Source organism: Bolinopsis microptera, chromosome 7, assembly GCF_026151205.1.
Source record: "Bolinopsis microptera isolate Bmic1 chromosome 7, MBARI_Bmic_1.0, whole genome shotgun sequence".
NCBI lineage: Eukaryota > Metazoa > Ctenophora > Tentaculata > Lobata > Bolinopsidae > Bolinopsis > Bolinopsis microptera.
The window spans coordinates 3,355,175-3,422,674 of NC_087078.1; the positions used below are offsets into that span (position 1 = coordinate 3,355,175).

General features: G+C 37.6%; 3 protein-coding genes and 2 long non-coding RNA genes across 6 annotated transcripts; 4 read left to right on the forward strand and 1 right to left on the reverse strand.

Annotated features, from left to right (window-relative positions):
* Positions 1-10,199: 10,199 nt before the first annotated feature.
* On the reverse strand, positions 10,200-18,479 carry LOC134818156 (low-density lipoprotein receptor-related protein 1-like). Its single transcript, XM_063827590.1, has 7 exons — positions 18,413-18,479; positions 16,479-16,714; positions 16,200-16,308; positions 13,803-13,973; positions 11,386-11,511; positions 10,892-10,971; positions 10,200-10,226 (listed from the first exon to the last, which is right to left on the reverse strand). Exons 1-7 carry the CDS (start codon positions 18,477-18,479, stop codon positions 10,200-10,202), a joined length of 816 nt encoding a protein of 271 aa, XP_063683660.1.
* A 1,888-nt stretch (positions 18,480-20,367) lies between these two features.
* LOC134818542 (uncharacterized) lies at positions 20,368-21,401 on the forward strand. The gene is made up of 3 exons (XR_010160670.1): positions 20,368-20,876; positions 21,041-21,204; positions 21,323-21,401. It is a non-coding gene; the product is annotated as an uncharacterized LOC134818542 (long non-coding RNA).
* A 10,457-nt stretch (positions 21,402-31,858) lies between these two features.
* Positions 31,859-32,438, forward strand: LOC134818587 (uncharacterized). Its single transcript, XR_010160676.1, has 3 exons — positions 31,859-31,937; positions 32,102-32,265; positions 32,384-32,438. It is a non-coding gene; the product is annotated as an uncharacterized LOC134818587 (long non-coding RNA).
* A 9,354-nt stretch (positions 32,439-41,792) lies between these two features.
* On the forward strand, positions 41,793-44,170 carry LOC134817941 (CCAAT/enhancer-binding protein-like). Its single transcript, XM_063827321.1, has 2 exons — positions 41,793-42,584; positions 42,777-44,170. Exons 1-2 carry the CDS (start codon positions 41,799-41,801, stop codon positions 42,960-42,962), a joined length of 972 nt encoding a protein of 323 aa, XP_063683391.1. The 5' UTR covers positions 41,793-41,798; the 3' UTR covers positions 42,963-44,170.
* Positions 44,171-45,599: 1,429 nt separating this feature from the next.
* Positions 45,600-48,415, forward strand: LOC134818013 (cyclin-dependent kinase 2 homolog). Of its 2 annotated transcripts, XM_063827421.1 has the most exons (4): positions 45,601-46,307; positions 46,647-46,806; positions 47,492-47,823; positions 48,160-48,414. In XM_063827421.1, the coding sequence occupies exons 1-3, from the start codon at positions 45,609-45,611 to the stop codon at positions 47,794-47,796; spliced, it is 1,164 nt and encodes a 387-aa protein (XP_063683491.1). In that variant the 5' UTR covers positions 45,601-45,608; the 3' UTR covers positions 47,797-47,823; positions 48,160-48,414. The 2 variants fall into 2 exon arrangements, with proteins under 2 accessions (XP_063683490.1, XP_063683491.1); XM_063827420.1 differs by having other exon boundaries at positions 45,600-46,307; positions 47,492-48,415.
* Positions 48,416-67,500: the final 19,085 nt, after the last annotated feature.

Consider the following 67,500-nt stretch of genomic DNA (forward strand, 5'->3'; position numbering starts at 1 on the left):
TGTTATTTTTTTTGGGTTTTTGAGTATACTAGTATAGATACACCCTGTAGGTACTAAGGGCTTTCCAGAGACTGATGAAAAGGGTGATGGCTTATATTAACAGTTATTTCGTTGTAGTTGGGCTAGGAGAGAAGTTGCACAGGTTTGGGAGTATTTGTTGTTAAGGATTCAGACAGCCTGACCAGGAAACAGTTACCTAGAGATTTTGACGCTGCCGTTGTGGATTTATTTTTTGCACTTCTCTCCAAGTGTGTATCGCGATTATTGCGTCCTCGGCGTTTTAAGGTATGGTCTTCCTAATAGACGTAGAGGTTGGTTTTTTTATAAACCAGGATCTGTAATGTGGGTCGTTTCCACACTTAATGCCCAGAGAAACCCAAAGCATAGAGGTCCACAAGAGGAAGTTATCCGTCTGCTGTTGGCACGGCATGGCATTGATATATTTCCTTGCTGTGGATGTTCTTCTTCTTGAAACAGACGAAAATCCGGTCACCATCCCTCAGGCGATTTAGTTGCTACAGAACTTGCAGGCGTTTATCATCTTTCGTTGCTCTATTTTTTTTTTTTCCTAAACTTAAAGAGTGGAGGAATGGTAAAACAGCTTCAGCCCTATTCACTCACTGAAGGTCGAGAGGCCGACTTCAGCCTCATTTACTAGGGGGCCGGGAGATCAGATCATGTCACTAATTAGTGAGTATAATTAGTAATGTGATCCATCGTAGAATTTAAACTAACTAGAAATGGTAGAGTTCCATTGTAAATCATAGCTGTGCATTTATGAAGTAAACCATGATCTTTAAGATTTGACGCTCGATTATATACATATGGGTACAGGAGCTCTGTGCTAAAGAGGGGTTCCTTGTATCTTGGATGTCGAGACGAACTAGCCAAAGGCATGCAACGGGAGTGAGCCGATCAAGTGTTCTTAGGTATATTTATATATGGAAGATGATAGACATAGTATCGATTCTATCAACATGCCTACCTTCTCCAAATTCATCTCTGTCGGAACAGGATTGCATACAGCTACTCGACTTGAGGATACATCTACTCCGGAAGAAGGACAAGTAAGATTCAGCCATCAAGCCTGCATGGCTTTCCACTGAGATTTAAATCCCGATGTGCATCGCCAAAGCCTCTGTTCAAAGGAGTATGGCGAGCTATCAAGATCAGCAAGTCATTACCGACTTTCCATCGACAGGTGAGTGAGTGTTGCAGACACCGCTAAGAGGCCGGAAGGAATTACATACCCAATTCACGATATACTGTTTCTTTTAGTATTGTGTGTGTACTTGTTATTTAATCAAAAAACTAAGGGGTTAAAACTGGGCTAGGATATAGGGTAGGTTCACTGTTCTGTAAAAATCGTAGCTGGTGGATCACACACTAATTATACGGCACATCACTAATATACGTATATAATGAATCTGACAAGCCGCACTTTTGGTTTTTTCACCCAAGAGCAAAGGATCTCCATCTCGGAGCGGAAGTAAGGTCAAGCAGAAATGCCCCATGTGATGGATTCAATTCTAGATCTGAGTATTCTCTTGCTAATAAGACTGCAAGAAAGGACGATGAGAACTGGGCTTTACGGGTTGCAGCCGATCTGGAAACAGCTTCTTCACAACGGTCAGCAGAGGGAAGGGTCTGGCAGATGATCAAGTCCTTGTCAGGCAAGAAGAGTCGGAAGTCATCTGCTGTCAGAGAATAAAAAACGAGAAGTTGATTTTGCCCCGCTGCTCAACGAAAAAACGATGGGGTGAGCACTTCGATGCAAACTTACTCTCAAACCGCAGATAGGAGACGTGGACCTTTCAGACCTAGGAACAGTCTAGAGCTGAGTCGCACCATGTTTTTCCGTATCTGAGTGATAGTGATTTACCCCTGCAGAACAGAGATCTGAGCTTTAAGAGTCTGAAGAATCACATGAGCTCTGGATGATGAAATTTCAACGAACAGCTGAAGTATGGGCTCCTGGTCTTTTAGCCAGGCTTGAGAAACTGTTTGCACGTGTTTGGAGACGGAGAATGTGCAGAGATTGGGTAATGGTATCATTGTTATTGTCCGAAAAAGGGTGATACATCATTTGCTCGACATCAGGGGCAATAACCTACGCTCCACGGATCAAAACTCTATCAGATAATAGATGTTGCGAGGATGAATGCGGGCTTGAAGAACTGCTCGAGAGAATCGTGCGGAGAGCAGGAAAAACGGTCTTGCATTTGATCAGATTTATTTCGCTCCGTTCTATTATTCACCAACAGCTTGAGTTTACCCCCCTGGTACTTAAATTTTGTTGACTTTAAAGCTGCATTCGATTCCTATAATCGGGAGTTTATCTGGAAATGCTTTCAGTCATTATGGCTTGCCTTGTAAAAACATTCGCATAATGCAAGCATTCTTTTGCGCACCGTCAGCTTGTCAGAATAAATGGTGAGCTCTCGATTGGTTTTGACGTTAAATCTGGTTTGGGGCCCCCAGGGGGGGGATATCAGGCGTCCTCCTATCTTTATTGTTTGCATCAAACCAAGCCTGCGCATCGGGAGAGAATAAACTAAGTGTTGTCACACGGGCAGTGCTTGCAGAGAGCTACCACCAGCTTTGGTCAGGATAAGTTGTCTTGGATTACTGACTATGCAGGTTGTTTGGGACATGGACAACACCAAGGACGGTTCTCAGGAGGACGACTGATCTTTTTATGAAGTATGGTCAGGCTGGCCTCAGAATCACTGGCGAAGAAAACTGAGGTTATGGCCATCGGCAGAAACATCACAGAGGCCGTTTTCTGAAGCATCAACGGTGGCATTACAGTGGGGGACCACGGCATCCGCAAGTCAGCAAACTTCACTTACCTTGGGTGTCGATTAATAAGTGATGGGGACCTATTGACCGGGCCTGTCTGCACGGATACAGAAAAGTCAGGAGCATTCAATCAGCTCGGTAATATTTGGAAGAATCGCAATATCAAAACTACACCAAAATACGGATATTTGTTGCAGCGGTTCTAACAATGTATTACTTTTATGGAGCGAAGTCTGGAACACTACTTCAAAGCAACTACATCGCTTCGAAGTTTTCCATCAAAAAAACTGTTTGTGGGGAATCTTCGATATTAAATGGTTCCACGGATGAGCAATGTTATAGGTGTGGAGCGGGCAAGAATAAACCCACGGTTATAACCTAATCAGTGCCAACCGTCTTAGTGGTTTGACATATTTCTAGAATGCGGACACCAGGTACCAAAGTATCTACTTGACGGACAACCTGCTCACGGCCGAAGATCACGTGGGCGGCCAAGAAGATTGGCGAAACTGTGTCCTGGAAGACGCCAGTGTAACATTTACAGGTGATCCAGATTGTATTGATAAGGTCCGAGAGTTGGCAGGGAAATAGCAAGGCATTGGAGAGAGGATGATACGACATATGCGGGCAATTCCTTGGTTGCAGGGCCACTCGATGATCGAGGAGGGAAGACCTTTTCATGTATCAAGGTAAGTAAGGTAAGTATGATCTGACCCCTAATAATAGGGGGGCCTGAATTTGTTTTTGCAGGCCGTTTCTCATAAGATGTATTGAATGTACCGTCAGCAGTAAGTTCATCCCGACATGTTATATAATGTATATCCTGTACCGATTATGCTCCTTGTGATTTTGCTCACAAAATTGATGTGTTTATACTATTCCGTAGCAGCAGTGCACAAATATTCAAGCGATGAAATATATCTTATGGATTTTTAAAATTCACCTCGAATGAATTCTGTCAAAATAAGATGTACTTATGGCTTATGGAGCGGCGCTCGAGCCTGCACTGTCTTTCCGCCGAATTCTCTATATTTGATTGGAACATCAAGGGGAATGAAATTAAATTATGGGATGCCAGGACTAGAAATAAATATACTGGAATACAGTGTTTTTCCATGGAGAGGTCTAATTCTAATTGGAACCATCAAGGGGAATGAAATTAAATTATTGGATGCCAGGAGCTAGAAATAAATATACTGGATAGTGTGCATTCCATGGAGAGGTTAATTTATTGGCAACGAGTGATTTAGCGCGACCGTTTGCTGGGATCAGATTAAGATAAACAAATTTTAGTAAAACAAATTTTATTTATACCCCACACCTATCAAGTCATATTAGTTCAAATATTTAAAGTCATAATCCATTTCTCATTAAGTGGTTTATATTATAATAAATTAATTTGTGATAAAAATTAATAAATTAATTTAACTCAAAATTGAACAAAATATACACAATTTTTACCTAGGAAAACTGGTTAGCGCGCGTGCTGATCGAAAAGTTTGATTTGTTTTTACTAACTCAGTGTCAGAGCACGCACATGAAAAAAAAATTACGTACTGATCTTTTAATATAGGACACATTTTAAATCAGATGGTTGTCCAGTAGTTAGCCCTCAAAAAAATGTTCAAATTATGTAGGAGGGTAAAGGGGACACATTGCTAGTAGTGCTCTTTGTGCCCGTCTGACTACAATGAACATTTTGCGAGTTTCTCAGAGGCTTTTATCGGAGTGCGTGTTATTTATTGGTTATGCACTAAGCCTGGCCACCATTTTGTTTTTGATGTCAGCGTGCTACAGGTTGCAGAGTATTATATACACATAAACAATTATACACTATACAAATTTGCTAATACAATAAATAATCAGGGAGAGTCGATCTAGTGCAAGTCAGTCACCTGTTCAGCGCCAAGTACGTTTATGTGAACACCGAACACGAGGTTTATAGTTGTATTTTGTAAATCCTTTATGGATGATAAATTCAGTAATTTTGAAGAAATTACTGTCATGCCACCTTATTGCGTTATGTCATGGTTGATTAACGGCCAAGAATAATCGTACGTGAGCCGCTTAAGAACCCGCGCAAATGTTTTGAGGTGGAAGTAGTGCGGCGCGCTTTTAACATTTTATTAGTATAGCGCCGTACGGAAACGGCAAAGATTGAGTTAAGTAAGTATTTGTTAATAAATTCCACGTTTTTTATCATATAATCTAGCATGGTCATAATCTGTAAAAAGTTGTCATGATGCCATTCATTATCGAACCTGCTTTGGGCATCTAGAAAAGAGATCGGTTTGCCTCTTGATTTGATTGAGTTACAGGATGTGTTCACAAAGTCTAGGTATTATTCTGTGGATTGGAAGTCCTTGAATTGATCCAAAGCCAAGAAGATTTTTAAATAAAGTTATACTTGGCTTTGGTGGTATTAGACGGTCATCCCTCAGGTCAGACTGTTAAGTAAAGGAAGTAGAGAGATATGGGTACCTATTATTTTCACTATTTTAAAGTTTCAGTTATACGTACGAAAGTTTGTAAAGATTATGAACAGTTCAGGAGTTTATGGACTGTTAAATAATGGTTTGGATGATTCCTTGGGAATAGAATTCAGCTCTTGTTTTTGACAACAAGGGTCTAAAGGTTATTATTGAACTACCGACAATTTAAGAGGGAACCACTTTGCAATGGTTTATCGTGGATTAACAGAGTTATTAACATTAGAATCATATTTACCAGTATTTTTCATTGAATAGGTCTAGAACGAGCTCATGTTTTGAAATTGGTTTGGTATGAGTTTCATCTCCAAAATATAAAAGGGTTTTGGGTTTCGAATAGAGAATTGTTTAAAAGTCATGGTGTCAGTTGAGTTGTAGAGTGATTAATCATCAATCTCAAACTAATAATCAAACTAATAAATCCCCCAATGTTTTAGCTCATTTTACAAAGTCATAAATATTAAAACAATTAAATTTTATAGTGCTCAATTTGTAAATGACCTGTTGATCTTTGCTTTGGGAAGTTGGTCATGGACTGGCAGCTTAGCGGGGGCAAGGGAATGCACGGGCTATAGGGCTTTTGTGCACACCAGATCACTAGCTCGGTAGATTTTGGAAAACTAGAAGGACTGAATACTAAATTGGTTTTTGATCGAGGAGGCTGAGGCATGTTTTTTGAGAGGGACAGTATAATAGCTTGTGGTTACAATGGCTTTACTTTAATAGGATGGCAAGTTTTAGTTTTAGGACAGGAAGAAGCAGTAAGAAGATTTGTCTTTGTTTACAAGGCAGAATATAAGGCAATGTTAGGTTATATTATATGTATCTATATCTAGATCTTCGTTTATCAATTTTCACTTTCATGGGTTTAATATTTTTAATAGGGAGGGAAATTTTTCATTTGTTTCGCAAAAAAACTTTATTAGTACCTATCAAAAATAAATCTTATATCAATGTAATAGATTAAAAAATATAATCCTAAGTCTAATATTAAATCTGGTATGTTTAAAAACCACTTCTCACTATCACTGCGCTCCCACCACACGTTAGTAAGACAAAGGTAAATGCAACACCCAGTAATTTTCAATTTCAAAGATATCTTTTTGGTGTGGGACCCTAGGGTAGAATTAATGTCAAAAATTTAGATTAGAGCATTCGAAAATCTTTGTTTGTCAATCAAGATCAGCATGGTTATGCTGGTTGCGGCAGTGATTGCTTAATCCTATACTTCAGGCAGGCCACTTAGACAGTAGTCACGTATACAAGCTTTGGCTCAATTACGTTCCAAATACGAGTCGTTTGCTGCTATTGAATAAGTTGTTCAGGGGGGTCTGCTTGCTTAGTATAAAGGGTGGGGTTGTTTCCTACTTGAGCAGTGTGAATTGATTTTCATGGAGGGGAAATCGGAGCACGAATTTCATGATTTTATTTGGTGCTCAAGGAACAATGGTAAGTGTACAAGGTTTGGACGGCAAGTTTCCGTGTTCCTTGAACAAAGGTTTCGTGTGCTATTTCAAGAAAATTTTTTTGTTCAGATTTTGGTTGCACACGGCTCGAGCACGAGCACAGGTCTTAAATTTATCTAGGTATGCCCCCGTCGCCAAACAGTACCCAGAGAACCATTTTTTTGTGCTTTGAATACAGAAACTTATTCGAGTTTTGGGCTGCCCACCCCAAACCGTGATTCCAATAGTGAGGTGTGATTTCAATAGAGTGTAATACAAACTTGGCGGTGTAAGAAATCGGGGAGGGTGGCGTGCAAGTAGAGGGCGGCAGAGAGTTGATGTTGCATGATGAAGAGAACGCCTAAGTGATTTTATATGTTCTTCCCAGGATTAAGCTTTTCATCGATGACGACTCCAGAAACTTAGCAGAGTGCAACTTGTTTTATTGGAAAGTATCAATGGTTTAGAGTATATTCCGAAATATTGTCAGTCTGGGCGGTACGATGCTGGTTTAAAGTGAATGAAAAACAGCTTTTTAGACAAGTGTGGACATGGAGTTTGTTTGTCGCATGTAGGGAATATGAATAGCTAAAAGAGAATTACCAAGCCAAATATGCCTCCTTTGTAGATTTCCAGTCACAATTATTTGGTGTCATCAGCGAAAAAGGGTTGGACAAATTGATCCCAAAAACTGAGCTGTTGGCGATCTCATTAATATTATAGGGAGAAATAAAGAGTCCAGAATCGACCCTGAGGGGACTTCCAAACAGTATTTTCAATGCAGTCAGATTTCTCCCAAAACAACTTCGTATATGTGAGCTTTTTGTTAAGTAACTTTTTATAAGATCATTTGCCACCCAGTATCCATAGCCTTGAATTTGACTCAAGTTACTGTACATGAACTATTGTATCAAAAGCTTGCTAAGGTCTATGAATATGCCTAAGACTTGGATGCTTAAGTTTTTAGAGATTTCTGTTATAGGTTTACTGAGTGATTAACTGCATGTGAAGTAGAGTGTGACTGCTGAAGCCAATTTGTGTTTTAGATATTATACCCTGTGAGTTAGCAAACGAAATATATTCTTGAGTAAATGATCTTTTCAAGATTTTACCAAATATAGAGAGAGTAAGAGATTGGGCGGTAGTTTTCTTTCTCTTCAGGGTTTCCCTTCTTAAAATACAGCGAGTTATTCTACCAGTCTTATTAAAAGTCGGGGAACGTGCCCAATTACGAAATTAGATGTTGATGTATCGATAAGGATCGGTGAATTACGTGAGATGGATTTTTGAGTACACTAACAGGAATATCACTTGCTTTTCCATTTTCACATCCTTTTATTATTGCCGTTATCTTATAAGGTGATACAGTCTTTCTAACATAATCGAATTTTCATTATGTCTTTCCAACGGAAATCATAGAATGTTTTTATAGGGAGAATTGGTGTAAACCAGTGGCCTCATGCTACTAAGTGTTTCAATTGAGCTTAGGGGCAAATAGAAACAAGTAAGAGTTGAATCCATAGGATATTGTCTCTACGATTCATGATTCCTTCGTTGTTTATGTTAATGGGAGGCTTGTTTGCTATCTTTTTTCTTGCCTGAGCTCCATTGATTATCTGCCACGTTTTTTTTTGTTTTGTTTTCTTATTTTTTTTGGATTTCATTGCGTAGTACTAATCGTTTGGGGCGACCTTGATAATAATTTAAGCATTATTCGGTAGTCATGAAGCTTTTTTGAGCATAGATACATTTACCCTCAGGTTTCTATTTGTTACAGTGCATGAACCAGTCTCTTCAGAGTTCATGTTTTTTCAATGAGACAATGATTCATCGGTATTCACGGGTTGAGTTTGGGAAGTCCTTTTGGTGGTAACTTTTGGTCCATCAAGTTACAGTGTTTACAAGTGTTTATTGAAGCAGTCCTAGAACTAATTGAAGTTTACGAGGGAGTTAAGTCATTCACATACTGAGTTCATTACAAATTCTAGTGAGTTTGGAACTTGAATAATCATAGTAGCGAACATGGTTTCAGTTTTTTCAGTACTGTTTTTCGGTAGGAATTGACGTGAAGGTGAATTAAGGCAATGGTCACCTATCTATCATTCAATACACGGAGAGAAGACATGAATCTATCTCTGCTGTGAGGAAATTGTCAATCATGGTTTTACAGTAGGACGGAAGTGGGTAGCAAGTGATATAGTAGGTTACAATATTGGTTCGAAGTAAGTGTCCTCAATATAACTGGCTGGTGGTTTGTACCTTGAGGAGGTTAGAGTTAAAATCGCCAAGAATATGGAACTTTTTACCAGCCATGCTTAGATTATCCTCAAGAGTTTGACAAAAGGTATCACTTACAGCATATTGGAGGACGATAAGGCAACCATTGTCAGTTATCACCCGGCTAAGAGTATGTCAACAATTATAGCACTCAATTATCTTTGTACAGTGTGATAGATTTTCGATTACTACTGCATTAAGGTCGATTCAGAGGAATATCAGGATACTACTGTTCTTTTTTTTATCGGGGAATGGTTACTTGACAAAATGTTGTATAGAGAGGGGATTGGTATAAGCCTTGTTGGCTTGGAATAGATTTCGGTTCTCAGCCTATCCAATGCATCAAAAAATTACACGGGAGGGTCTTAAGTTCTATTAAAAAGCTGTCAAAATTATAGCATAACCATCTAATTGCCAAAACAGAGGGGCAGATAAGCAGATTTGTTTTTTCTAAGGAAAAAGTTTGCTGATTGAGTTTGCTAGTTTTGTTTTTGTGTAAACGCTTACAGTCTTCAAGTATATACGAGAATTTAAGCTTCCATCTTGGTGACCTCTTCTGGTTGTTTGTATCATAGTATTTATCTGAATATCATATCTTGGCTGATTGGAAAAATGGGCAATACTATTTTCGTGTGTACTACAGCAATCACCAACATCCATAGACCGATTTTTGCTTGTAAATTTTTCGCGGGATCTGAAGCACTATTGTATGAACAAACTTTGCTGCAATTTTCACCATTCTAAGAGTGTGCTGGCCAATTATTAATGTATTTACTACAGGGGGTCGCAACACATCTTTATAAGTGTCATAATCATGATAAACTAAGCTGGGATAAACTCCACTGGGTCGGGGTGGCTTCCTTAGGTCTTACTCTCTCCTGTCTCTCCTCACATACACCCACTGTTTCAGACATCTCAAAATTTAGAATTCAAAGCTCTCCGAGATGGATTTCATTCATTTCTCGTCGAAGTTTCTAGCCGCAACCCTTTACCGTCTAATAATGTGGCCAACACAAGGTGCCATACATTTGGTAAAGCTAGGTAAAACATTTCATCAACCAGCTGTTGAATGCCATAATGTTTTTATTCATCTTTGGAGTCTAGGCACGGTAAAACTGCTGTGACCATACAACTTCGCCTTAGGGTACAGTTTTCTGGATCTGCTGGATTTTTAGGTGGAGATGTCTTACCAGCTGGGTATATCACCAGGTGCCTGCACATTTTCAACTGTTAGATCGTTGGTTTCACACAAACTAAGATGACGTTTGCATAACCATGCAGAGCTTGGGTCTATTGCACTTTTAGTAATAAGTATATAATTCTCTGCATTTTGGAAGGCTTCTTCAACCTTGAACCTTTGCACTGTTGGTTGTAAACTAGTACACTAGCGTACTGGTTTAAATCATAGGGGTTTCTATGGGGCTCTCTCTGGGTTGGAGACTGCTTATATGACTGCTTATAGGACAAATTTTAAAGTTCCTAGCTTAAAGCGTTTTCACTTTATGGTGACAAAAGCGAAAAAGAGAAAGTGGCGTGATACACCCACTGTAATTAATTAAATTTGACGAAACTTTCAGGAAATTTAAGTTTGACCCATATTTATAATCTCTAAAATTGCTATGCAATGCCAATTCTAAGAAGAATTACGTGAGTTATTAAAGGGTTGCGTGTGGGCAGTTACTTTTGGGCCACCCTGTATTATCCCGATAATTGCAATTTTTCTCGAAGGTACTGTCTACGACCCAAAATCTGACGAAAAGTTTAGTCCTTATCATTGGGTTAAATATGTTTCAAATCGGTAAATAAGTTTATAGATACTCAACCTGCGCAGTTTCTTTCGTCTGACCCATCATTACAATTTTCGTATGCATCACATACATCTCTAGCGCGGATACATTGCATCCTGTCCGCGCACTTCACCCTTCGATACATGGTTGTTCCTGCATCACACACTCTCTCTGAAGAGTGGTTGATTATTATTGATTATTGGATGCTATATCATAATTACAGAATAATATACTTTCGTGAATTATGAGGGCTTCTATTTTGGTCAGGAAGTCAACACCCCTATCAGTTGGTATAATGATGGGAATAATGAAAAGTTAAATGTAGCAAGGGAGATCAGTCAGCACTCTCACACCACATCTATGAAACGCATGTTGAATATTTTTATCACTATAAACTGGAAGACGTTCGATTTGGTGTAGTTAAGAAGACGTACTTACGTAAACTTAATGAAGTAGAATATTATCCAGATAATTGCAATTTTTTTCGAAGGTACTGTCTACATCCCAAAATTTGACGGAAATTTATTCCGCTATCATTCGGTTACATATATTTGAAATTGGTAAATAAGTTTATAGATACTCAACCTGCGCAGTTGCTTTCGTCTGATCCATCAGCACAATGAACGTCACCATCACATACCTTCCAAGCGTTGATACATTGCTGACCGTCCCAGCACAACGCATATCCTGTTGGACACACTTTCTCTGGCTCTGGAGAGTAGTTGATTATTATTGATTATTGGATGCTATATCACAATTACAGAATAATATACTTTCGTGAATTATGAGGGCTTCTATTTTGGTCAGGAAGTCAACACCCCTATCAGTTGGTATAATGATGGGAATAATGAAAAGTTAAATTTAGCAAGGGAGATCAGTCAGCACTCTCACACCACATCTATGAAACGCATGTTGAATGTTTTGATTACTATAAACTGGAAGACGTTCGATTTGGTGTAGCTAAGCACAATGTCCAGTAATGTTGCTATCTAGGGAATTTCTACAAGTTCAGCTACGAAGTTGGAACAGGCATAATTCGTATCATTGTCGACTTAGGAATGAAAGACTGAGTTTATGGCTCTGAAAGTTCCATAATCTGATTAAAGTTCAATGTGGAATCCAAGGAAGACCTTTTTTCTATATATTCTCATATTGTGTGTAAATTTTGTGTGGAGCATTATGATTCATTCATTTAACTGCCGATTTAGGGATGAAGTCAAGTGTGTTTGGGAGTCTGAAAGTGTCAAACTCGGTTTTTGCGCAGTGAATACCGCGCTTCAGCTCAACCCGCAAACTACATGCAGGAATTTTCCAACATCGTAGAGACTTAAAACTTTGACCAAAGTTAACCTTTACCTAATGCTTATATTGAAATAACATACATTTAGAACTCCTTCTATACTCCTTCGTGACTTAATTTTCGATGTAAAGAATTTTATCTGTTAAAAATTGGTGAAAAATATGGGCGTGGCTGGAGGACCACTAAAATGGTAGAGTTGGAACATATTATGTTTTAAATTGGTAAATAAGTTTATAGATACTCAACCTGGGCAGTTTCTTTCATCTGACCCATCTTTACAATTCGTCTGACCATTACATAAATAAACATTATCTAAACATAGCTGACCATCTGAGCAACCAAATTTTCCTTCTGGACATTTTCTACTCACAACTATCAGGGTGGGTTCTGGTTTATGATAGTTGAAATGCCCGAATCCGGTCAGATCAGCAGCCCTATGCAACTATGAAAGGTCCAAAGACACAAGAAAAGGTGACTGTTTGGATGTTATCATGGGGTCTCCGAACCCCATTTTGTCCAGAATGAAGATGAGAAGGCAGAAACGATAAGGATGTCAAATAACATCGCTATGTTGTGTGGAAACGTTATCCCAGTCCTAAAAAGAAAGAAAATGCTTCATTCTTGTATTTTCCAACAAGACGCCCCCCCCCCCCCCCCCGCCTCACTACTTTCGTGAAAGTTTAGCTCGACTGAAGGAGCATTTTTGATAGACTGATCTAAAAGAAAGCGGACTTCAGCTGGCTTCCTTACAGTCCCGATCTGAATCCGACTGATCTATTTTCGTGGACCTATTTTTTTAAATCGTGTTTATTCATATCCAGTCCCAAAAACAGAAGAAGAGCGAAAAATAACATTAGAAAGAAGGCTTAAAGGCTAAACCATGATAATATGATAAAACCTGCAATAGGCGATATGCCTCCGAGATTTTATGCATGAATGAGGCTTGGTTTGAAAAGTTTCTGAAAGATTCGGGTCATTTTTGACATTTGTTTCGAAATGTAATAATTCATTTTCAACAATCGACTGTTTGTGTAATTCGTTTATAAGTTTATAGATTCTGAGAGCCATTCAAAGTTTGGTCACGAGTTTTGAAACACCTTTGATAATGATATTTTTATATTTGTATTAATAATCTCAATAAATCCGTGTACCTGTATGTGTGAGGGTATTTTACGAACAGCTTAATTAAGAAAGCTGTAGTGCCAAAAAAACTCTGACGAAGCCCAAGAGCCTAAGTTTTTAAAAATCGGCCAGTAGTAAGTGGTTTAATTGATGATTTTGTGACCTAAATAAGTGTCTCACGTTCTTTCCCTCTCTCCTATACTCTCACCCTTCTCTCCCCCATAACAGATTTACTATATAATTAGTTAATTTGGAAGTTGACTGCAAGATTGCATATCAAGTATTTTTATTAGATACGTGAGGGGCCCTCAGAATTGAATTAAAGTATGCTTAGACTGAGCGATTTCATATTTGTACCGTTTTAAGTGCGACAGTGTAATGCGTGTTTTCGAATAAGCGGGATTATACTTTTGTATTTCAACTGTAATAGTGAAGTCCCGGCCCTAGGCCTGGGTTACACTAGTAATTATGTAATATACAAATTCATAAGGTCGTCATAATAAGTATAGGCACCCAATATTCTACCCCAAATACTCGAGGTACCTTAAAATTTGGCTAGATGCATAACAATTATTCTCACCTGGGCAGGCCTCAGTGTTGCAAGTCCTCGACTCCTCATCTTCCCCCTCGCATTCTTGTCCTCCGTTCGCTGGACTTGGGTTTGTACAGGTCTTACTCCTGCTTTGAGAACCTCCTCCACATTCAGCAGAACAGACTGACCACTCTCCAAATTCACTCCATCCACCGTCAACTGTTAACATATCCTTGTTTGTGAATTCAGAAACATAACATATGTACAGAAATCTGAAATACCCGATATTTTTGCACTTCGCAAAAAATTTAAGAATATGGTGCACAAAATAATGAGACTCAGTGTTGAGGATGACTCTGATGATGCTCCTATCTCCAAGAAATTCTAGACCTACATTAAATCTAAATCAAAGTCAACCAGAATCCCTGAAACTGTCAAATATCATAATCACTTTCAATGAAACAATCCATTTGATCAAGCTGCCCTTTTTAACGAATATTTTTATGAGCAGTTTTCTCAAGAGAGCGATTATGGCATTGACATGGATTTTCGTGATGATTGTTTCTCAAGTCTTGTGTTTAGAAGAGAAGATGTTCTGTTGATTCTTTAAAAGTTAAATCCTAACAAGGCCCCTGGCCCTGATGGGATTCATGGGAAAGTTCTCAAAAACTGTGCCCAAAGCCTTGCATATACCCACTTAGTGTTTTATTTAACTTGTCATTCTCGACCGGATGTATACCCCCTGATTGGAAGCTGGCACTTGTAGTACCAGTACACAAAAATGGCGAGAAATACAGGCCTATCTCGTTAACATATCTTGTAATGAAAGTCTTTGAAAGGTGTGTAAAAACTGCATTATACTCAGCATGTTGTGATCTGTTAGATGACCGAGAACACGGTTTTGTTAATGAACGTTCCTGCACCACCCAAATGATACCTTTCACGGACAATCTTGCACTTACACTGAACAACAGGTCCAGGATTGATATAATATATTTTGATTTTGCGAAAGCTTTTGATAGCGTTTTGCATGACCTTATTTTAAGTAAATTAAAGAACATTTTTAATGTCGATGGACTAATGCTTAAATTCATCAAGTCCTATCTTGAGGGGCGACAGTAACAAGTAGTGGTAGGAGGGCAAACGTCTTCCTCTCCACCAGTTCTATACTTGGCCCCCTATTATTTGTAATATTTATAAATGATATGTGTCTCTGAAGGCACTAATATCGCCTTTTATACAGATGACACTAAAATCTGGAGGGAGATTTTTGGTTACCTTGACCATCACATAATCCAAAATAACATCAATAGATTGTATGATTGGTCTGTGAGAAATTGAATGAAGTTCCTGCACCCACAAAAGTGCAAAGCCCTTTCTGTGTCCTTGCAAAGAAACGTGCTGGATAACTTGCCATTCAATACTTTCTTCTATAAACCTTCTGGAAGTGATATAGTAGAGGCTCTTACGGGCAAAAAGACGTGTTTTCTGCTATGAGTTTGGAGACCTAACCATTAATTGGACACAATAGTATGATGTGTAAGGATCAATTAAGAAATATAAATATGACCTTAGTGGTCACGTGCCATACCAATGCGCGTTTTAAACTTTGACATCTATTACTCTTAGGCCAATGAAGTGATACTAATTATATTTTATATTTTGTGTGAAAATATGAGCTAGAACAAACGTAATCTCACTGAGGTATGGCTGTTTGAAATTTATGATGAAGGGGGTGCCCATTGATAACAACTAAATGCTTTTGCTTGTAGTGCGCGTCGAAAATGTGGCAAAAACGCTTGCGGAGTGAAAATTTTCAAACTTTGATAAATTACATCAAAACCACCCCAAAAGACCTCATTCCAAACTACACAAAAAACTTGTATATGACCTATTGGAATCTACATTAGTTAAAGTATGTATTTCTCTGATGATTCCAATACCAGGATTCCCGGACCTAAATGAAGGCATAATATACGTTCACAAAGAAGTTTCGAACTTTGTATCGCATTTAAGAAGGCAAGGAAACTTTGCAAACAGAATATACAGCTCTTGTAACGAACGTCTGGGAGGTCTCATTACAAGAGTAACCAACTCCCAAAATAGAGACCTTTCTATTAACGAGAACAGAAAGAGGATACTCTGGTTGAGGCTCAAAGATTGCTTTTATAGATGCCTTGACCTACCGAACCCTAGCTCAATCTCAAAGGAACGGACTTTAAATGAATAAAACACACAGATTGCCTCCTGTAGCACAAAAGGTCAATCTGCTCGAAAACCTCCCAATTTTATTATTGAACATCCACAACTCGGTTATGAGCAAAGAAGTATATTCTACTATATGAAGTTGGATTGGAAATCAGGATCATATCATTATGTACATGGATTTATCAAAAATGCTAGAAATAAAAGACGTTTGAGGGTACGAAAGGGGTTTAGTCTTACCAACTTTACAGAACTTTTTGGTTTCACCATCGTCCAGACTTATATAGTTGGCATCCCAGCCTTGAGGAACAATAGTGTGTGTCTCTATACCGTCTATTTGCACCGACACCTGGTTGATTTCAGTTAAATCTAGCAAAACCACTGATAAGCTTAGCTTGAAGCCGAGAAAGACATTGTGGCATTATTTTGCAGATAAAGTGTGCACCTTGAGCAAAAGATTGCTAAAGTGATAACTCAAATCCCAGCTATTATATTTGCAAGTAATTATTGAACTACTACCTTTTTTAGATCAAGTCCATCTCTTCCTCCAGTCCTCAGAAATACACATCTGTAATCCCCGATGTCAATATCACTCTCAAAAACACACACAACATCTTGGTTGATTACATTGAAGTTTGCATCACACCGATGGTAAGCTGTCTCTCCATTTGATCCTTGAATGTAAACAGACTGAGGGTCTCTACTTCTTGCCCACTTGTGATTCAATATAGAGTAAGTAATCTTGTACTGAACCGCTGAAATAACAGTTTTTTAAAGTATTTGGACTGGTCAATATGTTTATATCAGATCGAAATATTCCACTTTACTGGGTGATAATGATACTGATAGTGTTATCCAGAACGCTGATTCTAATCCGTTATGGAGTTGAATGTGTACCACAACCTAGTACCCCGCCTAAACGTTCGGAACTCCCGGACCTATGTGGCAAGCCTGCTCCCTGAACAAAAAACAAAAAATATATGTCGAGGCTAACCTAATTACCAACACTATTATTACCACCGCTACATAATATACAGTATTGAGAGAGCGAGGAGTAAAAAAATTTGAGCCTATTTTGCGCAAATTTCTTCAAGACCTCCACATAACTATTTTTTATTCCTGTCATCTTTGACATTGAATTAGAATTGTTTGAACTTAAAATAAACCTGCTGAACGATTTCTGATGAATTTATAATGCCAACTTGAATGAGTATAAAGTGGCATATTCAGTCAGTGATCCACAGATATGCTTACCTAAACACAAGGAAATGTTTTCAAATAAAATTCCGAAATTGTTGAAATAATCTCCTTATTAATTAAGTTATGAGTTTACATTTCGACTTTGTAAAGTACCCTGACATTATAGGCAAAAAGAGATGATATTTGACCAAACCCCATAATCATGGGTAGAGTGGACTGCTGCCAGTGTCTCTCTTTCTCAAACAAAAGGAAATGACATTAATTTGGGAAAAGCGAGCGACCGATTTCATTCTCGGTATCATTTTGCATTTGCGGACGGTTATTCAAATTACTATCATTTCCTTTTGTTTAAGAAAGAGAGACACTGGCAGCGGTCCACTCTACCCATGATATTGGTTATGGGTTTTAGTCGAATACTTATATTCATTATATGAAGACGTTTATGTCGGTCAAACGTAGTTAGATATATGATTGCGTTTCATTCACATTGTATTTTGTATTATGAAATGGTGGAAGCTATAATAGCTGTGAGATGTTATTTCAAAATCTCAGTTTTTAGGGTAAAATTTACAAGTAAGTTAATCAATACTCAACCTGTGCAATTTTCTTCGTCTGAGTTATCATCACAATCTTTATATGCGTCACAAACATACGATTCCCATATACATTGCTCTTGATTCGCGCACTTTACCTTTCCTGCGTCACAATCTGCAAAGGAATAATATTCTGTGGTAGTATGTTTTTATCGCATCAAAATTCAAAATATAGTATCACAATTGTAAATGAATGGGAAAAGCGAGCGACCGATTTTATTCTCAGTATTATTTTGCATTTGCAGACGGTCATTTAGTTCGGTCACGGGCCCTAGTTTGTTCGTCAACAAACAGATGTCTTGAAATAAAGTTTCACAAAAATCATTGAGAAACGTTATTGGTCCGGTATTTAAATGGTTTAATTGCCGGAGTAAGTCGGTCTGCAGGCAACCGTTATTATTATAGATTTCAGTATTGGAGCGGGTCAATTGTTTGTTACTAGACTTATTTCTTTATTTGAAAACTATGACAGGTGACAGATCAGTGGTCTGGGATGAGATCACATCATCTAATCATTGAGTTAAGTACCTAACTGACGAAGAAAAAAGAACATTTGAAATGCGCAGATCGGTATAAAGCAAAATATTAAACTTTAGTGAAAGATTATAAAAGTTAAAATCAACATTGCATTGAACATGCATTATTCGGTAATTTTCCTACCTCTTCCAAGAACTGCACTGACTGCCAAAAGCATCAAAGCAGTGACAACAACGATTTTCAGAGACATGTTCATTCTCTATTCTGTTATTCTAGAAAGTGGAATATTGTAAAAAGGGTAAAAAACGAATTTCAAAGTGGAAGCTTCGTGCCGCAATAAAAATTGAATAAATCGTTTAAAACGCGGTTATTGATATTCTGATAATTTTTAATAATTATTTTATAAAAATGGAACCAGCCATCCTAAATGGAAATGATTAAAAGCCTTATAATAACAGTTCGGTCTTCGGAAAAGTTGAACAAATTAAATTCTTTGTCATAATCATTATATTTGAAAACATTTCAAAGCTACCCAAATGTATTACTCAACAGATTTTCCTGAAGAAAATGTCCAACTCAAGATCAAAACCCTATTTTAATTGAACCCATTATAATAACAAACCACTATACTAGCCCGTAGTATATAGTAGTACCAGCCAATGTATACTAAAAATATATACAAACAAAAAATTGTTAAGATAGTAAACAAGTTTTTGTAAGTGAGTAGCCTCTGGTTATAGTAGTACCGTGTGAAATTCTCGACAAAAGTGAGTTACTAAATTAATGCCCACGAGGCTCAAAGTCCCTGGAGCAGAACTGAATGTTATCCTCTTTAAAGCATGGAGCAGCTCTTTAAAGAGGATAACTGAACTCATCGTGTCTCAACAATCGAACTCTACCTTGTTTTATTTTGTTCCAAAAATATCGTATTGTTTAATCTGAAGGTGCTGTTTAATCTTAAATGCCCGGGCCACAGTTGTGAGGTTTTTAGAACAAATATAACCGGAGCAGTGCAGCTGACGAGAGACTGACTAAGGGGGACCCCAATTATTAAGGGTCAGATCATATCACCCCTAATCAAGTTGAACAAGTAGGATAAGGAATAAGTTCAACATATTGTGTTGAGTCCTACTGAACTGAATTTAACTTTGGTTACGCACGCTTAAGTAGTTCAAGTTGTGGAGATTTAATAAAGTCCGTTATCTAATCTGGTTACGGTGGCGGTATCTGGAAATTACCTGGGAACCCCTGCATGGCATGGCAGGGTATAATGTTCATAAACATATATTCCACCGAATAGAGATTCCATGAAACTGAGCGCCGCCTAATAATCTGGAAATTGATAAGAAAGGTCATTGCAGTTGAAGTATGAAGATTAAATTAGTGAGGAAACAAACCAATTTTTTTGAGATTAGAAATTGCCGTTTGGAGCACAATTTTCTCAAACAGTAACGGACTATAACACGTACAGAAACACAAGACACAGAAAAAAAACCCTAAAGAAAGTCCACCTATCACTCATGAAGTGGGCCACGAATGCTGACATGTAACAAATGTGACATGTACCAGTAACATGTAACAAATCAACTTTCAATCCCTCAAAAATCAGCGAGGCTAAAAGTGAAAACTTTTTTTGTTCAACAATGGAACAAAAAGCGAGAACTCAACAGAAAATTGAGATTTTACAAACTCATCAAGGCAAGCTTCGGTTGCAAAACATATTTGTCGATCGATCTACGGACACAGAGCAGACTATAAAAAAACTTGCACAACTCAGAACAATCTCACAATGAGGGAAAGTGTGCAATACATGAAGCTCATCTCTGATGATAGGATCCAGGAATGGAAGTTCCAGAATTGATGAAGGTCTAGACTATTATTATAGTGACTCTTCATTTTCTGTAGATGATAGAAATATAATATGAAATTGACTGAAATTAAAAAGTTTTTCTATATGCATGGAAAAAATTAAGCTCGCAGTGGAAAAAATCAACGGACATCAAGTTTAGCTAAGTCGAATGTAAGGAACCTCGAAATTCTCTCTAATTCCGATATTCCTTTTAAAAGATAGTTAAATGATTTAGATTTATAGTTAACACATTTCCATTGAAGACAGTAATGAACAATTCCAGTCATTTTGAGCTTGAATAATTTTATGTTTAAGATAGGTATCGTTAAGTTTAGAAGATCATTGAAATAAGATGTGTATTTAAATTAGAGAAGAGATTACGTTTGATTAACAAAATGAAGCGTTTTGTGTTTAACTAATAGACAATTCGACACGGTTGATGACATTCCATGGAGGTGTACAATCAGAACACCACAGAAGATCACCTGATAGCAGACTAGCCTATCGCAGTTTCAGACGAAGATCTATGAATTGTGAGAATGGATGATTAGCAGAGCATAGCAGAGTTTAAACCGTGATGAGCAATAACGATCTTGATGAACAATTACTGATTTTGATGAACCAGACTGATAGACTCTGGGAAAGTCGGAGGGAGTTAAGAGGGAGAGAGATCGGAGATCCGATGTCTTTCTCGGGTCAGTGCAGTCTTATAAGTTTGTTTCAGAGCAGTGCTTATAACAGAGTCCAGTATGCCGGTTCCATCCGGATGCTTTAATCTTTCCAGTCATAAGTATTCCAGTAAGTTCCTTGCCTTGATTTAATGTGAGCCTTTCATATTAGTATTTTGTTTCGTATAAAATAGTTTGACGTGATTTTTATATCTATATTGTTTATAGTGTCTATTCCCGTTTCCAATATCCACTTAAATTCTATACGACACACTGAAGGTTAATTCTATTCAGGTTGCTCTGAACCGACACATCGTGTAGTTTACCGGGCAAGTCTTCCATTCCATAATCTAAAGAACCGTGACTAAGTTTCCGGGTAGAAGTAAGCTAACGACGATAAGATTCCCGATCTCCCTCTCACTTGAAGGACCATTATACGGATTGAAGTTGTTCTTGAGGTAAAATCCTTTTCCATTAGTTTTTACATATGAAGTAGGTTTAAGAATATAGTTGGTAATTGTAGTTTCGTGCTCTCAAAATTATATACTTTGTACAAACTTCCGTTTCCGTTCCCAGGTCAATAGACCCGAATCTTCCTACTCAGAACGTGCTGCCTTTGCCGATACCTGCTAGATTAATTGATTCTCCGTCATCAACCGAGGTAATTAGTTCAGTTATAACGTCCGCATAAAATAAGTAGTTGTCTTAAATAGTAAATTTATTAAGTATTATATTATTGTTTATCGAGTAAGAGAGTATAGACTTACTATTAATACAGAATATGATAATAATAACGTGACCTAGTCAGATACTTCTAACGAAGACTTTCAGTCCTGTGTGTAGAAAGTACCGTGACTTATCTACAGTAATTAAGTAAACTTCACCTTTACCTTTATGATTGACCTTTAACTTCTCTTCTATTACTTGATGGCAGCAGCTCACCGTGCATGAGCCTAATTTCCATATGTACAGTAATGTATGTGTCGAATGTTCAGAGTCAAATGTACAGAGTCAAATGTACAGATCAGTCAAATGTACAGAGTCAGATGTACAGTAATGTGTGATGTATGTATAATGAGTACTGTGTAAATATCTGTGTAGATATCGTGTAAATATTGCGTCGTCGTTGTCTGAGTACGGCATGAGGTTAGGAATTAGATAATATGAAATTGTTATGATGTAGGGACGTGGACTATTATCAAGCAGGGTTTATTTCGCGTTTTGCTGATAAGGTGTGATAGATAAGGTGAGAAGGTAGGGAATCTGGATAAGGGAAAAGTTCATTTAAGTAGTTGATTGTATTATGTGCTTTGTGCTTGAGTTTGAATTTGATTTAAGTTTCTAATTTTGATTTGAAATGACGGAAAATTTGGTAATATAGTAATAGTTTGTTCAAATAAGTTACGTTTGTTTGATTAATGAAATTGTTTGCGACTCAGCGCGAGTCTGGAAAGTTGTTCAGGATTCGATATTTTTGTCATGATAATTTGACATTAAGATATAAAATACGTCGTGCTCAGGTGCCAAAGTGGCCAGAGATTGGATAAGATATCATACGTTTAAAGTGCTCACGTAGAGGTAGGGGTCCACGCCTGAACCCCAGTCCAATGAGCACACAGTTTACCCAGCAATCTGATAATACACTCTGTCCAATATAGTTAAGATGTAGACCGTCACGAGCGAGGTGAGCGAGACTAAAACTTGAGTTGTCGAAGAGTCTGAAGTTGTCATGGTGAAGGGAGCACTTAAACATGAGTTCATTAAGGTACTGGATAATGTCGTTGTGGGTGTTGAATCGGTCAGCATGTATCGATAGTGGACTGACTGCATCGAATAAGAACATAGTGCGCGGGAACTGTTCTATGAAACTTCTGATGTGATTATGCAGCAGGACGGCACTCGCTCTGTTTTTCTGGATATCGTTTATGCCAGCACTTATGAGTACAATGTCGGCTTGCTGAATCGATTCCCGGTGTTCCTTTAAGTCGCGGAGGAAAAATAAGTTTTCCCGGAACGCTATGACAGGTGAACGAAATTGAGAACAGTCAAAATTACAGTTTTTGCTGTCAGACAGTATCAGCACTCGTTTGGTCTGGTTCACTTTATGATGGGGTAGAGGTCGCAACTGATGGCTGCTAGATTTTCTGGAATGTGCCGAGGCCAACTGTCTAAAGGTTAAGCTGATTCGAGGACCTTCAAAATCCGCCTGAGTTTGCGGAGGAACAGCATGGTCAAAAAGGTCCTGCGATTTTCGCGTCATAGTGTAACAGTCGCCGTGTTGAACTGTCACGGTTTCATCGCGATACTCGCCTGGAGGACGTCTACGAAAAACTAAATCCCTTTTACCCCCCAGGGAAATGGTAAGTATAGTGCTGTCGGGTACTATACACGATTCATCATCGGAATGAGGAGGTATACACGAGACGTGTGATTCATATTTGGTGATCATGCAGCTATTGAAATCCTTATAGTTGATGTTGTTGGTCTTGCACACATCATCAACTGCTACAAGTATTTCAGCAAGGTACGTCTCAGGGTCTAATTGCTTTGCCCTGTGGTACCCTCCTAAATACTTGTAAGGAGCATCGCCAAAATATGCAACCTTTCTATTCGAGAAAACTTTATCATAGGTTAATTCAGAGTCCAATCTCTTAAAGTCAAACCTCTTCAGCTGGTCACCAGTTTCGAGCTTGGAGAAGGGCTGTTCCACAGTCTGGACCGGTGTTGGTGGTGCAGGTATTTCGGGGAGGGTGGTTGTAGGTTGAGTAGGAGGGTGAGCAGAATGGTCACGTAGAGACTGGACAAGGGACTGTGCTTCACTAACGGTGTTCTGGAGGCCGGTCATCGCATCAGTGGACGATCTCGAAAAAATTTGAGTTAGAGAGATAAGTTTGTCAGTAGTTTCGGTTAATGTAGAGGTACACTTATGACTGTCAAGAATGTGTGCACGTAGCATTTTCTGCTTGGATTGCTTGCATAACTGAAGGTCATCTTCAGTCGCTCCAAAGAGCAGCAATTCACGGTCGAGTTGAGGTACAATGAGTTTATCGACCAATTCCAAACAGGTTGCAGTTGAGAAACAAAACGGGCGTTCCGTCGATTCAGTCATGTAGAAAGGTAAACTTACGCTTCAAGGAGGGCTACGGTGGACTTATGTGGAAGGAGGGGCCCAATTAAATTGGGGCCACCGAGCCTAGGGGTCTCTGTTATCTGTAGTGTTGTAGTCAGTGTGCGTAGTATTTGCGTTTAAGCCACGTCACGATGAGCTGCTGCACTGTCGGCTTATCTATTTAGCAGCAAGACTAGATAACAACATAATGTAGGACGTGTGCAGGTTTAAAGTAGTTTCCCGTTGGTTACGTAATAAATTGTTTCTATTGCCATAGTTAAAAGATATTGCTTTCAGACCATTCGTGACAGTCAAACTGTTGACGGTGAGACTCAGTCAAAGACGCGTGATATTCCAGCCCTCCTACACTATTTCTTAGAGAGAGACATATCAAAAGGTGATTGCACCAACATAGACTTAGAGTTCCTTTAAATAGGTTATGAGAAGAATTTCTACCGTTTCAATTAATTAGTATAGTATCAAAAGGTTACTTCCATTGTTATATAACCATTTTTCAATTTAAGAAGGTTTTCTCTCATTAATTATACTACCATTAGTCGTTCTATATTTTGTTCTATATTGTCGTTTCAATTTGTGTTAACCCACCAAAATTGAAAGTCTGAATTATAATCACTAACCGCACTAAATTAAATAAGAAGTAACATGAAACTCTGAATTCTAGCAAAACTATAATTTCCCTAAAACAAAAGTTTTAAGACGCTCAATCGTGGGTTCAGAACCTTCCGAGACGGACTCTCTTGATATAACCGGGGCCTCCCATGTATAGTTCTAGCCAAGTCAAAAGGAGCTCTAAATAAATAATTTCTTGGAGGAAATAAAGTACTACATATCATGGACATGGGAGAGGTGATTATTACCCGGTGCTAGCAACTAATACCTGTCTAATTTGGTACCGTGGTTAATAACATTGGAGCAGCGATGCGTTGGGCTCTTAAAATTTTTGCCAAAATTTGAAAAAATCAGAAAGTGGGTTGATACAGATTTATTTCTTAAATCAGTTTTTGTCATTTGATAATTTAACTCCGACGTTCCAATTATTTAATTTGCAATTAGTTGTTAGCCACAAGGCAAGATAGTTTAGTTTTAAATTTAATGACTGATAATAATAGGTTTGTTGCTAATTTAATTCAGTTCATTAAGAGAAATAGGAGAAAAGCGACATGAGACTCAATTTGTTCTAACCATTTTTATTTTTTCATTCAGACCGAGGACTAAAATGAATAGAGTTCGTTCCATCAATCAAGAAAGGACAGTGAACAGGGGTTTCGCAGGATGTGAGTAGTAAAGAAATTTAGATAATAAAGTGTACAGTGGTTTGTTTGTGTATTGTAAGTTAATGTTGGATACATTGATTGATTATAACTAGGACAGTTAAGGAGATAGTTATGGATAATGAGGATAACAAATGTTACTTTTGTAAGCGTCAAAATATCGTACGCGAGAAATTAATCGATATTTAAAGAAGTTAACTTGATAAGGAATATCATCTGCCTGCAGATAATTTAAGTCAATTTTATAAGGATAAGGGAGCCATGTGTCAGTGAATAGTGAGATGGATAACCATTGTCTAGCATAAAGCCGTAAGGTGTCATGTCAGGCCTGTGTGTCACTGGATAATTGCTCAGCTTGGTTATTTCATGATATTCATCTGCATGTTATGGAAATTAGGGATACAATACCGAGGGGCGGTTTGTAATTAAATTAACTTTTGTATTTCAGACTTATGTCAAGAGTAAGTTTTGAATGAGTAAGAATAAACTTTTATTAAAGGAGTATTCATTAAATTTCACGGGGTAATTTGAAGAATTCAGAAATTTAAAGTGGATGATGAGGAATTAGTAAGATTGTAATTCGGATAAGTAGAATAAGTTACTGTTAATCACATTAGCTCATTAGCGTTAAAATAGCGAAAATTTACAGTGAATTAACAACAATACCATTAGAAATAAAGATGTACCTATAAAATTCGTTTAGTTCCTTGGTCTGTCTAGGTGTCCTTAATTAAGTAATTATTTAAGTTAGTTATATAAGTGCTTTACAGATAACGCATCAGAACATAGATGGAACCAAGCCCGCTTCCAGAATATATAAATATTTCACCATGATTGCTGCGTTAGTCACAGACTGTGCTGAACTGAGGAAGACCTGTAAGATTTAGAAGAGGGGGTTTTTTAAAAACTTTATTAGTAGTAGCTTACTTTTGAGGAGAAAATGGGGTTAAATATTGAGACTAACGCCATGAGGGCCGTAGGAGAGCATTTGGCAGTACATTACCCACGTCATTTAAGCAGACCGTTCTGGCAATCTCCCCAATACCGGTTATGTAAGATGGTATTTTAGAACTATTTATTGTATAATAAAAGAAAACTGTTGAAGCTGATGGTGATCAATCACACTATATTTTTTATTTTTTTCAAGTTCACCTACAATGTTCAGTGTTCACCTTTCGTATTTGTAAACATATTTTTATTAACACGTTATTTTTTTTACAAAAGGAAATATTGTTGCAAGGGGCCATAACGCTTACCAGTATAACATCATTACCATTTTTATCAAGCGTACAAGATTTACTAGAGCGTACAAGATTTACTAGTGTCCCTCATTGAAAGTAGGAGCTCCAAACCTAAGTTGCTTGTTTTGTTAGTGCACCGTTAGCGCAATTTGTTTATTTACATTGATAGTAGTTGTTGCAGCCATAGCCATATATTGATGAAGCCACAGCAGAGAAGTAAGTTGAAGATATAATGGTTTAGTGTAGAAGTTGAAAAGTGTAGGTATATGAGATATTGTGGCCGGGAAGTTTTGATGATGAGATTAATTATGACATTTGGGGAATAGGGATCATGATGATGTTAAAGGGAAAGTGGTGATATAGATACCATAGGTAATATACGGCCGTATAATTGGATAAAAGATGGGAATGATGCAAGAAATATATGATGTTACGAGATAATGAGATTATGTTATTATGCGAGATGTTTGAAAAGCGGGATGATTATATTATGGGGAGATCTTAAAAAGCATCAAGTTATAGGCCTTGGTAGCTTTACTTCTAATAATATTGGCAATGCTACTACTGATATTAAAGTTTGTTATTTAATTGTGATTGATTTATGTAACCATTTTAAAACTCGCTCTATCTCATTTTTAGATTTTAAGAAACATAATTTTAAAGTTAATAAGAAACCAGTTAATAAATATTCAGAATTTGTGCCTATTAACTTTGTATCTAAAGAGTTGGAATATTTTGGATTAAATTGTATATTAAATGATTCTGACGCTATGAAAGTATTTCCGTTTAAGGATCTCAGTAAAAAATTCAGTAATCCTCAGTTTAGATTCTCGACCTGTTTTAAATATGAGAAGTCAATCCGTGCTGATGTTACCAATTATAAGGAACATGTTTTAAATAATGAGCCTATCTCTAATGTTAATTGTTTTTGTAGTCATTACAGTGATTTCATCAACCCGAGTGTCGGGCATGTTATCACTGGGAACGTAGATATTGTTAAGAATAATAAACTTAGAAAATTATTTAAGAAAGGTTACACTTTTATTGAACCAGTTTACAAAAATAAGTTTGCTATTTTTAGGAGTGTTAAATCAGACTTACATAGATATATTAAAAGTCTGGCAACTAAGTACAGTGTCAGCACTAAATTATTTGATGGTTGGCGAGCCATAGTTTTAGATACTCTTAAACCCAAGATTTTTTCCTCTAAGATATTTTGTAAGCGGAATCAGACTGTTATTTCCTCGGAGTTTGAGGACCTTAATGTCCTAAAAGAACATTTTATTATGACTAGCGTAGACAAAGCGAGTAATAATGTTTCTTTTGTCTGCAAGAAGTACTATTTAGATAATTTATTGCATGAACTTTCCTCCACTAGTACGTATCAAGTTTCCACAGATTCTGAAGAGGATATTGTAAGAAAGCATGTGCAATTTTGCCAGAAGTTTAAGATTCCGGTGAATGATCTTTCGGTACCATTTATGCACATGTTACCGAAATTCCATAAACCGACCTTGGATTTCAGGTACATTGCAGCTGGGGTTAAATCTTCTACTAAAGTTCTTTCTAAAATTCTGAGTGGGGTATTTAAACTGCTTGGTACTACTTTAAAATACCTAGATAATTTTAATTTTAAGTTCTTAAACGCTTCTGGTTATTGGATTGTCGACAATAAAGACAGAGTGACATCCAACCTTAATTATCTTAATAATGCCTGCTCAGCTAAGTCAGTGTATTCGTTTGATTTTAAGAAACTGTACACCAACCTTCCCCATGATAAACTTATTGAGAAGTTATCATCTTTAATTAAATTATGTTTTGAGGAAAAGAAACTTGACTTTATCAATATCAACGACCAGTTTAAAGCTAGATGGTCGGGAGTTAATAAGACTAAATGGTCTTTTACATGTAGTGACCTGATAGATATGTTTAAATTCTTAATGGATAATATTTATGTTAAGTTTCGAGGTGTGATCTACAGACAGGTAATTGGTATCCCAATGGGATGTGATTGTGCTTCCCAGGTTGCAGACCTTTTTCTATACTGGTACGAGCACAATTACATCACATTACAAGTTAAAAACAAGAACCCTGTGGTTCACACTTTGAAACACGCCAGTCGATACATCGACGATTTAACTACCCCCAATATCAACAATAAGACTGTCGATATTATTTGCAATGATATTTACCCCGCAGAGTTGAAGATTATAGTCACAAACTATAGCAATTTATCTACGACTTTTCTTGATTTAGACATTAATATTTTGAACAATCGTTTCTACACTAAATTATATGACAAACGACGTGACTTTAGTTTTAAAGTCGTTACTTTTCCTAACCTTCGCTCCAACGTACCTGTTAAACCTTCGTATGGAGTATTTGTAGGTGAATTATATAGGATATGCAAATCTTCCTCAGTAGTTACTGAATTTATTCATGATGTTAAATTATTAATTGATAAACTGATTACCCAGAATTTTGAACGGAAAATCTTACATAGATATCTTAAATTATTTATTAATAGTCAGCCAGCGTGTATCCTCAGACACTGGCATATTTTCACAGTTAATGACTTCATGTAATTATAGTGTGTGTGAAGCCCTCTTGTAATTCCTTATGCATGTTACCTTTTGCCTTTCTCCTTTAGCCATTATTTCTTTGATCGTATCGGTACAGTTTACTTTCACAGTTTATTGTTAAAATTTCAAGCGGTAAACCAGTTTATTTTCTATATTCTTTCAGACTTTTATTTAAGTCTAGTTAACAGTTATACATTATTATATCATATTTTATTGATCTAAGGTGTAGTATTGCCAGATCCTAGTTCATTTTGTAACGGAGTTTTATACTAACAGGAAACGATGTAACAGAGTCGATATATTTTAATGTTGCCATGGGGTGGCAAGTCCCCATACATCGCAGTCCGGTAGTTTCATTGCGTCATAATATTAAACTGCAGTATAAATTATTAGCCGGCTAATGGATACGGGGTTCAGAAGATGTTGTGAAGTTTATTGGGAGGGGGTGCTATAATGGTTGTTGACAAGGTGTTAGTTTTAATAAGTAGATGGGCTTCTTACCTGTTATTTGAGTGTTGTGATACCGCCAAAAGCGCGCTTGGTGGTTAGAAACACTTCAGATTCAGTACGACCCTTCGAACTTTGAAACTAAGATTGGCAACATGATTTAGCGTAATAGGGTATGCGGACGTGAAGAAGAGAAGATATTTGAATTATAATGATACAGAGGGAGATTTGATAAAGGGTATGTTGTTAAAGTTGGCATGGTGGAATCATGCTGGGAAATAAGGGATACAAATTTTGTTGAGTTTGGGGTAATTTACGTTCTCAAATATGGCTAGTGGCTGCACATTGATTACTGCATTATAAGTATCGTCGGCTGATCGAAGTATAGCCGCTTAGTAGTATTATATTTTAAAAGTCAAGTATTTTAGGTAAGAGTTGTAATATTCGAATTAAGGATTGTGTAATTGATTAAGTAATTGTACGAATTAAGGATATAAAACGGCTAATCGAAGAATAGCCAATATTAGAGTATCGTATTTTAATTTTTTTGGCAAGTTTATTTTGTCGTGGGTGTAGTTAGAAGCTTAAACGTGTATAGTATGTTTAAAAGTGGAGACCGTAAAATTCGCAGTTCGCACAGCACAACTATAATAATTAACATTGTCCGGTGATGTTGATTAACTCCACATAAATTCATCAATTTCAATAAATAAATATTTGCCGACACTTTTGGGTCACTTTTGTGAGAAAATGTGCTATAGAAATTTTATCGGTCATAACATGTAATTTATAATCACTAGCAGGAACCCGTATAACCCTAAAGTGGTGTCAAGACTCAAAAGACTAAAATAATTATTACCTATTTAATTCGCGTTTTTGACACCACTTGGGGGTCCAAGTTTTGGGCTCTAAAATCACTATTCCTTGGCCAATTTTTATTTTTTATGCTGATTTGAAAGCCATTAAAGAATTTGACCCAGTAAAAAAAAAGTTTCAGTTGTATATCTTTTACGGTTTTTGCGGAAAGTCGCGTTAAAATTGATGCCGTGGTGTCAGTAAAATGGCACGGAAAACTATCGTCTCGCTTTATATATAGTAAGATTAAGGTATGGTGTATAAGTGGAGTCAGCCGTAGTAATTGTTATTTATTCATTTTAACTTATTAATTTTATTGAGGCTTGGATCTAACGCTCTTAGTCTTAGATGTTGCCAAGTGTTGCAATATTACATGGATGAACATATTGTACTCAATATTTATGAAGTATGGCATTCAAGGTTCACATTCAAGGTTAACATTACCATGAGGCTAACATTACCTAGGTACACGTTAACAAAGACTATAAGTAGAGAGAAGTGTATACCTCTACTAAACATCATATTCCGCACTGTTCTCTCAAAACTCAGATATACCAGAATGGGCAGATCCGGACAGATCTGTTCACATTCCCAAACACAAGCTCGAGCTCTGGCCAGGGTACATGACTTGTTGCGCCTTAAGACCATGTATCGAGAGTATTTATATTTTTTTAATAAAATAAGATACAAATTTTAAAAAAAATATATATTTGTATCCGTAAAAAGACACTAAGCACAGAATAAAATAAGTTGTTTTAAAAATGAGATTAATAAATAATATAGACCATCAGTATTTCGTGTTTAGTGCCTTTCAAGGCATTATTAACAGGTATGTTTGCTTCATTTTCGAAATAGATTAACCGAAGAAATACTTTCAAATAAGTATTTGATTAATTTTTTCGAAAAGTTTATAAATTATATTACGCGAGTTTAAATGGTGTATGGATGCTTAAAAATGTGTAAAGTTTTTTTAGTAGTATATTTTCTAGTCATTTAAGTTTAATCGACGAGGCCGTCTCTATTTCAGCAGGGAGGTGTAAGGAACCTCGAAATTCTCTCTCTAATTCCGATATTCCTTTTAAAAGATAGTTAAATGATTTAGATTTATAGTTAACACATTTCCATTGAAGATAGTAATGAACAATTCCAGTCATTTTGAGCTTGAATAATTTTATGTTTAAGATAGGTATCGTTAAGTTTAGAAGATCATTGAAATAAGATGTATATTTAAATTAGAGAAGAGATTACGTTTGATTAACAAAATGAAGCGTTTTGTGTTTAACTAATAGAAAATTCGACACGGTTGATGACATTCCATGGAGGTGTACAATCAGAACACCACAGAAGATCACCTGATAGCAGACTAGCCTATCGCAGTTTCAGACGAAGATCTATGAATTGTGAGAATGGATGATTAGCAGAGCATAGCAGAGTTTAAACCGTGATGAGCAATAACGATCTTGATGAACAATTACTGATTTTGATGAACCAGACTGATAGACTCTGTGAAAGTCGGAGGGAGTTAAGAGGGAGAGAGATCGGAGATCCGATGTCTTTCTCGGGTCAGTGCAGTCTTACAAGTTTGTTTCAGAGCAGTGCTTATAACAGAGTCCAGTATGCCGGTTCCATCCGGATGCTTTAATCTTTCCAGTCATAAGTATTCCAGTAAGTTCCTTGCCTTGATTTAATGTGAGCCTTTCATATTAGTATTTTGTTTCGTATAAAATAGTTTGACGTGATTTTTATATCTATATTGTTTATAGTGTCTATTCCCGTTTCCAATATCCACTTAAATTCTATACGACACACTGAAGGTTAATTCTATTCAGGTTGCTCTGAACCGACACATCGTGTAGTTTACCGGGCAAGTCTTCCATTCCATAATCTAAAGAACCGTGACTAAGTTTCCGGGTAGAAGTAAGCTAACGACGATAAGATTCCCGATCTCCCTCTCACTTGAAGGACCATTATACGGATTGAAGTTGTTCTTGAGGTAAAATCCTTTTCCATTAGTTTTTACATATGAAGTAGGTTTAAGAATATAGTTGGTAATTGTAGTTTCGTGCTCTCAAAATTATATACTTTGTACAAACTTCCGTTTCCGTTCCCAGGTCAATAGACCCGAATCTTCCTTCTCAGAACGTGCTGCCTTTGCCGATACCTGCTAGATTAATTGATTCTCCGTCATCAACCGAGGTAATTAGTTCAGTTATAACGTCCGCATAAAATAAGTAGTTGTCTTAAATAGTAAATTTATTAAGTATTATATTATTGTTTATCGAGTAAGACGTGTGCAGGTTTAAAGTAGTTTCCCGTTGGTTACGTAATAAATTGTTTCTATTGCCATAGTTAAAAGATATTGCTTTCAGACCATTCGTGACAGTCAAACTGTTGACGGTGAGACTCAGTCAAAGACGCGTGATATTCCAGCCCTCCTACACTATTTCTTAGAGAGAGACATATCAAAAGGTGATTGCACCAACATAGACTTAGAGTTCCTTTAAATAGGTTATGAGAAGAATTTCTACCGTTTCAATTAATTAGTATAGTATCAAAAGGTTACTTCCATTGTTATATAACCATTTTTCAATTTAAGAAGGTTTTCTCTCATTAATTATACTACCATTAGTCGTTCTATATTTTGTTCTATATTGTCGTTTCAATTTGTGTTAACCCACCAAAATTGAAAGTCTGAATTATAATCACTAACCGCACTAAATTAAATAAGAAGTAACATGAAACTCTGAATTCTAGCAAAACTATAATTTCCCTAAAACAAAAGTTTTAAGACGCTCAATCGTGGGTTCAGAACCTTCCGAGACGGACTCTCTTGATATAACCGGGGCCTCCCATGTATAGTTCTAGCCAAGTCAAAAGGAGCTCTAAATAAATAATTTCTTGGAGGAAATAAAGTACTACATATCATGGACATGGGAGAGGTGATTATTACCCGGTGCTAGCAACTAATACCTGTCTAATTTGGTACCGTGGTTAATAACATCGAACTTAACGAACGGACTTTAATTGAACGGACGCGGACATTAAATAATAATATAAAATGAACGCTAGGCCCTAGGCGGGGCTCCAGCGTTGCAATTAATGTCCCTTCAATTTTTCGGGCCTTATTTGTAATTTGAACTTTAAATTAGTAAATTATAACGAGCGTGCTAAATCACTCTACAGTCGATCTTCGAGATTGTTCTAGAAGGGCCCCCGACAGTAGAAACCAACTTCAATCGATGTATTTTCGGACGCTGATTCCGAATCACCCCCCATGACATAGGGTTAAAATGCTCCCCTGACGAGATATTGGCGAAAAACTTCTCGATCACGTGATATGACCGTACAAGGAAGTTAGTCTAATTTCTCGTTAGGGTTAGGTTTTCAGCATATGCTTGTGTTAAGGATTGGGTTAGTATATATATAGGGTTAGGGTTGGGATCAGATTAGAGGGTTAGGGTTTCGAATAGTCGTTCAAGACCAGCTAGAGAACGGGTTGAAAAAGTCACGTGACAGTCGAGTGTAGAGTGATTAATCATCATCCAAATTATAAGGTCCGATAAGGAACGTGCGATGAGCAATAGACTAGCAATTAGACCAGCAAATAGACTAGCAAGCAATAGACTAGCAAGCTAGATAAACTTAAAGATCTGATCAAGTCCTGGTGTAATTTAAGGATAGGAGAAGGGGGCTGTCTCGTATGATACTTTGGTTAATTTTGCAGTCTGTCTGCAGGTCTTGCTCTTTAAGACATCGATTAGTGAAGCCCACATGAGACACCAAAAACCGTTGTACCTTCTGCAAGGTTAAATTGAAAGGAATTCGGTAGGCCGGCCAATATATCGCGTTAATTGTCGTGCTGATACCGCATCCAGGGATAAAGTCTGTGCCAATCCAGGTCCGCTCGTAGTACTCCGTATTATATTTATATAGCTTCACTCTCCAGCAGGAAGGGCAAGTCTCAGCTCCAGCCACTCTCCAAGTTGCATGAAGGCTATATGGCTCCCAATTCCCATCATCTGAAAGGACTTTCTGATTCAATAAAATGCTTAGGGGTCGTTCACATATTACGTAATCATTTTTTGGAACATTTTTGCCCCCCCCCCCCCCCCCCCCTCCATAATCAGTTTTACAAATAGCTATTGTGTAATATCAATATGTGAACGATCCCCCCTATGTGATCCGCGATAGCTTGCAACTACAGTTATATCTTTACATGATCTGAGTAGCACCATTGTATGCCATGGGATCATGAAATAACACGAAAATCGGTACCACATGATCTGTTCATCGACATACAGCAGGGTGTCGTAATTATTGGCGCGTAGACAATTTTGCGTGAAATTTTAGCTTACCCAAGCTTTTAGAAACGATCATTACTTGACTTTGAGGGTCACTTTCCTATGCTGATGCAGTGTTGATTATTCGAGAGATAATCCTTTAAACTACAGTTTTATCAGTTATTTAGAATATATATTCGCATGGCAATTGATCGGTGTAGTTGGTGTTGTACACACTGCACTGATAATGATATCACGTTGTACGTGTAATGTAAATATAGTGTGGATAATGCGAATATATATTCTAAATAACTGATAAAATTATATTCCACACAAAGCATGAAATTGTGCTGTATATGAGTGGTGATTTCGCTCTGAGAATCAGGGTCAGTAGCTCAATTGGTAGAGCAAGAGACGCGAAATCTCGAGGTTCTGGGATCATTCCCCAGTTGTCCCTAGTTTTTCAGAGTTAATCATCACATATAGACAGCATGAGAGTAGGCCTGGCCATCTCGTAGTGAGAAACTACAGTTTAGTCTAAAAACGAAGTCCGAAAGAAGAAAGAAGCTAAATTGTAAACGTCGTCGATAATTACGACGAAAGAGAAAAATTTGGATTATTGGACTTTAAATTGAATGTTGAAGCTTCCAGTTCCCCTGAATTCCGGTATGCGTCCGCCCGACTATATTTTATTGCGTCAGTTATGAAAGAGAGCTTTTAGTTTTATAAAAGCTACAGTTTTCTATATGTTTCGCTATCGGTTGAGAAGCTGTGCACTTTATTAGTCTAAAGAATAATTTCAGGAAAAATTCACCGAAAAAATTACACATAAATCCCTTACTCCTCCATAAAATTAACCAAGTGGGAAATCAACCCTTTAAAATTAAATAACGGCCTTATAAAATTAAATAATGGGTTTTGAGGTACATCAACACTGAACACAAAATTCTAAAATTAAGAAAAAGTTCAAACGATCGTCTACAGACCAGTTTTTGAATTTTTAAGTTGTAACATTCAAGTTGAACTTGAATGTTACAACTTTTCTGTATGTTAAGTAAAATTACTGGGCAGCGCTCAGCCTGTCATTCCGCCGAATCTCTATTATGTTTATGAATATAATGGCCTGCCCCAGGCCCCCAGCTAGGTACGATTGAGATAAAACGTGTCTCATGACGTTGATAAAGTGAAACTGGTCGTCGGATTCATTATCTGTATCTGAATGCTCGTAAGTCGGCATTATATTAACGTTAAACTAGAGTAGTACGTGACGGTGAGTCTTTATTTTTATTGTGCGTGTTTTTCCACGTGAGAGTCGCGTAAAGTAAACCCGTTGAAACAGTATCGCATTGAGCTGTTATACTTATAATAGTAGCCCTATTAAGGCAACTATAACATCATGATTTGAACACTGTCATTTGCTTTTTTCCCTTGAATATTTTTTACAAGGGATGAAATCTGTGGTAAATAAAATGCACTCTAAAATCCAGATCTATAAAACGGATAACGAGATACCGGGATTTGGAGTACGTGAATTTGTATTTTTATTGTGCGTGCTTTTCCAGCATGAAGTCTCAAGATTCCGAGGAACAATAAATAAGTATCAAGTTCAAAGAACATGTTATCTTACTAATACTGGGTACTGAATTCAGAATTGTACCAAAGATCTTATCTTCATGAACTCTCATATCTTTGTACAATTACAAATTAACATCTTGCAGAAGAATATGTGAAGATAAGAATCATATCTACTTATTAGCTTGAAATTATCACAATGTGGTTCAACTGCAAAGGTGCCGTACCGGAAACTCGTACTTCGTTTTATAGATCTAGATTGTAAAATTAGTGGGGCGTGGGCGTTGTATTTCCCATGGATTTAAACCCTCGACTAAATCTCGAGAAATGAGACCAAATTTTTTTATAAGTCATATCACGTGATTGATACAGTTTTTCACTGATAACTCGCGTAGAATTTGAGGAGGTAGGGGCTACTAGAATCAAGTACGTTTGCTCAAGGACAATTTGCGAGTAAAACGATAAGACAAGACGGTGTTAGACTTAGTGTAAGTGTAACTTATTGTTTCCATAGGGCGGTATATACTATATAAGTTAATGATCTTAGCTTATGGAGGGGGGTTTGTTTTAAAACATATAACTTTATAAGAGATACGAAAAGTTTGTTTTAGCTTTCAAAATACATGTTTATTGTTTACCTTATCGAACCTTATTTGGACGGACATTACGTGAACGCTGGATCGAGGCCCTAACGTTCATTTTAATGTCCGTTCAAATAAAGTCCGTTCATTTAAGGTCCGTCAAACTCAAAGTTAATGTCCGTTGAATTTTTTAAAAAAAATTTTCCACTTCGAACTTTTTGTCCAGAATATGACAACTATAAAAACTTTATTGTGCCGTAAGTTAACGACGGAAAGGTTCTCCTTGGTCTGCCGGAGGCACAGAAAACTTTACTGGTATTAGGGGGTGCACGATAAAAATATTAATAAACTTGCTGATCGGATTTAAAAAATTTTTGTACCACTGTTTTCTAGAGACTGTGAGAATTTTGACAATACCAAATTTGTTATACCTTTTTTGGAAAGATTAGTGAGTTTCGCCTAAGTGCCATATTTGCAGATGCTTTACCTGGGGACCTCAGGCTATCATGTTCATTAACATAGAGATTCGGCGGAATGACAGGCTGAGCGCGGCCCAGTAATTCCCAATATCGTGTGACCCAACAGAGGGGATTGTGGAAGGACACGTACATTTTTCATTAACACGTGCCCTGATCACCCCCTCCGTTGAGCTACTATACGGGGAACGTTGACCGCCAGTCTGTAGTCAGATCGTTAATAAATTATACTTTAAAATTGGTTGCCGGGTGGCACAGTAGCGCATTTCGCCGATCTAGCCAGAGTCGCTGTGAGAAGCCTTATTAAGTGCGCGGCGCGGCACAGTAACGCATCGCGCTACAATGGTGTCAGTGAGAGACGTTAAGTTAGGTGAACATTGGTACAAAAATATGATAATCTAGCAGTTTATCTCAAAGTTAAAATCACTATTTGTTAAAGTATACAAACAGTTCTATTCAAAAGAACAAAGTCCGAGAGCAGAGAGAAGATTTGGAGACTATACACGCATATGTGGGGTTTAAATTTGGTATTAGTAATTTTAGGGTTCGACCGAAAATGTTGGTCGGTTGGTTAATAGGGAGCAGTCACTGTCATTAGAATTATCAGATTAGGAGCAACAATTAGAATCAAATTGGACATATTGTGTATTGTGTATTGTGTATTGTGAAATCAGTGAAACCTAGAATGGCGGTAAAATGCTAGCGCGCCTTGTTATGCGCGCTAACATACTAGCTGCTGAAAATAAAGAAGTATATGCATGATAATGTCGTTTGGCGTCAGCGCCTGCCGATACCTGGATTATATTGTGTTTAACTTAGAATTCAGTGAAATTTTTGTCATTCCATTCAGCACCATACCTGTTTTGGGCATTCATCAATGACTTTTGTAATTTATTCTTAACAGAAGAACAAAAGGAATTAAAATTAAATGAGCCAATTTTACAAAACTCATTCCACAGCCACGCTGATTTATAAATGAATTGTTTAGTTGGAGAAGGTGTGATTAACATATTGTCTTTCCTATGAGATATGGTGAACAAAGAGAACATTGAAATTGGTACTCTTGTCTTAATTATCTTAAAAAATTCCATTAGGCAACGTAGTCTATATAGGTTCTCTACAGCTAGTAATTTATGTTTTGCAAATAGAGGTTTGGTAGACTCCTTAACATAAAAATCGCAACCCAAACGTTGGGAGCCGAATAGAACGGTCTAACTCTAGCACATGTTTTGAATTTGTCTACATACCTTTTATGGTCTCCGAATAGAATTCTTATACATTTCTTCTGAGTAATAAATAGTGGTTTTAACTGGATATTAGGAATACCTCCCCACACAGAAATAGCAAAACCGAGATGTGATTCAAAGAGAGAATGGTAAATTTGTTTATATAGTGATTCTGGTAAGCATTTCTTAATACGGTAGATACGTCCACAAGCACTGCTTAGTTTTTTGTTAAGAGATTTATGTGTGGTTTCCAACTTAATTTGTCATCAATAATTACTCCAAGGAATTTAGTTTGACTAACACGCTTGATTACCTATACATCACATCTCCGCAAGCAATCCTCGCGCGCGCCCAACTTTTTCGTTGCATGGTGACGAACGGAAGGAAGGACACACGACATATTTAAACCCACCTATCTCGTTCTCCAAAATTCACGTTTTCCTGCAAAAACCTCCATTTGTAACCTTTCACTATTGCTTTTTTTCAAAAGGGTGAAAAAGAAAAAATTAAACATTGGACATCGTCAACCAAATATTTACCTTAATGATTTAATTTTACTTTGTCTTAACCATTTTAAGCTTTATTTTTTTTATATATATAATATTTTTTAAAACTTTAATGTCGAATTAACCACATTTAATCCAGTTGTCAAAAATACGCGTACGTCTAAGTAAATTGATCGTCGGTCGCGGTTGTTATATGATTCTAATATATGACAACCGAAAAGAAAACTCTCGCAACAACCTTTATACTTCTATTTTATGTCTTATGTCACAATAAAGGATAACATTTTAAATTTGTCTCACTATTCATTTCCACTAGTGAATTTACCAATGAGCTGTCTTGCTATAATATATGCTAGTAAAGTCGTGCTAAGTTGTTGTGTTCCAGCAGTTGGTGTGGAATGGAAATTTGTAGTCGTCACGGTTAACTCAGCCAAATGATTAGCATGGTACACCACACACTGTGTTTTCAGACTACTGCAGAAATAAATTGAATCTTGTACAATAATTTCAGTACATAGTCATTGGAATATAATATAGGTCAGTATAGTACTATGGTTTACAGTTCACCTCAACTCAGATGTAAATGTATGATGGTTGCTTGAGTCTAAGATACTTGATCTTTTGACAAAAGGAAAACAAAATTTAAGGAAACAAAATTTAAATTTTATTGCCAATACATTATGAATTCTATTTGGATCTATAAAAAAAACTGTATTTAGTTTCCTTTTATTATTGTGATGTTATTTTCCAGTTTTCTTTGCCCTTGCTTGCCGTTGATGTCATCAGTTTTGGGACTTGCTAAAATAGATGTATATTGCAATGGCGAAACATATTGTGTATACTAATTCTTTGTTTAACTATGTGCCACCCTGCTAAATTTTGTTTGCCTTATACCCAAAAGTTTTCTAATGTCCTACTAATTTGTTTACTGTAGAATTCATTAAAAGTGATCCTGAGATGATCAGACTGATAGATTCCCCATTTAAAATATATAACAAAATACTTTCGATCCAAAAACAGGCTAGAAACCATGTTTTTTGATCTTTTGAAGTTTTGAGCAAATTTCTTTAGTCGGCATACCGACAAAATTTGCATGATGCTGCAATAGAACTAGCTACACATGATAGTATCAAAATTAAGCTGTTATTTCAGAATCTCCTGGTTATAAATTCAAAAAAGTGTACTTGTATCAATTCAACTTGAAAATATTTGTATCACGTTTTTTACCTTTCCAAGAAATTCCCACTTGATATTCTTTATTGAAGTTTTATTAGTTCCACTCTGCAGGCATGTGTTATCACTATGTACACAAGCACTGCAAAATCTTTAAATGCAATCTTACTGCTGACACAGCATGGATACACCTACTTAATTTGCCTAACACCAGAGGCGGCTCGTGGGAGCTGGCTGGCAGTTTTGTTGGGGGTCCAATCGATGGACTGGGGGAGAGGGGCTTGGAGCCGGCTCAAGCTGATCCATCCAAACTACCGATTACATTACACACAGGGCCTTGTAAATGTAAAGTGTACACTTTACAGGCGACAGCAAACAAAAACAAAAACTTATAACATGGGTGAAACAGGACACCACACGTGTACGATCTCAGCCGCACAGTATCACAACAGTCAATAGTTCAAAGGGTCCTGGACCCCCAAATCGAGGCAAATCATAATAGATTACCTGTAGTGGGATGCGCACGATGTGCTTTGTAACGTTTACAATTAACTATGTGTTAAAACTGCGCGGCTGAGTAGTCCAGAGGTAGGATTGGACTCCATACAACACAAAATTTCACGAAGATCATGCGTGCGCTTACATTAAAACGTATGATAGTAAACGAAGACCTTTATATTGCGATTTGTTATTTCCTAACACTATTACTAATTACTATTTCTATTTTAAGCACCAGCCACCAGATAATAATTTAAAGGCGTCCACGGACGCCTGGACGCCCTCAATAGCCGCCTCTGCCTAACACTGCCATATTTTGTCTATCACATGACTGATAAGGACTCATTTGTAAATCAAAGAGGATTATTGATCCTTATCAACGGTTTTGAGTTTTTTTTAGATAAATTGCAACCCTTAAACGTTTTCGTACAATCATTTATCATCAAGGAGTCAGTGTTCCAAATAGGTCGGGACAACGTCCGAAAAGCATGCCCTGCATGGAGCACTTATTTTGTTTCTTAAATTTCATAGAATGATATCATTAATCCAATTTGAGCCAATCAGGCATCAGCCGACGTGTGGCTTTTACAGTGGCGTAACGTTGCCTGTTGGCGCCCCCTGCCGAAAAGGCGCCCCCCTGTTGGCGCCCCCTCCCCTTTTGGTGCCCCTCCCTAAAATTGAACAAATTAGGTGATTTTAGAGGATACGCCGGTAAAATCTCTAAAAAAGTGTGTATCTAGAGCAAAACGCGCAGTTTTGCTAGTACTTTAGTTAAGTTTTCGAAATTGTCCCACATTCAAACGACGATTTGGCGCCCCCCTAAGACGGCGCCCCCCTGCACAGCGGGGTCAGCAGGGCCCTTCGTTACGCCACTGGGCTTTTATGGTTATCTATGATATGTATAATCTGTAATAAAGATCAAAATTCAAATTTGTATTCCCTAAAATTTGTATTCCCTATGGCCCAGGGCCCTGGAAGTGACCTTTGCTAAAAACTTATGCTATCCATAAATTAATAACTTTCCAATCAGCGAGGCAGGTACTGTGATGCTTCAGAATCTGTTCTTAAAATAGAGACCATCAGCAGGCTTGTAATAATTATAGCTTTAGTCTGGCTATTTTTTCAATTTGGGACCAAAAATATTGTTTGAATCACTGTTTTTAAGTGCCTATTTATAACTATTTCAATAACAAAAACACTGATTCAGGTTTACCATGGCTGTTACCTCTGCAAAGTTTAAAAGCGGTAGTGTCTCTGACTCACTTGTGAATTCAGAAACCCTCGATGCCTACATCAAGGATATTGATTTAACAACGCCTACACTTCTTGAAATACTAGACTCGGATTTTGATGGAATGTTAAGTGCTAGCATAACAAGATCATTCAATTTTGATGAAGCAATTCACAATGTGCCAATGGATACTTCTTCAAATGCTGAACTTCAAAGAAACAATAAATCATCTGAAAAATCAAAAAATAATGAATCAGAGAAACCAAAAGTTAAAAGTGAGCCAGTGCAATACACGCCAATACATGTGGCTGAACTGATAACCAAACATTCTGGAAAACAGTCCCCTAGAGAAAATGTTAAAATTTCCAAATTCAATGCTGACGATGGACACCATTCAGATTATGGTTTTGAGGGATCAAAGAAATATCCTAGCAAGCCAGCCAATATAGGCTTAACATTGCAAACACCATCCTCATCATGTCAGAACATCTCTAAATACATGAGTTCCCAGGACATTCCAGACTGTCTTGATGCTTCGTCTGCTTCTTCAATTTGCTCAGAAAATGAGTATTGTCCAGTTTCATCATCGTCCTCTCCTCATATAAAACAACGCAGCTCTGAATCAGACTCGCTACAAAATATGCCTGAAGGGAAGCGGTTTAAAGGAATTTCCAAGAAGGAAGATGAATACAGGCGACGAAGAGAGAGAAACAACATTGCTGTAAGGAAGAGCAGACAGAAAGCTAAACAGAGAATTATGCAAACTCAGGTTCGTTTTTGGTGATAGTAAAGTTTTGTTCTATTTTCTTGTGACTTTGCTTTAATAGATTGACTACAATGTACATTGTACATTCATTCTTTTCAATAACAACATTAAATACTTAGATATTTAGCCTTCATGGATGACAATATAATATTACAAGTCATTTCGTATTCACACATTTTAATTCAAACATTTCAGGAAAGAGTTATGGAGCTCAACGACGACAACGATCGGTTGAGAGAGAAATGCGAAAACCTGCAAAAGGAGCTGAACATTCTGAAAGCTATCGTTAACAGTGGTAACTTCATCGCTCCAGATGGAACGATGTACAAAGTCAACGCTTCTCAACTAATAACTGATGTCCCTGGTTCAAGACTAAAATGAAGACTGATTCCAAACACTCAATATCACACAAAGATGGTTTACCTACCAGGATGTGATGTACAGTTCTTGATTACACTAAAATAAAATCACTGAAGTAAACCTAAAACAAACACTGACAAGCAAGTGAGGAGATATTATGTGGGCTGCAGAATGAAAAGACGGAAACTATGTGATCAATTAATCAAGGGTGATTTGAAATTTGTTTAATGCTATCCAGATATTATATAATAATCAACCCTGAACCTTGATTTAACTGTTGAATTACTGATTTTTCAATGTCGTAAAATTTGTGCTATGTGTGGATGTGATCTCATGACAATCAAACGTATAGCGGGAATTTCACTCAGTCTTAATTGCAGAATTAATGTATTGTAGTTATAGAAGCTTAGAATTAGAAAACTTTCTTGGATTGAACCGAAACAGTTCAAATATATTCACCGCTTATATTCGAATTTAGGAACCTAATCTGTTTTGTTTAAATCTGTTATTTAATGAGTTCTCATATTATGAGAGTATTTTTACAGAATAACATACTAACCAATACAAAAGAGATGTAATTCAATCTTTTGTCGTGCAACCTTGGCCTAGGACAATCAAAAGTATTAGTTATTTAATCTAAGTGAAAATTAGATTAAACCACATTCTGTGTTAAGATTAAGACTTAGATAATATTATGTCGTTTCAAAACGTTTCAATATCTTCACAAGTTAATCAGTTGGTATTTCACTGGTCATTTCACGATAAGACTTTTTCGCTTTTTAACTCTTCAGAATATTTTAATCATTTTAGAGACTTCAAACGATGATTATTTTTAGATATTGCATACAATTTGATATGTGGATGTCTTTGGGTCAGCACAATATTTTTCTCTTGTCGATTGAACTCTCATTTTATTTAATCTAACTTATTCTTTAATTAAATTATTGATGGGCAAAGTTTAACAACTATTTATTTGGGAATTAATCAGATTTCATTAATAATGACGTGCATCATGATGAAGTACAAATAAAGCTTTTGACCAGTAATTTTATTTCTTAATTCACATTCAGCTTTTTGAATGAGTCAGGGAACAAACAAGTTATTTATTAATCCATTAGGTTACTTATGAATCACATGGATAACCAATTAATATCCACCAGATTGAACATGGATATTTCGCTTTTTCTTGAGATTATTTTCAATTTTCATGCACCTTTAACTGTTGATTCTCAGAATGTATTATCTTATTATCGGAGCTTGTTCAAATTTGATTAGATGGGTATTCAACCGGACACAGTTTTAAAGAATTAACGTGACTTTGATAACGCTACCAACCAAAATCCAACAATTCTCCCATAACCTCTGTAATATTTCTACCAACCAAAATCCAACAATTCTTCCATAACCTCTGTAATAACGCTACCAACCAAAATCCAACAAGTTTTCCATAACCTCTGTAATATCGCTACAAACCAAAATCCAACAATTCTCCCATAACCTCTGTTATATCGCTACGGACCAACCAAAATCCAACCGTAATCCTTTCTCAGAGAGAAAGCGGCAGCCGGCACACATAATCAAACAGTAATGCTACTCAGAGGTGTGGTGCTAACTGAAAGTTGAGAGAGTGTAAAACTTACCCCTGGCTCACTTACCGGTCACTTACCCCTGGCTTGGGAGCTCCTGTTATAACCTAAATACATGCCCGCGTGTACTGGCCTAATTATGAGCTTAAATTGAAGTGGTTACTGGCCAAGATTATTCCTAATGCTTTGTGCCCATTTGAGTACTGGTTTGAGGTGGAGTCACGTGACGAATCAAGTGTCACGTGAGAGGCACGTGTCTCGTGTCGGCCAGTAAGGTTGAGAAGTTTACATGTATGGGTGAAATAAGGTGGAGGTAGAACTGATAAATAGGGGTAAACAACAATTTCATGAATAGAAGAGTTCAATTAGTTGTGCACGTGCGAGCAATATAGTCTGCCAATTTATATTCCAATAATGCCTCAAATTCTTCGTATGGTATGTACTGCAAAATTATACTTATCGGCCTGAATTCATATCAAATTCATAATTATTAATTAGCGGAAAATTGCAGGATTATAATTCTTTCACCATGAACTCAGCTTATCGTTGAAATTTTCAAAAGTTCGAATTTGACATTACTGTATCAAATTTCTAAGGGAGAATCCTAATTCACTGAGTTATCTCCTAAATTTTATGGAGCAATTTCAAGAATACTGTTGGTACCCTAATATTAGATTATCAGAAGAAACGCAAGAAATAAAATAAGTGTTTAATTAGGAAAATACTAATAAGTTATTTGGTTATAATAATAATTAGTAATAATTAGTCTTACTGTGTGAGCTGTTTTTAACAATGATTGTTTCTTTATTATTCAATTTCGTTGTCAAGTTTTGCTATGTAAGAAAATTCGATATTTATTTCCTTTAAACTGATGATATCATGTGTTTTACTTGTCCTTTTTTCTAGATAAACTTTGTTAATCAAACTCTTATCTACGAATCAACGTTTAATTATTCGCATATTGTCATTGATAAAATTGTCCCAAGTTGATTTATCGCCCTTTCTTATTAATAATGAAATCGAATTTTCTTAATGAAATTATTAAATTCAAACTAACCGCCCGTAATATTTAGGTGCGGTTATGCAGAGTATCGCTGCCTTCGGAAATCAGCAACAAACTCCTCACCATTTAAAAGAAAGTGGTCTTTTCCGGATACATCCAGATGATGATCCAATCAGAGTTGCAATCACAGATTTTGATTTGAAGAATAAAAGTTACATCGCGAAAGGTTCTTTCGGAAAAGTATATAAGACAAGCTTTCGTGGCGGATTGGACGTTGCCGAAAAAAAATGTATTTTCAAGGAGAGGCGTGTCGAAGATTACGAACATGAACAACACATCTCGCTAGAATCTTGGTATAGAGAATTGTCCTTTCATGGATCGAGCAAGCATGAGCACATAGTCCGGTTGCATGGGTTCATTGCTATATCTGCTGATATATCAAACGTTCCACTCCCGGACGGCAAATTGCGGCCCCTCGATCCAAACCGCCCCAAAGCACTGCACTTGTTTTTAGAACTAATGACATGCAGCTTTAGAGAAATTCTGAATTGTTTGTTCGACAAATCACATTCTGATTACAGTAAAACCCCTTTTAAGTGCCCTGAGGGAAAAGTGCAAGTTGAGCCATTTAGAGCATTTCTGAAGCATGTTTGCAGCGGACTGATCTACCTCCATGATAATGGGTACATGCACCGGGACCTGAAGCCGGGGAACATTCTTCTGAAGGTTGAAGACGGGAGAGCTGTTGCTAAACTAGCTGACTTCGGAACCATCAAGGTTAATTACTGTCTGAACCTTCTCAATTCCTTAGAAATCTACTTTAGTTGCGCTTCGTATTTGAATTCGATATTAAATAGAACTAGATTTAAGATTTGGGTTCAAGGACAGAAATCATTTAAACATTAAACGACTTTAAAAAGATTGCACCTAATTCTCAGGCTAGCTTCTATGCATTGAGAAAATACAACATACATATTTTCGTTTTGCAAATAGGACTTATTTTCTTCACAAAAATCTCAATGAAATGTGAATTTTCAGATAGATTTTGCTTTTGAACAGGCAACAAGGTTAACAGGTTAAGGTTTCGTCTACCCATACTAACGTTCGTGCCGCCAGGACTACAAAGAGACGACACGAGGCGAGGAGAAGAACCTCCACTCTGCTGATCCAGGGACCACCAAGTACGGGGCTCCTGAGGTGATCTACAATGAGGGACCCTATACTAAGTCATGTGACTTGTGGTCTATCAGCATTACTTCTGTGCAACTCATATCTGGTATGTGCTGTCCTGTGATAGCTTCCAATATATTGATCTGGAAACTGGTGGGGATGTGAAACACATTTTTCTTGCACGTGACTGCGATTATCCAATCAGCTTCCAGCTTTGAGCGATAAACTGTCAAAATCACTATCACGTGTCAAAACGAATATGTTTCACTTCACCACCATGCCATAATTCACGTCTTTATGGCATTTATAAAGAGACATAAAATAGTTGTGAAGTTGCAAAATTATTAGATGCAGTAGAGTGTAGCGACCACCCCCCCCCCCCCCCCCCCGGCCCCAGTAGAGTGTAGTGACCCCCCTCAGTAGAGTATAGCGACCCCCCTCCCCCAGTAGAGTGTAGCGACCCCCCCCCCCAGTAAAGTGTAGCGACCCCCCCTCCCAGTAGAGTGTAGCGACCCCCCCCCCCCTCAGTAGAGTTCAGCGACCCCCCCCCCCCCCCCCATGCCAGTAGAGTGTAGTGACCCCCCCCCCCCCCCAGTAGAGTGTAGCGACCCTCCCCCGGCCCCAATAGAGTGTAGCGACCCCCCTCCCCAGTAATTGAAATTTTACTTTCATCCTCATTGAATCCTGCTGGTTTCATTTCATTGTTTTTGAAGTTTTTAATATCATTGTTAAGACTAATTTAGTTGAGTTACTATTCAAGTTTCTCACTGTTTTAATGAGTGTAACCACAGGATATCACCCGGTGGTTACAGACGAGAGCCAAAACTCTACATCAAGATCCAGCAACACCATCTACTGCCGGAGAATCTCCAGTGACGATCCCTTCACTGATCTGCCTGAGAAAGTGGGACTAGGAGGTGAACTTGGTGAAATACTAGGGAAGTGTTTGGAGAGGGACCCAGAGGAGCGCCCTAGTGCGGGAGACGTGTTGGAGGTAGTTGGTGGTTTGGAGAATGATGGAGTGTTGTTGTGGGAATGGTTTAAAGATCTTGGTATTGGCGAGGATATTGAATCGAAACGTACTGGAAAGAGATAAATGGACGCTTCGAGTGCTTTTAGTGAGGTTGGTAGATGGAGCGGAACCAAGTTTAGTTGAGCTTGTTCTTAAGCTTCAATTATTATAGACATCTTTTAATTGATCTTAATCATTCATTTTTATATGTTATTTGATATAACCGAATATTTTTCTAATCTCTTTTATTTTTCTACTATTAATTGTATATTGTATTTATATAACGATTCAGAAATTTCGCTTCTGATTTTATCCATTTTGTATGTCCACTTAGATATAAATTTGTAACGTTGATGATGCTTAATTCGGGATGATCCTTCTACAATATTATGTAAAATAATTTTTAGTTTTTAAATTACTGGTTCATTTAAATGTTATTGCCTTCAGACACCGACACTATCGGTGTTTTTGCCATCACTTTGAAGTTGAACCTGTCGGACTGGCTCAAAGTGATGCCAAAAAACAGCCGATTAATTTCTAACCATCGTTTCACGATATAAATAGTCAGAATTTCTGATAACAATGAGACTCCCAATTATGTGTATTTATATTTTAATTTTGGGCTTGTATATAATTTGCGGCTTGTATTAGATAATTTTATATGGTGTTATTTAGTTGTATTGATGATAATTTTTATAAATCTAAATGCTCGACTACTCATTGTATAGATACTTTTGGAACTGGACAACACCATGACTTAAACTCGATAAATCCATAACGAATAATTGAATCAACACACTAAAATAATGATATTATTTCTCTTACATATCAAACCCATCCACTGTTAGCACTTTATGTCTTTAAACATCAGAAAATCACTGACTCAAACATAATATTATGTCATTACATCACTACATCAGTCAGAATATTACCCGGATTAGCACTTTATCTTAGGAGAATTAACACTGTGTATCATGGACATCTGGTGTTCAATAATTATACTCGATTAGGTCTGTGGCTATAGCAAAGACAGCTCGATAGTTCCTGCATGATCAAATAAAATCAACATTAACCAAATTCTACTGAATTTTCTTCGCAGTTTAAACTGTGACCTCACATTTAAACTTGCTATTAATCAACATAAAAACCCTAAAAATACCTTGCACCCGATTTGTCTTGATTATGTTTCTCAGAACCCCTCTAACAGCCTGCCTCACATTCCGCAGTTGTTACTGAGCGCCACCTACTTGATTATAATATTACTGTGCTCGCTCACTTCTATAAAATACACTGGATTTTGTAGGTCTTAAGTCTGAACTGCAGTATCAACTGGTGCCCCACACTATAGCGTTGTCGCACAATATCACAACATATCGCTATAGTTAACAAGGCCCTCACGTCCCCAGTATATCGTGCCCACGTGCTCAGGATCGTGCCCACGTGCTCAGGATGTCTGTATTGTGCCCCGATTTGTGGAGTCACGTGGTCTGTTAGCAAGTTGAGTTGCTAGGTCACGTGGTGTGTTACCATGCAGAGTTGCTAGGTCACGTGGTGTGTTACCATGCAGAGTTGCTAGGTCACGTGGTGTGTTACCATGCGGAGTTGCTAGGTCACGTGGTACAGCACGTGATCTGTAACCATGGCGAATTAGCAGACAGATGGTCCGTCACTCCACCGCTAACTTTAACAAATTCAAAATGGCAGCAGATGATCGGAAACACATCTGATTTAACAGAGCCTCTCACACTTGTTAATAAAACTTTCAAAAAGCTTAAATACTTTATTAGATTAAAAGATAATATGATCTTTTTTAAGGTATGTAGTTTGTGTTTTAGGGACCTCTGCGTTCACAAATGACACTTATACTGTAATTATGATTCTTCTCGATTTGTCAGACATAGGTAAAGCTGTAAAGATTAAATGGGCACATTTCACTGACAACCGCTATAATGTAGTATTTTGAGGCGTGAGCACAATTTTATGCACATTTTATGCATCTACTCCTACAGGTTTAAAGACTAAAAGCAGCTGTATGAGTACTGAATCGTTCAAGGTGTGCTTACTATACCAGCTTCTGAAAAACTATCTAAAAATACCACTTAGATCTTTAGATCTTAGATATCCCTCCGTATTAGGAGGGAGGGAGGGAGGGAGGGAGGGAGGGAGGGAGGGAGGGAGGGAGGGAGGGAGGGAGGGAGGGAGGGAGGGAGGGAGGGAGGGAGGGAGGGAGGGAGGGAGGGAGGGAGGGAGGGAGGGAGGGAGGGAGGGAGGGAGGGAGGGAGGGAGAGAGAGAGAGAGAGAGAGAGAGAGAGAGAGAGAGAGAGAGAGAGAGAGAGAGAGTTGACAAAAGATTGCACAGTGACCACACCTTGCAGGTACATCATGTTGTGGAGCTGTATCCACGTAAGTACCTAATATAATGAGATATATGGGCATTCATTTGGGGATATTACCTTGTATGGAGTAGGGGGGTTGTAGTTGTGTAATTATTGATGGAGCAAGTGATGATGGAGCTTAACGATAATCGTTTAGTGATTATCAAGGCTTTTTTAATTAATATAAATTGTATTATTTGAGTTAATTCTTCAATCATTTGTTTGGTGATATGCTAGCTGTTATTCATTTCATTATTCGAGATCCATGAATCAGGTTAAATCGTGAATGAAAGAACCGAGTACGTATAGTATAATATAGTAATATACAAGATAATTCAATATTGTACATTTAAATATTAAGTATTATATAAATCGATATTAAAATCTTTATACATTATCAGGAACAATATCTAACATAATAATATAATAGACGCGAGAAGTTTGGAAACTATTGTTTACTCCTTGGCTTTACATTATATAGATATATATTATTTATAGTTCTGATAAAATAAGCTTGTAAGTTAGCACAACCACCCTTCGTTACATCCCGGCCTAGCCCAGTTATTATGCACATAATCTTCCTAGCCCAGTTATTATGCACATAACCTTCCTAGCCCAGTTATTTAAATGTATAATCATACCAGATGATCAGGACTACACACAGACGGCTGGTGCGAGTAATGATAATTATATTCACTGTAAATATTTCAATTGTTGCTGTCGGAGAGGTAACGTAGGCATTTATCAACCGTCAACTCTAACTATGTAACTAGCTATTTAAAAGGCCCGGCCCGCTCATTTTGACTCCTAATATTCTAATACCTCATATTATAGCAAATCATAACTTTACAATCAGTCTGCTGGACCTTACAAATTATAAAATTATAGAAACTTAACAACCATCACCAGAAGTCATTAACAGTGATTTAAGTACGCGACGGGGCACACTATAACGGTACTTTTACGGCACTCACCAGAAGGTACGGCACATTATTACGGCACTCACCCGAAGGTACGGCACACTATTACGGCACTCACCAGAAGGTACGGCACATTATTGAAGCTGTTTTCAATGCCACTACCTTGAAGTGTGTCTCTCAGTTGTCACAAACTAACATAACAAGATGTGAAGCACTTTAATCTTCTGTGAGAGTCACCGCCCTTTTGTTTGTTCCATCTTCACATTATCATGATCAACTGAAATGTTAAGTTTAGTGTTTGTATTAATACCGTGTGGAGATTGTAAGGGTAATTAGTGTGAAGACGTTGTGACGTGTTTAGTATGTAATTATGACGTTTTAATAAGTAATTATGACGTTTTAAGTATGTAATTATGACGTATTTACTATGTATTTAATTATGATACGATAAATACGCTGTTATGACGTAAAAGTAATCATGGTACAGAGGACGAGAGAGAGCACGTGAGTCACTGTGAGTGGTTGTTATATTGTGAGTTAGCGAGTTAGCAGTGACGCAATGTTTTGACTTTAGAGTGGTTGAATTTCTGCTTAAATGTCAGATAGATTTTAAGTTACCTTCTTTCATGTAGATTTAACATCGTAAACAAAGGTGGGACATTAGAGGCGGACAACCCTCTGAAGGTGATTGGTAACCGGCTGGTTACTTTGGTTACTTTGATTGGTAACCGGCTGGCGGACTTACAATCACTGATTTATTTTCAGAACCTAACAATTTTGAAGACTATATATATATATAAAAATTATGTCATCTCAGATGATTGTCAGATTTCATTTCCTATTTCTTGACCTTGGAGGATGTAAAAAGCTTTTTGTCTGATATGAGGACACAAAAGAAAGTATCTTTTGGCACCATGAACATCACCAGATGTTCCATAATTGATAGTTTCTAAGTTTCCCTTTGCACAATTTGTGTTTTGTTGGCCACAAAATACCGACCAATAACAGCAAGGCGTGTTGAACAATGGAAAATACAGCAGCTTTAGGGTGGAGTTCACCACTGATGCTAAATAAAGATAATATCTAAGTGAAGGGTCACGTGATGTGTTAATCTGAATTTTCCAGCCTGATTAATTCTGTATGTTTAGACCATATATAGAGAAAATATTGAGAGAAAAATATTGCTTAATATATACTTTGTAAAACCATGCATACAGAGGGACTTTTAATGATATACCGTGAAAAATAGAGGAGCAATATCGAAAGTTTTCGATAGAATTAGAAATGTAATAATAGGATACAATACATAGATGAAGTATAATTATCGTGACAGGAATAATATAGTGTAGTTGATAAAAATGAAATTTAAGTTATAAAAAACCCTTTTTATGTCAATGATTTCTATTGAGATTTTGGCTTAGATTCATGGCTACTTCACCCTATCACATGATTATTATAGGACTTTAAGCGCTATTGAGCATAATTAGATCCATTTTCGGCAGAAAACGTGCCAATTAATGCAGTTGATTTGTTTTCAAAAGTTGTTATTTTGGTGCCAATTATTTTGAAAATCCCCTAGATTTACTGTTAAGTCGAAAGTTTTACTGAAGGCATAACTATAACTATAACAATTATATTATAAGAATCGTAGCAAGTTTATGCCCTACTTAGTCGAATAAATGAGCACAGTCACCGAGGTTATTTCTACAGAAGCAGTAGGTACTTTACAAATAGATGCAGATGCCCCAGTATTGACCAATCAGAGCTCAGAGTCACTGTACACGTGTCAAAACACATATATAGATCCTTACTGTGCTCTATCCATTACCTAATCTATTAACTCTGTCAAATATATCTATTAGTATTTGACCTTGTCTCAATCTAATACTTCCTCAGAAAACATCTGCAAAGTAACTTAAATGCTGTGGCTCCGTGATGTTTTTCACTGTTACGGAATCTTTGACTATAAAAAATATGATGTGAAGTGTGAAATTTGAGGCCGCCAATGTAGAGTAATACACAATAAACATTGCAGTGTCATTTGTGGGCCCTCAAAACAGGACGTGTGTTAAATTCTATTAATAGATTCCTCCTGGAGAACCTATAGCTCCAGGGCTGTGTATATCTTTGTGCAAAACTACAGTAGACAGTGCAAGTGTAGTAAGACTGTAAACACGTGTGGTTTATTAGTGCCCTGAACACTAACTACACTGCTGCACACTGCGGTACTGCACGGAGGGACTGTATTAACACTCGTATCTACATTCTACTACATCTATCTATATTGTACAATATAGGTATATTGAGGCAGTAAAACTAATTACATAATATAATGTATATAATAATATAATAATATTATGTTCTGAAACTTCTAGTATAATACACCAATTATTGTAGTACCACTGCAACACCGGCATTTTCATTTCAAGACATTTTCTCACCAAATCCAGTGGACTAGATGTTGGGGACTAGAAGTAGGAAACACTCCCCAGCTCCAAGATTTTCTGTCAAGTTCCCTGCTCTATATCATTGTGTGGAGTTTAGGTAGAATGCTGTGAAGAGTCATGGTGGACCTTCTCATTTACATATCAACAGTACCATCCCCACTACGTCATCGTTGTAATTATAAGATTGCATGAGTCTTATGTTTGCTGCTCTCAAACATTGTTACAACATCAGGTACAGTGTACCATTAGAATTGACGCTGTTTGATAACATACCGCGACCTCTAATTCTGAAGAAAGTGAACTCTGTACTGTGAACTACGAGCGGACTGCTCTCTTGATCTTACTTTATCGCCGTCTCTTGCGCTACAACTATAATTACGCCCCCATTATGTTATATGAAAGGAGCTGTGAAGGAGCACCGCTATGCTGAACTTAGAGAGTTAGAGTGGTGTACCTAAATCGTTTGGGAACAGAATAAGAAAGAGAATTTATCATGGAAATAATGCCAAAAGGGAATGTAATTAAGTTAACCGCACACGCCTTCTATTTTACTCTCTCTCCCTCTCTCTCTCTCTGCATTGTTAAGTTGTTAACCACGCCTCTTCTGAGGACTACTACTACTACTACTATGTCGGAGCTAAGTCCGATCTACGCCAGAAAACCCCCTCCATATATCCCTGTCCCGCATCAGGGTTCGCAGTTCCTCTTTAGAGTTTGTCCCAACTTCCTTCAGTAACATAGACAAGTAGCTTTGTCTTGGTCGGCCTTGCTGTGCTCTACCGTTCGTAGGTTCCCATAAGACTAAATCACTGGCAAGTAGCTCAGGATGTCGGATGCAGTGTCCCGCCATTTTTAATCTCCTGCTTCGTAACTTGTTTGACAGCCTTGGGAGGCTACCATACAAAGTTATATTGCTGACCTTGTCCTTCCATGAGATACCCAGCACCATACGCAACATCTTTGTGTATGTCCCGTCCAAACTTTTCTCTTGAGCCTTTGTCAGTGTCCAGGTTTCTGATCCGTAGAGCAGTACTGATTCACAAGCCGCTATGAACAATCTAATCGTTAGGCTCTTTGAGAGTTTGGATTTCCAGATATCCTTCAGTCTATGTAGGGCACCCCACGCTTTTCCCTTTCTAACCCTTATCTCCCTATCTGTGCTCTCAATCCAGGAGCCTAAGTAGATGAAATCATCTACATTTTCTATGGCTTCCCCGGATCGACTTTGTAGGTCGCTAGATCGATCCTCCATATTCAGTGTCATGACCTTGGTCTTGCCTTCGTTTATGTGTAGTCCCACGCTTGCTGCCGCCGATTCTACTCTGAGCAGGAACTCGTTAGCCTTGTCCATGTCCTCAGATATAAGTGCTATATCATCTGCAAAGTCCACATCGGTGATGATCTTGGGCCCCACTCTTCTGCTTTTTCTACGTTCGAGGGTGAGTCCAAGTCGCTCCGCATCATCGCCTATGGCTTGCCTCATACAGTAGTCGATGACTATTGCAAAGAGGTAAGGTGCTAAGGTATCACCCTGTAACACACCTGCAAGTATCTCGAACAATTCAGTTTCTCCGTCTGGAGTTAGGACTTTGGCCATTGTCTTCTCGTACATGAGCCGTATAAGCTGCACGATTTTGACTGGAATGCCGTAAGCTTCTAGAATCTTTAGCATTTTCCCACGATGTACACTGTCGAAAGCCTTCTTAAAGTCTATAAATGTCAGAACAGCTGGCAGTTTCCGACTCTTGACACCCTCTATAAGACGTCTCAGTACCAATATCTGTTGAGTTGTTGACCTTCCTGGTCTGAATCCATTCTGGTTTCTACGCAGAATTGTCTCGATTTCTGGCTTCAACCGGTTTAGAACCATCTTGTTTAGAGACTTGGCAACTAGGGATGACAAGCTTATTCCCCGATAGTTCATTGGTTCGCTAAGGTCGCCCTTCTTTGGAATTGGTATGATGTTGGCAGTTGACCATTGGTCTGGTTTCTCACCTTTCAATAGAGCATTGTTACAGAAGTCTAAGACAATTTGATCAAGGTCGCATCGTTTTAAGACTTCTGGGGCTATGTTGTCGTCACCCCATGCTTTCCCTTCCTTTATGCTGGACTTTGCTTTCCTGTACTCATCCAACGTAAACGGTTCTGTTCCGATATTCAGAGGTGGGTGGACTGGATCAATATCCTCTTCCGCGTTCTCTACCGTCGGTGGTGAGCCGAGAAGAGTAGCAAAATAGTCCTTCCATTTCTGAACCCTTTCCGTTGGTGAGTTTCCCTTGATTTTGCCAGTATATGATGGAGCTTTACCTGTGATCTTGTTGATCATGGTCCAGCTTTTAGCATGTCTGCCCTGCCAACTTGCTTCCTCCAGTTCCCGGACCTGCCCCTCCAGCAGGTGCTCTTTGGCTGCTTGATAAGCATCGCCTAGCTTCTGTTTGCCCTCTTGAACAGCTATTCGGTTGTCTTCTGTAGCATCTGAGTGGTATTTTATGCTACATTCCCTCAGCTTCAGCCTGGCAATTTCAACACTTGGAGTCGCTGAGATTTTACATCTTTTCTTTTTCTCCTTTTCAGGTAGTAAAAGTCGAGAAGTTGTCCTATTCGCATCAATAAAGCATTGGTACCTTTCTGTTGCCGTCTGATCATCCTTTTCAAGTATGGAAAAGCGGTTTTTAACTTCCACTGTGTACCTCTCTTGTAGAGCGATATCAGTTTTAAGTTTAGACCAGTCCAGAACCGGAGCCCTCTTCTCCGTCTTGCTTATCCGTAGACTAAGCTTTACCGTTGCTACGACTACTCTGTGATCCGAGCCAATACTGTGGAAACTACCATATGCTTCGGAGTTCTTGACGGAGTTCCGCCATTTCTTCCGGCAAATGATGAAGTCGATTTGAGATTTACTTTGACTCATATCTGAGAGATATGTCCAGAGTTTACCTCTTCGCTTCTGAAATCTGGTGTTTGTGATTTCTAGCTGTCGCTCCAACAGCATATCCTCTAGCAGTCTACCATTTCGGTTTGCTGGACCCTTGTGGAAGGATGTCCAGTTTCCTGATGATGAGACATGCGCATTGAGGTCTCCTACAACGAATAGTAAGTTGTGGGCTGGTATCTGGTCGATGGCACCACCAAGGCTGTCGTAGTAGTTTTCTGCTTCGTCGACAGTCGCCCCCTCTGTCGGGCTATAAGTCACAATAACAGTTGTGACCGGGTTCCCTGCAAAGTTGGCTACCATCGTCCTCCTGTCATGTGAGTATACACTAATCAATGAGTTGAATACTGTCTTTTTGTCCAAGACAATACCAACCCCACCAGCAGCCGCCCCATTGCTGGTTCTCCATGCCGAAGTTGTTATGAGGTGAGAGCTTCCAAGATCTTGATACTCGATTTCAGTGCTATGTACTACCCGATGCTCCTGAATGCCCAAAATATGTACGCCACTATCCCTCATGCATACACCCAGCTCATCCCTCTTGTATTGTTCTCTTATTGTTCGTACATTAAGAGTTCCTACAAGAATTTCCTTCTGGCCACGTAGTAGTAGGGTACCAGCCTTTGAAAGAGTTGGAGCAGGAGATTTGGGTGTGACCCGCCGGTCGAGAGATTAAGGTGTGTGCCCGAGGTAAATACCCCACACACCTTCTGAGGAATAGTAATGAAATAACAAGAATGATTAACTTACGTGTACCGTAAAAACAGCACACTTGCTGTCTGTTATCAACTCATCAAACTGTTGTTTGAGCAGCTCAGTTATCAGTAACACTATATTATTTGGAGTAGACACACGGTCAGTATTAATGTGTAATGTAGTCTACAACTTATTATACTGTTCGCAATAATTATAAGAGAATCAGACAGCTGCTTTTTTTACTTATTTCACGACGCCGTTAATTTTATATTTTGATGACGGCAGATATAATGCGATTCAGTGACTACAATGTAGGTAGTTACTGACAGTAACTACATATACACTGACGGCAATTCAATCCATCGTCAGTATTTCTAAATCAACAAAAGAATACTTTAAGAAATCGGTTATGCAGTTGTTTTAATTGTGTCATAACTTAAACTCTTAAAGAAAAGGGGTAATATTGCGCAAGCTAATCCGCTGGGCTCAATCAGCTCTAACTCCCTGGTGTCTCTACTTTAGAATTCCACAGAAAGCGAGATAATAATACTCGTTTTAATTATCAGAGTGAGAGGGAAATGTTTAAAGGGTCCTCGAGACTAGACGCTCCTGACATTTTTCTCAGAACAGTTAAATTTAAAACTTAAAACCACTCCAGTCCACTCTCTGCTCTGCTGTAATGATTGGAGTGGTATAATGTAGGATGTAGGATGTAGGATGTAGGATGTAGGATGTAGGATGTAGGATGTAGTGCTCTGAGTACTAATTATAAGGTGATATTATAATGTCTGGGCGTATTTTAATTTACTAGGGCGGAGCTTTGGTTAAGTGTTATTTACTGCATTTGGCCTAGCATAGTAATTAGTTAGAATATAAAACGAACTTTGAGTCACATTTGTAATCACATGATGTAATCCAGGGAATATTTACCTTCATTTGCATCATACAATTAATACAATTAATACGAGTTATTTCACGAGATTGAGAACCTACTTTCCTTCTGTACCTTCACTAACCGTGCCCCCAGACATACTGTAGCTATTAACACCCTGACCTCCTCGTGATTCGTAAACTGTGTGAGTGTAGTATCATCAGACACCCAAGTGCACTCAGACCCCAAGTGTAGCATCATAGTGTAGTATTATGTCTGACCGTCACCGTAACAAGATATCTCTAATATCTACCATGCCAGATATCTACTGCAGGATGGTTACCTTTATATAATATCTAACTGTTAGTAAACAATACCATAACACACACACACACACACACACAATATCATGCAGCTAGCACCGGCCCCGGTACCCTATTATTAGGGAGGCAGCCACCCTTTACTAAAAGTAAGGAAGCTGCTGCTACCCCCCCCCCCCCCCCCCCCCCCCCCCCCCCACTTATAGTAATGTGGGTCTATCTAACAGAGCCGCTCTCTATTGTGGCGGGTATTATACACTATATTATATTATAGTAACAGTGCACTAACAACAGCTCCTTTGTAATCTGACGACATATTTAACTGATTCAGGTGCTCGCTAAACGAGTAAATTGAGCTCGTGTTTGTTGTTAGGAGGGCCGGTTAGACACCGTTTATAAAGGGGTAGATTGGAATTTGGAGACTAGGCCACCAAAATACGACACGTTAATACTCACAATAGTCCTTTTATTAGGAGCTGAGGGGGACACGTTAATGGGAGGTGAGTTAAGAGGGCCAGGGGGTCTTCCTCAAAATTCTCTCTAAATTGACTTTAGAGTTGTTTTTAATAGAGGGGAGTGATATCTACCAGCTGCTTTTGGTCATATTATTATGGGAAAATATTGTTCCTAGCCGAAATTATCGCCAGTCTAAATTTTGTAAGCAATCATCCTCAAACTTTCAGGTTATGTTCTTAGTATCAGTTAGAAGAGAACTCTAGAGCCCAAATTTTGAGATAGGCCTTCAAACATTTAAAATTCGATTTTGAAATCTTTGGACCTCGATTTTTGTCGATTTTTTGAGGTCCAAGATTTTAGGAGAAGATAGATTTTTAGACTCGATTTTCAGAACGCGCGATTGAAGATCGCTCGCGCAATACAATTAGTAACAGCAGGGGTGGGTAATGGTCGCCTCAATGCTAGCTGTCGCTATAAACTCCATTTAGATTGTCCTGGTAGACGACCATGATAATTGGTTTATAATTTATGTCAATTATTTTAAATTTTACAGACTAATGTTGTAGATCAGTGATTCAGTCTGCAGCCAGGATTGAAAGGTAGTGACAAGTCGTGTCACATTTAGACACGAGGTAAATAACATCACAATATGGGACATGCACACGCACCAAACAATTTACAGAAGTCTTTTCCTCATTTCATCCTCCTATTCCAATTTGAGAGCATGTAGGACACGCAGAGGTCAATATATAATACTACTAGATTGAAAACTGCTTTATCTAACTTTGGGGCAGACGTTTGTCACAAGAATCTCGCAGTATTCGTGAAATTGAATCAAGAGTTGTCGTGCCTAGTGTTTCCGTAAAATTTGAGTGCAAGTACCTCTATTCTGGATTTCCCATCGAAATCAGAGATAAATGCCATTTTCGTCATCATGTCCTGTGATAATAATGATATAACTTTAACATCCCAAAGTAATCTCATGGAATATTATATTATAATATAATGATATATTATTATATGCAGAATATGTACTCTCAGCAGTTTTGGATTGAATTTGATGCATACGGAAGTTTATCATTACGGAGCTTCAGAGCTTGCACATGGTTTCATTTTACTAGTCGTGATTAAACACAACCTGTTTAATGTTTAGTATTGTCTCCTAAACTTCTCAAAATATTTGAACACGGAGTTAAACTCTTAAACTGTAAAATGTAATCGGGATGTATAATTCAGTAATCTGTACTATTATTTTTACTAAATGATAACAGTATGTAGAGAGCTAAGAAAGTAATTTGAATCTAAAGGCTGTAGTCAGTGGTTTCAATAGTCAGTGGTTAACATAGTAAAAATATGAACATTATTATCAACAACAAAAACAAAAACTTGTTTTAGAGTTTTAGCAGAGCCGTTAACCATTTTGTATTTTAAAAATCTGCGACGTCAAGCGGAGTTTTAAATGAGGACTCATAACAATAATGATACATTGTACATTACCTGATGTACATTGTACATTACCTGATGAGTGTTCACATCCAATGCAAATGTTGTATGTTATATCAAAAAAAGGGCTAGTAAAATCTGTTTTAGGGCTATAAATACACGGCGCGGAAATTATTAAACTTTTCTGTTTTAAATCTTGAGGGACTTTGGTTTGAAACATTTTCACTCATCATTTAAGATACGTTTCAACTTTCAAGTTATAATTTGTAAATTAACAGAGCTCAAGTTTCCCAGCGCCCTTCAATAAGATGATGTGGTGTGATGCGGTATACATACATAATATTACAATAATGATACATGTACAATGATACATGTACAATGATACATGTACAATGATACATGTACAATGATACATGTACAATGATACATGTACAATGATACATGTACAATGATACATGTACAATGATACATGTACAATGATACATGTACAATGATACATGTACAATGATACATGTACAATGATACATGTACAATGATACATGTACAATGTACATTGTACATTATACATTATACCTTTATACATTGTACATAACAATTGGAATAATGCTGCACTGAATGACACGTACTGATGTAAACACTGAAAATAAACAGGTAAAGTCCGCTTGTATAATACATTCCATCCCTCATAGAACTGCATCGTACAGTTCCCAGTACCTACTGACTACTCTACTGTACTCGGTAACGCGTGCATTGAACCAGCCTTGTAAAGATGGGGTTAAAGTGTCTCACTCTAAAGTTACAGCAAACATGTACAGTGTACACGAACAGGGGTGTAGGAAGAGGGGGGGGGCCAAAAAACTTGGAAAGGGGCCAACAATTTTAGGCTCATTTGGCCAATCTGCCATTGCATTATCCAAATTGCCTTACTGCTAAAGACAAAGTGTAGTCCAAATTTACATTCTTCATTGCTAGAATTCCTTCCTTTAACTCTTTAAGCAAATTGTCCACAAAATTGCAGATTCTCCCTTTTTTTCTCCCTCTTTGCACCCTTTTTGAGACCTATTACTGTAAGTATTTTTTCAAAATTTAAAGGACTTTATCCTTTGACCTAAACAGCAAAGCCAAAATCTTGCTTGATTTATCATTTCACTTTATCATTTCACATTGCTATAATATTTCAATCCTGAAAGCAAACTTTCTGAAATTCTTCCAAAGAATACAATATATGGGAGCGTTCACACTTCACATTTGACGTCAGCAGCCGAGGGGGTAGGGGGGTTTGAAATGCTGACTGTTGCTGAGGGAGGGGGGAGGGGGTCTGAGCCATGGTGACGTCAGCAGAAATGTAACGTGAATTTTGGCAAACATTTTTGTTCTTAGTACCTCGGTGAACTGAACTCTGTTGACCAACTGTTTAAATCAGTCGCATACTAATTTTTCTTGCCTACACCCGTCAGCATTTCTATACGAAAAACTCACTAATCGTACTGATCAACTCAAGGCGTACTCAAAACGTGAAAAATCGAAAATAAGTTCAAAGTGTAGTACTAAATTATAAATGATATGGTTTATTAGATTAAACACTGCTGAGTATAAGTTTATCTTAATAGTGGTGTACTTAAACTTCAATTTATTATTATTAATATTATTATTAAGCATTGCTGTGGTCAGTTTACTACCGCCCTCATCAGATACAAATTTCAATTGTGGCAGTGCAATTGTTTCATATATTGTAGCTCAAACTTGGCTCTCCTTCAAAGTTTTATCTATGTTGGCCTTGGTTTTGTACCCGTAAAATCTTAATAACTTTACGTCTTTGTTTATCCAAAGCTGTGTTTGAAAATGATCTCCAATGCCAAATTTCTCATCTAGGCCTTTTGCACGGCGAAATGTTCTCTATTAATACTCATCTGGAATTTGGACAGGATGCTGCTCTCGGCGGTCCTGTCATAAAGTTTAAACTTTAAACTTTTTACAGGCATGGTTGACACTGAATGTTTCGCAGTCGCTGTTTTGACATTCAGGCGCACAGCGCGCTACATTTTGAAAACTCTATAATTTTGCTCCCAACAACAACCTATAACTAATCACAAAATTGTTATATTGATATTCTCCAACTTTCTCCACGTGCAAGAAAAACACAATTTCATAATGAAAACCGCCTCAAGTAAACTGTGTGTGTGTGCACAACCCTTCACCTTCCTCGACACCCCAAAACTTCGTGTACACCCAGTCAGAGAGAGGAAAGTGATCAAATGGTGTATGCCATATAAGGTATAAAAGTATAAATACTAAAGAGAGTACTTTAGCCACCCTCTAAGTCAGGGAGGCGGTGTGAGGTGTGAGGTCACCCTTTTTAGTAAGAGTCAGGCAAATTATAGTGCAACAATTGGAGGGGAATTTTTGGAGTTTTCTGTACAAGTTTTTGGTAATTAAATGAAGTGTTTTTTTAAAGGATAATTTTTGTTCAACATAAACTTTCGTTACAAGAATCGAATCATTGATTTTGGAATCAAGTGCGGAAGTTCGTCGCGGTAGCCAAGATCTGGATAACTTATCAACCGGAACATACTGAAATATATCCAAAATGAAAGTGGGAAGAGATTTAGCTGTTTCTCAGATATCTAGATATCCTAACATCTTATATTTTTCACAATTTCTCCATTCTAACCCAACAATGTACCTGACAATGTACCTGACAATTGTGCAACCTATTTTCGTCACTTCCTGAAATCCCCTCCCACCACCTACGTCACAGTTCGAAAACAAATTGATGACAATTACCGCCCACAACGACACAAAGCCACCCAAACCTTCGCCTCGCACAACACTCCTCATTCTCTCTCACTCTGCACACAATTCTCTCTCTATCCCTCTCTCTCCGCCAAGTCTAATTACATCTCAATGGACTACGTAGGTCAGTGTTGGTTATGGTTATTGTTGTTGTTCTGTGAATACCCACCGTGCCAACGTCACAACCTCTCTCTCTCTCTCTCTCTCTCTCTCAATCTGCACAATGTCATTAGGAGATCTGAGTGCATGCAAAGCAAGCAGATTAAATGCTCTGATACGTGTCCAGGCTTTATATGGTTAATGGTGGAGTAGGGAGGGGCTGTGGAGCTGGCGAGGTCTCTGACGTTGTAGAGTTGTAGTCGCCGTTCTGGTATTATGTGGTGTAGAGTGGTCCTAGTGGCGTTGTAGTCGCCGTTCTGGTAGTATGTGGTGTAGAGTGGTCCTAGTGGCGTTGTAGTCGCCGTCCTGGTATTATGTGGTGTAGAGTGGTCCTAGTGGCGTTGAGACAGAGAGGCAGGATAGAGAAGTGAGATACACCCTCCCGCGTATTTAGATTTTAGATATTTACAGACGAGCAATAAATTTAGATTGTTTGCAGAAGCGGAGGAAGATAATGAGAAGAGCCGAGTTTTCGTTAATTCTGTGAGGGCGTGTAGTTATTGTTCTCTAATCTGTGTACTCGTACATATTATTACTGTGTGAATATGGATGGTAAATTTACTTTGAAGTTACATGTTCTGTACTACAGCTGCTACAGGTAGAAATTGTGGTGAAATGTTTGGAACTTTACCCGCGAGGGTATAGTTTGGGGTAATGGTTGGGGTAGGGGTCGGATTTAATTGACCTTCACCCTATCTCTCATATAAGTCTATTAATCCTATAACTTTCGCCGTAACCCTACCTCTCAAGTATCACCCTAGATCCAATTCCAACAATAACTAAAGCTATAATTTTAAGACCAGGTTTTTACTTAATACTGAAACCATTCTTAAGAAAAAGATATCATATTTATGCGAGGACCTGAAAAATTAACCAAGATAGTATCAAGCCCTCATTTGATGTTTGGTCAATCGGAGTTCGCAGTAAATTGGGTTTGTGGTAAATCGGAGTGTGCGGTAAATCAGAGTTAGCAGGAAATCGGACCTTACGTTAAATCGGGGTTTGTGATAAATCGATATACTGTAACATATTATTGATAACTGAGTACCATGCTCGACTGATTGATCACTTTTGTAGTCTATACATCACAACATCGCCAGTCCCAATAAATTGTACTAAAAAGATTACCAACTTGCTAAGTTTATAATAATGTATTGACGACCAAAATTATGTTTATTTACTGCATATTTCCGTCAGGTTTTCCTCGCCAAGATTTCGTGCAATTATTCACAATAAATCTTTTGAATACATATAATGTTTCAGAACCCACTATAGTCATGAATGTAAGCTTGGAGGGATAGCGATTATACCGAAAAGAAATGCCTTTCTCTTGCCGTTATATCTTATATAATATTAAAGTATATTGTATTATAATAGTAGCAATAAATTCGAATGGGAACCTTGCGACAGTTAGATCATTCAAATTTCAAATAACTGATCATATACAGTAAAATCCGATTTACCGTACAGTTTGGGGGAAGTAGTACGGTAAATCGGGGTGTACGCTACGGGTAAACCGGGGTTTAGATTTTTGAGCCACGGTCCGGAGGTCCAATCACATGGTTTCCTTACTGCTTACAGTACTACTGGTCCCCAATTAGGGTTTATATGGATCACATGCTCTCAAGTAAGGGTAATCAGGGCAAATAACGGGCCTGACATTTGACGAGCTCGCTTGATATCAGGGACCCACTTAGAAACTTATACTTGCCGTATTTCAAAGGGTCACGTGATAGCAAACTAACAATGCAAACATTTTTCAAGGATTGTGGGGAAAAGCTTCCAGCTTGTCTGACCATTATAATCGTAAGCGATTATAAATATTTACTTTTTAAAGACTGGAGGTGTCATGTTGACGAAATTATAACCAGGCCAAGATAAGTCAAGTAGTCAACAGATGAAATAGTTTAGATTTTAGGCGGGGTGTTTATTGGAAATTTGTGATGCAGTTCACCTTAATTTATTACTGAGATTTATTGCCAGTACCAGTACCATGCCGTTTCCAGTACCGGTACCAGTACCAGTACCAGTACCGGTACCAGTAATACTCCCATGCTTTATGGAACTGCTTTCGTAGATAATTGTTCATTGCAGATATTTTGGAAGCAACTAATTAATTAACTAACTAAGGTTTGCACGAAGTTATAAAGTTATAATATATTTTACAGGATACTCGGAGTTTAGAATAATCTACCAGCTGAAATCTACCAGCTGAAACTTATTCTTTTTAAAACACCAAAAGGCGCATCATTTTCAAAATGACTTTCTGCAACATGAAAATAACAAGGACTTGTTTCTATTCTAACGTTATGTATTGGAATTTTGGAAGAGGAAGGGCCTACCAAGAAGCGAGGGTATAGTTTGGGGTAATGGTTGGGGTAAGGGTCGATTTTAATTGACCTTCACCCTATCTCTCATCATTAGTCTATTAATCCTATAACTTTCACCGTAACCCTACCTGTCAAGTCTCACCCTAGATCTAATTCTAACAATAACTAAAGCTACAATTTTGGAAGAGTGGGGGCCTAACCAGGAAGGGCCTACCAATAAGTTTGATGTGTTTACTTTTCAATACATCTTGAAGTCTTCTTATTATAATACATTAGTTATCAGTTATATGACGCTGTATTAGTACAGAGAATCGTACCTACACTTGTACACAATAAAGGAGTATAGGGTGACTGAATCTATATTGCGCGGCAAATTTAATTCAAGGGGTCTTTCACATATTATTATGTTATTAGCCGAAGGGGAAATGGGGTTTGGCTGTTGGTTACGTACTATCAACATTTTCATTTTTACCCTCTAGGATTATACAAACTCGAAAATTCAAATTCCACTCAACTGACCAGATATCTGTCTTCAATATCCGGTTCCGTTTCCACTTTCCAATCCGGTTTTTGGTAACGTGTTTGGCCGGGAATTTACCGGGAATTTCAAGAAGTTTAGGAGGGAAAAATGTCATTTCTTTAAAATATTATTTCTGATTTACGTAAATAAAATTAAGCTTGCTGGGGTGCGGTGAAAATTGCCGAAACATGACTTACTGACTTACTTGACTAATGAGCTTAAGGCGGGTAGTATTCCCGAGATCCATTGACAACAGTTCTCCACAGCTTTCTATCCTCCATCAAGAAGAGGTTTCGAATAAAACCTTACAACTTTGTTTAGAAAACAACTGAAGTGTTTCACTGCGATTTTCACAAAAATGACGTTTAATTTAATTTACAATCTTAACTTGGATTGTGTCTTTTTAAGTTTTTTGAATCATCTTCCTCGCCTATGAAATATTAAACATAATTCTAGATACGGGTATATGCCTCACAGAATGGCCAAAAAAAAAGGAAGGTCTCTCAAAATCACAAAACACACTTTATTCCAGTTTTTATCTCATAAGAAGCTAAGTTGACACTCATATTTTTCTTCCCAGGGGTTGATTTAATCTCATAACTATTTTTTCTTTGAGAAAAATTGGCCGGAAAATCTTCCTCCAAAAAAACATGCCTCACAGAATGGCCAAATCTGAATTTCTATAATTTTTTGATGGAGATACTTTTTAAATTTCTATCACCACACGTTGTTAGAAAACCTATTAAGGAATGGGGTAATAACCTAAAACTCACGAAAAAACTGAGCTGTGAAAAATTATTTCACAAAAAAGAAAAAATGCCTTACAAAATGGCCAAAAAAAAATGAAAACGAGAAAATTTTATTTTTCTAAAACCTTTGGCTTTTGTTTCAGGCATGCTGCTGGTATAAATATGCCTTGTTAACACCCCCATATAGGTGAAATTTCTTAGAACTGAATAAAAAGGGCATAATTTCCTACACCAAAAATGGCCATTTTGTGTGGCGTTGTTCATATTACCTGATTTCATGATTTATAACCTTCATTCGGCTGTAAAAACACTCCATCTGGGGTGTTATTGTATGATAAATAGCTGGTGAAGACTTATTGTTTCGTTGAATAAAAGGAGTTTTAAATTTTGGCCATTTTTTGAGGCATATTTTGGCCATTTTGTGAGGCGTGTAGCATTTTTTTCTTCCTATATTGAACAATGTTCGTTTTGTTTGATGAATACTATTCTTTAAACATCTTCTGTCATACTGGTGCCAGATGTTCTCACCAAAATGTAAACTTACGGTAGTTCAAAAATTTGAAAAAAAATTTTCAGTGCTCAAAATTTCTACATAAACAGTCATATTTATGCCAGAAAATGTGGTCCTAGTTACTTAGTTATTGATTTCACCACAGGAAGTGTTGCCAGAAGACTTTTGTTTCATATGGTATCCACAAAACCTACCAGTCTTATATAAAAAAGCCACTAGTTATTATACGCAACTATTAAATATTAATCTGTGTTAATATTCGTCCT

Excerpts from the sequence above, each read along its gene's own strand:
- LOC134818156 (XM_063827590.1), bottom strand. The coding sequence starts at position 18,479 with ATGTCTCTGAAAATCGTTGTTGTCACTGCTTTGATGCTTTTGGCAGTC. Across the intron at positions 16,715-18,412 it reads CAGTGCAGTTCTTGGAAGAG|CGGTTCAGTACAAGATTACT; the intron begins GTAGGAAAATTA and ends CTGTTATTTCAG. Across the intron at positions 10,227-10,891 it reads AATGTATCCGCGCTAGAGAT|GCACCTGGTGATATACCCAG; the intron begins GTATGTGATGCA and ends GAAAATGTGCAG.
- LOC134817941 (XM_063827321.1), top strand. The coding sequence starts at position 41,799 with ATGGCTGTTACCTCTGCAAAGTTTAAAAGCGGTAGTGTCTCTGACTCA. Across the intron at positions 42,585-42,776 it reads AGAGAATTATGCAAACTCAG|GAAAGAGTTATGGAGCTCAA; the intron begins GTTCGTTTTTGG and ends CAAACATTTCAG.
- LOC134818013 (XM_063827420.1), top strand. The coding sequence starts at position 45,609 with ATGCAGAGTATCGCTGCCTTCGGAAATCAGCAACAAACTCCTCACCAT. Across the intron at positions 46,308-46,646 it reads CTGACTTCGGAACCATCAAG|GACTACAAAGAGACGACACG; the intron begins GTTAATTACTGT and ends TCGTGCCGCCAG. Across the intron at positions 46,807-47,491 it reads TTCTGTGCAACTCATATCTG|GATATCACCCGGTGGTTACA; the intron begins GTATGTGCTGTC and ends GTGTAACCACAG.